This window comes from Lycium barbarum, chromosome 3 (genome assembly GCF_019175385.1).
Source record: "Lycium barbarum isolate Lr01 chromosome 3, ASM1917538v2, whole genome shotgun sequence".
Taxonomy (NCBI): Eukaryota; Viridiplantae; Streptophyta; class Magnoliopsida; order Solanales; family Solanaceae; genus Lycium; species Lycium barbarum.
In genome coordinates, this window is record NC_083339.1 from 128,920,712 (window position 1) to 128,984,464 (window position 63,753).

The 63,753-nt window shown below is 35.9% G+C and overlaps 8 protein-coding genes across 14 annotated transcripts in view; 2 read left to right on the forward strand and 6 right to left on the reverse strand.

The window, feature by feature from the left end:
- The first annotated feature begins 2,764 nt into the window (after positions 1-2,764).
- LOC132632440 (uncharacterized) lies at positions 2,765-10,892 on the forward strand. 4 transcript variants are annotated; one of them, XM_060348368.1, is made up of 13 exons: positions 2,765-2,954; positions 3,745-3,796; positions 4,136-4,408; positions 4,520-4,594; positions 4,678-4,736; positions 4,822-4,957; positions 5,139-5,235; positions 5,321-5,387; positions 6,557-6,655; positions 7,018-7,107; positions 8,384-8,538; positions 9,505-9,606; positions 10,218-10,892. In XM_060348368.1, exons 3-13 carry the CDS (start codon positions 4,156-4,158, stop codon positions 10,336-10,338), a joined length of 1,254 nt encoding a protein of 417 aa, XP_060204351.1. In that variant the 5' UTR covers positions 2,765-2,954; positions 3,745-3,796; positions 4,136-4,155; the 3' UTR covers positions 10,339-10,892. The 4 variants fall into 4 exon arrangements, with proteins under 4 accessions (XP_060204351.1, XP_060204353.1, XP_060204350.1 ...); XM_060348367.1 differs by lacking the exon at positions 2,765-2,954 and adding an exon at positions 2,967-3,192; XM_060348369.1 differs by lacking the exon at positions 2,765-2,954 and adding an exon at positions 3,240-3,634.
- A 1,056-nt stretch (positions 10,893-11,948) lies between these two features.
- Positions 11,949-19,087, reverse strand: LOC132632439 (asparagine--tRNA ligase, chloroplastic/mitochondrial). Its single transcript, XM_060348366.1, has 15 exons — positions 18,541-19,087; positions 18,402-18,470; positions 17,326-17,436; positions 16,483-16,587; positions 15,344-15,481; positions 14,738-14,818; positions 14,464-14,541; positions 14,278-14,346; positions 14,087-14,161; positions 13,908-13,991; positions 13,724-13,810; positions 13,517-13,612; positions 13,366-13,440; positions 12,554-12,680; positions 11,949-12,335 (listed from the first exon to the last, which is right to left on the reverse strand). The coding sequence occupies exons 1-15, from the start codon at positions 18,901-18,903 to the stop codon at positions 12,220-12,222; spliced, it is 1,674 nt and encodes a 557-aa protein (XP_060204349.1). The 5' UTR covers positions 18,904-19,087; the 3' UTR covers positions 11,949-12,219.
- Positions 19,088-20,804: 1,717 nt separating this feature from the next.
- Positions 20,805-24,006, forward strand: LOC132632442 (uncharacterized). Its single transcript, XM_060348371.1, has 3 exons — positions 20,805-21,846; positions 22,462-22,628; positions 23,487-24,006. Exons 1-3 carry the CDS (start codon positions 20,887-20,889, stop codon positions 23,692-23,694), a joined length of 1,335 nt encoding a protein of 444 aa, XP_060204354.1. The 5' UTR covers positions 20,805-20,886; the 3' UTR covers positions 23,695-24,006.
- A 125-nt stretch (positions 24,007-24,131) lies between these two features.
- Positions 24,132-25,155, reverse strand: LOC132632443 (NDR1/HIN1-like protein 6). Its single transcript, XM_060348372.1, has one exon. It carries the CDS (start codon positions 25,050-25,052, stop codon positions 24,276-24,278), a length of 777 nt encoding a protein of 258 aa, XP_060204355.1. The 5' UTR covers positions 25,053-25,155; the 3' UTR covers positions 24,132-24,275.
- A 640-nt stretch (positions 25,156-25,795) lies between these two features.
- On the reverse strand, positions 25,796-29,606 carry LOC132632446 (uncharacterized). 3 transcript variants are annotated; one of them, XM_060348378.1, is made up of 7 exons: positions 29,370-29,606; positions 28,387-28,496; positions 27,345-27,683; positions 27,206-27,252; positions 26,754-26,816; positions 26,191-26,323; positions 25,796-26,110 (listed from the first exon to the last, which is right to left on the reverse strand). In XM_060348378.1, exons 2-7 carry the CDS (start codon positions 28,490-28,492, stop codon positions 26,082-26,084), a joined length of 717 nt encoding a protein of 238 aa, XP_060204361.1. In that variant the 5' UTR covers positions 28,493-28,496; positions 29,370-29,606; the 3' UTR covers positions 25,796-26,081. The 3 variants fall into 3 exon arrangements, with proteins under 3 accessions (XP_060204361.1, XP_060204360.1, XP_060204359.1); XM_060348377.1 differs by having other exon boundaries at positions 28,387-28,509; positions 29,370-29,605; XM_060348376.1 differs by lacking the exon at positions 29,370-29,606 and having other exon boundaries at positions 28,387-29,350.
- Positions 29,607-30,424: 818 nt separating this feature from the next.
- LOC132632444 (phytochrome-associated serine/threonine-protein phosphatase) lies at positions 30,425-37,582 on the reverse strand. The gene is made up of 10 exons (XM_060348375.1): positions 37,227-37,582; positions 35,319-35,465; positions 35,144-35,211; positions 34,583-34,640; positions 33,766-33,876; positions 33,633-33,683; positions 33,021-33,164; positions 32,850-32,945; positions 32,692-32,763; positions 30,425-31,027 (listed from the first exon to the last, which is right to left on the reverse strand). Exons 1-10 carry the CDS (start codon positions 37,305-37,307, stop codon positions 30,944-30,946), a joined length of 912 nt encoding a protein of 303 aa, XP_060204358.1. The 5' UTR covers positions 37,308-37,582; the 3' UTR covers positions 30,425-30,943.
- Positions 37,583-41,204: 3,622 nt separating this feature from the next.
- Positions 41,205-54,149, reverse strand: LOC132632447 (beta-galactosidase 10). 2 transcript variants are annotated; one of them, XM_060348379.1, is made up of 19 exons: positions 53,781-54,148; positions 53,252-53,347; positions 53,039-53,151; positions 52,751-52,817; positions 52,564-52,656; positions 51,958-52,101; positions 51,344-51,432; positions 50,947-51,052; positions 50,707-50,794; positions 50,343-50,461; positions 49,543-49,707; positions 47,324-47,532; positions 46,627-46,736; positions 46,353-46,462; positions 44,888-44,995; positions 43,099-43,209; positions 42,691-42,902; positions 41,889-42,225; positions 41,205-41,684 (listed from the first exon to the last, which is right to left on the reverse strand). In XM_060348379.1, the coding sequence occupies exons 1-19, from the start codon at positions 53,991-53,993 to the stop codon at positions 41,574-41,576; spliced, it is 2,601 nt and encodes an 866-aa protein (XP_060204362.1). In that variant the 5' UTR covers positions 53,994-54,148; the 3' UTR covers positions 41,205-41,573. The 2 variants fall into 2 exon arrangements, with proteins under 2 accessions (XP_060204362.1, XP_060204363.1); XM_060348380.1 differs by lacking the exon at positions 43,099-43,209 and having other exon boundaries at positions 53,781-54,149.
- A 7,236-nt stretch (positions 54,150-61,385) lies between these two features.
- Positions 61,386-63,753, reverse strand: part of LOC132632448 (UPF0426 protein At1g28150, chloroplastic) — a 3,335-nt gene continuing 967 nt past the window's right edge. The window contains exon 3 of the mRNA XM_060348381.1: positions 61,386-61,730. Within this exon, the coding sequence (XP_060204364.1) occupies positions 61,554-61,730 (177 nt within the window). The 3' untranslated portion in view covers positions 61,386-61,553. The remainder of the gene's footprint in view (positions 61,731-63,753) is intronic.

Genomic DNA, 63,753 nt, shown 5'->3' on the forward strand with positions numbered 1-63,753 from the left:
TATAATAATCACTCACTATAACAATCTTTCCGATAACAATCAAGTTTCCTTTAGAACTTTTTTGCCTGCTATATTATATCTGATATTTCTAACAATGTTTTACCTATAAAAACAACATCTATTAATATAACATATTCTTTGTAAAATCACCCCTTTATAACAATCTTACTCAAATGTTAATTGATTTTACTATTTCTCACTTCTCGTTGCAAGTCATTCATCTTTTATATAATTAAAACATATTAGTACTCCTTTTTGTCATAAAGCCACATATAAAAATAGAAATCTTTAATATAAGTAATAACAAGTATAACATTTTGATTATATTCTTTAATATCAGTAATAACAAGTATAATATTTTGTATACCACTTTTAATAAGAACAAAACATTAATACTTATTCAATAATAAAAAAAAAAATTGCATTAAGAATCAGTACATTAAAAAAATTTGGGTCCCCTACAATTATGGGGCCTAAAGCTGCTGCTTTAGCAGCTTCACCATCCAGCCGTCCCGGGTTAGAGAGAGAATTTTCTAGGAAGAGAATTTAGTTCATTAACAGGAAGATAATTTAGTTCATTAACACAAAGATCAAACAACTTATCACCGTTTTAATTAAGCAAATATCCCAAATAAACCTCAAATATGATATTAATATTCAACCTAATGGGACCTAAAACGATGATAGTGGCCCTTTGAAAGTCAAAGCCTGCCAAGTGATTGTATAGTATTAGTGTAATTGTCATCTTACAGTCATCCATAAAAGTGATAACAATAACAATTATCTCGTCGATAGTTAAAATGGATTGACTATTCAATAGTTTAACACTTTAAGAGGACCTTAAAGCGTCAATTTGCACTTAAATCTAGTATCTAGTCTAGTATAGAAAACCAAACTGTGCCAATAAGGTTTAACTATGGAAAATTGCTTACCTTTTTCCTGGTACAGATGTTTAAAAATAGTACACTGACAAGGACCATGTACAAGAAATATATTGAATATTAATGTATTGGAATCCAACGGCTGAACTATATTATAATATATATTTTCCTTTAGTTTTTCGTTACTGTAAGTTTAGTTTATTTGTAGTATTATTACAAGAAGCTTCAATATTAAATTTATTTAGAAATATAATATAAGTTTGGTGAAACTGTCTTTCGTTTTTTCTTTTGAAAAACAGGCGTTTTGATTACGTATTGGGTTGCAATACATGATTAATAAGGTTGATGGAGTAAGAACAACTCATCTTTCAATTTCTTTTTCGTTGGGAATAGCTATGTGGTTGCGGAAGGGGTCATCGTTGGATTAGTGAATTGTTAATACCCTCACGTGAAGAAAACAAACGGACAAACATTTGGATTAGTGCAATAAAAAGGGTTTAGTTTGCAGATTATAAAACACATTAATCAATAAGACATCCCTTATATAATAAAGTGCTTACTATTTATGGTACTCTTAAATAAGGCCAAGAGGGAAAACAGATAATGACATAATAAAAGTAGTACTAAAGCCAAAACAACACATTCTTGTTCACCTGCCAGCGGCTAGCGCACATTAGCTCACCAGTACTCTTTCTTACTTTGCCCATACCCGCCAACCCCAACAACTCGGATTCCTCGTGCCATTCACTATCATTGATGAATAATGTAAAAAGAAGTTTACCCTATCATGTCATTTTTGTTTATTATTGCAGGTAATGCACAATACTTAAAGAAAATAAATTTCATTTTTGGTGTAATGTATTTTTAAATTTGTAGCATAGTATTTCATTTAGATATTCGAACTACGATATATTTTAATTGAGTACCTGATAAGTTAACCACATAAAATATGTCACATCCTTTAATTAGAACAAGCCTGATGTTCTATGGTTTTATTGAGGTAAATGTGTACAATTAAATGAGGTGACATATTTTAAATGGTTAACTTATCTGTTTAATAGATGCTTGAGAACACACGTAGAAGCTTTTCTAAAATTTGAGTAGGAAGTGTCTAGTAAAAATACTTTATCACGTGTTCAAATACTCAATCAAAATATGTACTAATTCAAATTACTAAATGATAGGAATCTATAAACTTAAAATTTAAATCCATCTCTGATGAAGTAAATTTGATTCTTTCGATGATCCATTTGATTGTTTCACAAGTAATTAGATATGGTTAATTAGCCGTACGGTTGTATGATTTTTTTTTTAATTACTCTAACTTATCTACAAGATCAATGTGTCATCAAGCTAAGAGCCTGTTTGGATAGGCTTATGCCTATAAGCTGCAAACAGCTTATAAGCTAAAAAAAATAAGTTGGGGTAGTCTAACTTATTTTTTTTGGCTTATAAGCTGTTTTCAGCTTATAAGCTGCTTTAGATAAACTAAGTCAAATGGGCCCAATTATTTTTTTGAGCTTATTTTAAGCACAAAATGACTTTAAGCTGACCAGCCAAACACTCAAAAAAGCTGAAAACAGCTTATAAGCAACTTATAAGCAACTTATAAGCCAATCCAAACGGGCTCTAACACACGTTAACTACCTTAAAGTGATTTATTTGCTAGCTAAATTAGAAAACCATTAGATGATAAAATCCTAGCACGGAGTAAGAGACCGAATTTTGACAAAGTCATATTGCTTTCTACATACATAAATAAAGCATAACAAACTAAAAAATTCTTTACAAATGGGAAGAAACCGAAAAAGGTTGGATTCGGCAGCATATAAAATGCAAACCAAATAATTGTCTTTTCATTAGCAGTTTAGCACTAACTACCACGTTAACATGCCAAACAAACGCCTTCTGGAAAGCAACTTCACCAGTAATAATAATAATACTATACAATCATTACTATTACTAGTAAATTACTCTTAACCCTGTTATTTTAAAATATAAGTTTTTCTTCTTGGGGTTTAATTTTCTCTCTCTCTCCTTGGGGACGATTACTTATCAACATTTCAACTATATGTACGTTGAAGATTGAAGAACCTTCCCTTTTTTCTATCTGTATTCCTCTTTCTTTATTGAAAAATAAAAGTTGAGGTTGAACTGATTCCTTTGTGTTTGGCCTTTCAAAGTGGATTTGGGTTTTGCTCAATTCAGCTAAATATTGTTTCTTGAAAATAGGGTTTATTTGTTTCATTTTAGAATCAATTCCAAGAAAATACTTTTGATGGAAAATATTGGCTTCTCTGTTTCAAACCAGGTATATAATTTTCACTAATACCAATTTTAGGTCTATGATTTCCATGTTTCTTGGTCATATTTATTGGTGTCTTTGTACAAAATTCAATCTTGATTGATTTTGGAAGCTTTGATAAAACTGAAATGGGTTTCCTTAAATTTGATTGCTTATGGAATTTTGGTATTGGGTTGGTTGTTTAGCTGTTCCAGTTGGGCATAATTTGACAATTTTGTGAGAGTTGGGTTTTGCTTACATGTTTGTTTGCTTTCTTAAATGGGGTTTGCAATTCTTTACTCCAATGTTACGTGAATTACAAGTTTGTGGTTCTCTTTCTTTCATCTTCCTTTTTGGTTCCCCTTTAAGGTACTTTTTTTGTAATAATTTTGTTGCAAAGCCGCCAACTTGTTTGACAAATTTGTCCAAGTTCATTATGGAAGGAGGAATTTAAGTTTTCACAAGTCTGGTAATGTAGAATGCACCTGTCGCTTTTCATGCATTTCTTGTGATCTCCTTTATCTTTATACTGTGTGTTTGCACCTGTACTTACATAAATATTCTTTTTTTGTGATGCAGAAATTACCACAGAAATTGACCTATTGCCTGATCTGCTGATTATAAAACCAGGGTAAGCTGTTTTTTTTTTTTTTTTTTTTTTTTTTTTTTTTTTTTAAAGTTTAGACACCTTATGTACAAAATCACAAAAGATTTTCTTGACTTATGACAGATTGTTCTAGTGGCAATCTATGGGATAGTACTCGTGAGCAGCCAACTGTCTGTTGGTTGCTCATTTATTGTGACTTTATGACTAGTTTCCAGCCTAGTCATCCAATTTTTCTTGTGATGATTTTACTCTGCACGGTTATTCATGTTGGAAATTTTTTACTTTCATGAAAGAGGTCATTATTTTTCTTGACATTGTTTTTGTCGAAAGATCATTCTGTAATTTATGGTAGTGTTTTGGCAGATACGAGAAATTTTTAGGATATGGGATGCTTTAATTCGACGCTGCAGGAGACTGGTGGGAATAGAAGGCGGCCAGGAAACATTGGCGAGGTGTCTGTATTTGTACCTGGATTACGTATCCCTAAACCAGTTGATTTCTCTCTTGCACTTGGTGATCACTTGTCGAAAACCCTCGTGGAGCGCCTATCCGCTCTCAGAACCAGAATAGTGGTTATGGCAGGGCAAGAAGCTCCTACAATTACAAGGACAAGAAGGAAAACTGCTACTCAGCACGGTGAGTTGCAGAGGAAGCGCAAGCACAAGCACATTTTCTTGGAATTTGGCAATATTATTGTTTTTCTTCCTTACATATTTGGATGTGATGCATAACAGCTAATTCTTGCAGGAGGTTCAACCCTTGCTGATCTTTTGCAGGCTCTAGAAGATTATTTGCCTGTTCTTTTGGGGCTAGTTAAAGATGGTACATACTTTGGCTGCTATCTCAATAGCGTTTGCACTTTGTTGATTTTAGTTGTGAGATGTTGCTTTCTTGGCCATTTTCAGGTAGCACATTACAACATAAAGTGCAATTTATTTGGGTCAATCAAGAGGATGATGAAGAGGTCAGACTAGAAATATATTTTTCTCTTTGTTTTCTTTTCATGTTTAGTCTTCTATTTAACTGTCTTATTTCTCAAAATATTTCAGGAAACTGCAATGTATAGTGCTTGGTATGAAGTACTGTCCGTTTTGCACTTGATGGCAACGCTATCGTTATCGCAAGCTAACTTGCTGCTTCTTCCTAGAACATCTCTCGATGGTTATTCACCAAAGGTATCTGAAGGTGGGTATTTTTCCCATGTTTGATATTGCAGATTCAGTAACTACAAGTAAATGTCTCTGTGTTCTTTATATTTATCACAGTTGATTTCTTGGCGAAGCCTCTGAAACTTCTCTTGAGACATCTATGTTGCGCCTTCAAATTGATCTTTTGTTTTCCTCATATTGTCTTTAACATCTGACAGAGAGCAGGCGATCTTCTGTTGATATTTTCCTAAGGGCTGCTGGATATCTAGATTGTGCGGTTCGAAACGTTCTTCCTCAGTTGCCTGCTGAACAAAGGTTTTTATACCAATTCAATTCAAATCCATGTTTCCGAATTAAACCTTTCAGGGGTTAGATATTCACTATTATTATCTGTGTGAAGGAGAAATCTGCCAGTAGACCTAGCCGAAGGAGTTCTGCGAGCATTGTGCCTCCAAGCATTAGGGCAGGTACTAGCTCATTCAGCGCCTATCTTGTGTTGGGTGCATATTTTAAAAATTAAAATGTCCAAATGTCACCCATAATTTCTCCCTGCTCTACTGAATGGTCTTTCTCTTTTTGCATTATCGAGTATCCGATGATATCTGAGATTGTTATGGGTTTACTTGGACGATGTAATTATATGAAGCAAATACATATCATGCTTCTATCCTTCTAGTGATAATCTTTCAGCTTCTCTTTTCTTGACGACTGGTTTTGTTAACATCCAGAAAAGTCAATTACATTCAAATAGTGCCCCAAAGACACTGCAATTACCGTACGATGGCTCAGTTAGGACTTCCTATATTAATAAATAAGATTCGTAGAAATTGCCTATGACAATATGTTTCTGATTTGGTGAAGAAGAAAATGATTGTATTCATGGATTGGCTTAATAAATATACACTGCACTGAAGCATGAAATATTCACGCAAAGATGTGTGTTTTGCTTTTGCCTTGGTTGTTAGTGGGGCTTGAGTTCTTCATGCCTGTTACCTCTGCTTTCAATGGATGGAAGCATCTAATGCACACTAATTAACAAAGTGCAAGATATGTGCTACTCCCTCTGGCCCGATTTATGTGATGCACTTTCCTTTTAGCCTGTCCCAAAAATATTGAAATAATTTAAGTTTGAACTTCTCATTTTACCTTTAATGAGATGATTTGGCCACACAAGTATCTATGGTTTGTTTTAGACCATAAGTTTCAAAAGTGCATCACATATTGGGATGGAGGGAGTATTATCTAGAGACAGCAAAAGCAATCTATTTGTCAAAGATTTGCTGTTATAACTGTGCACAATTGCAAAGGGGGTCATCTGGATATATGCCTAATATCTAATTGCAGCCAAACGACTCTAGTTAGCAAATTTCTGTTACAAAAGTGTGAACAATAGTGAAGGGGAGCATCTGAATTTGAGTTAACCTAAATCAACAGACTTTTGTTCATTTAGCCATTTTGATATGCTTGGTTACATGTTTGTTATTTTGGCTGTATTATGGTGTTGTCCATTTGCTTTCTTGTGCTAATAGTTATTGTTGAATGAAGATGTTAGCTGTTGCTTAATCTCTAGTTAAGAAAATGTACCATATGGATTAAATTTCTTCCCTATCTGATGTATCTGTCCCTGCGATCTTAGGCTGTTGATATTCAACTTGGACTTGCAATTGACAGTACTAAAGCAACACTGGCTGTCAAAAGAAGGCTTGCATGCGAGATGGTAAAATACTGGCAGCAGGTACTTTATCCTCTTGCCATACTATACTCGACTGCTTTGATTTAAAAGAGGGTTATATGAATCCTCTATACGTTTCTACTATATTCTAGTCCATTTCATTCCAATGCTAATTAAATTAGGGGTTCTCTGAACTTACACTTCTTACTACACGGGTAACTAGTTTGGTCCCAACTAGTTGGCATTGCATATATGGATCATTTACTTCTGTTTTGGAGTCCTTGGTCCCTTTTAACTACTTCCCCTAACATAACAATTGAAAGGGGAATAAAACGCTCTTTGTTATTCCATTTTATGAAATATTTTCCTGTTGTAGCCGGATCGTGTCTGAGATATCAGCTTCTTTGTTTCTTGCTACCTTGCAGGCTCAAGATAACATCATGAACCTCCCATTATCAAATGGTTGGGGAGAAAAGCATAGGCTTTTCGTGAAGTGGAAATACATTGAAGCCAAGGTATCTTGTGATTCTCTTTCTTTAGTTTATTTCTTTAGTTCCTAGATTTTAGTACCTATGCAACATCAAGAGGTAGCTAAATTATAGGTCAAAAGTGTTCCTTGATTTTACTTATTGATGAGTGAAAGACTTCCCTGGGACAAAACTTTTCCTCTATAACATATAACATTTTTTTGAGTGATCCATGCGAGGATGACCTTATTTTATCTAGTGTCATTAACTTATGAATTACCCTAATCCCCAACTAGTTTGGGGCTGAGGTGTAGTTGACTGACTTTACCAACCATCATTAGCATATGAATTTATATCGAAATGTTTAGCTTTGTCTATTCATTAGCCAAATATGCTATTTTGTCAGAGATAAAACACACAGGACCCAGATAACACACGCTGGAAAATGACCTACATCTGAATTTGGTCTCTGAAAATAGTGGTGTAAATGTTAATATGTCCTGTAATCCACCCAAAATTTCATGCCACAAATTCATTTCTCATACCTTTTCATTCAATCAAGTTGGCCTGGGTCTTCTGAGAGGATGTAATGGACAGAGGTACTTACCTGTGTTCAAAATGGACTTTTCTGTAGTTGTAATTCTCTCCTCAATATCCCAATGCTTCGGAAGTGGCTGATTTTGTAACCCTGCTGAATGCTCTTAGAATCTGACATATGGTGTTAGGGATCTGAAACTTGTGTTTTCTTGTTTTTCTTGTGAATAACCTTAAAGATAATCAATAATGTACATCTTGCTGGCTACCTCAATTTGTAAGTGTGAGTCCACTTTAAACTGACTTATTTATGTGATCTTTGGCTCTTCTAAGGCTAAATGCTTATAACTTTCTTCAGTCGAAGCAACCTAAAATTCCTCTTAATTATGTCATGGAATGGGTATTTATAGCATAAAGCAACTATGGTTTTTCAATATTTCCCTGCTATAGCATGAAAAATTGTCTTGACGCCATTTTCACTGTTTTGATTAAAATTTCTCGTGAGTTTTAGGGCTTTGGAGACTAAGAATGAGAGGATCTGGTTAGATATTTAATACTTAAGAGTTATTGTGCTATATAATTGATTCTAATGCTGCGACCTTCCCACATTATTGGAATAGTCTCTGACCTAAAAACACAGTTTCTCCTGTGGAAACATTGAGGAGCTCTTTATTTTTTTAAGGACCCTCCATTGGTCTTTGCGAAGCTTCAGCAGCTTCTTTGCCATCTTCTAAATCTATTGCCTTGTTCTCCCCTCAAGTTTATGCATGACGCATAATATTCTGTGTAGGCTTCAGCATACTATTACCATGGTCTAATCCTCGACGAAGGGAACACAGAAAAATCTCATGGAATGGCTGTTGCTGCCCTGCAAGCAGCAGATGAGTATCTGAAAGAAAGTAAGAAGGCGTGTGAAGCTTTCAATGCATCCGTTCCTCTCTCCAGGTAAACTTTGGACATTCCATTTTTCTTTTTCTCCCCTTCATTACTCCTCAACTCCCTATACTTCCTATTTTTCTTTATTTTTCTTGCCATGCAGTGGAGGAACTTATTTTGGAAAAGAAAAAAGTTGCAAAACTACTTGTAGCTTTGCTATAGATTAATTATGAAACCAAATCTTTATAGAGACCAGAACTATTAAGAACATTGGGAAAATATCTATACGCATAATTCTTCTTTAGCTATCAATTTTGATTAGAAAATAACTCTTCCAATCAGATATGTTAGTGCAGAGTTTCAGTTATCGCATTTATCTAATGACTCGGATGATAGAGGAGATCTTCAGTTTAGCTTCAACTTTATTACTTCCAAATGGTGTCCTGCAGTTGGTCTTGTTATTCATCGATTTTTTGTTATATCCTGGTTATATCTCTTTCTTCTCCTTGGTATTTCCATCTTTTTGGGAAACATATTTGAGCTACATCGTTTTCAACAAAACCTCTAAAATATCATTTCAAACGGTAATCCGATATCCTTGGATGTGGTTTCTCAAGATGTTACTGTATCTAAAGCTAGTGTTGTTTAAATTTCGCTGTGTACATGAAGCAGTGTAATGAATAGTTCGCTTATAGACCTAATTGGATGACTTTACCATGTAAAGGCTCATACTAACTTGTAGAACTGTGTCTATTGCTCAAAATTTATCAGACTGGGAAACTTCATATTTTCATTTGACCAACTTCCACCTCCATTGGTATGCTAAACTGATATTACATCGGAAGCATCTAGTTAGAAACTGCACTAAGCCATGTTTTGACATTAAGCTTGCTGGCGCAAGGAAGACCATCTGCTTTAAGCCCACCTGATTTTGGTGCCCCCCGCCCGTTGTTGTAGTATGTCATCATAACATATTATTTTCGCCTCACCTTATCCTCTCTCTTCTGCACACCTGATATCCATTTGCCAAACCAGAAATCCTCCACTCTGGGGAACGATGAAGTATCTTGCTGAGAAAATTCCAAAGGACACTTCGAGCAAGGTGCGGATCAACAGGGATTTGTACTCTTATGAAAAGTAAGTTTTCTTTTTGTGGCTTTGCAGATATGATGATCTCACTTGGCTGCAGAATTGCTTATCTAAAAGTAGATTGCTAAAGCTCGATATTTGGTTTTGAGAGATGGCATGCTTTCCTTGTATGTATATTGAATTTGGGTTGACATATTACAAGATAGCTTCTTGACTTGATGAGGTATAAATTTGTAATAGTACGGAAAAGCCTCGTTGATGCACCACCAACTAAACCAACCCCTTTGAACCAAACAGAAGAATTAAAAAAGGCCAAATCATCCCCACAAAAAAGACCAAACCATCCCCACCCACTAAAATAAAAGTGCAGAGTCATGACAACAAATTACAAAAATAGTTAATGCATGTTTTAAGCTTAATCAATCTCCAAGATAGAGTTCGATACTTACCCGCACCCGGTGTACCAACCGATGAAAATTTACTATATCTAATTGATTTAATGAGATGCATGTCAATTAACCATGGTTAAAGTTCAGTTTCAAAAAATTAACCTTGGTTAAATGCTAAAAGTCTTATGTGCAAACACATGTCATGCATCTATTGGCTTCATGGAATTTACATGTTGGAAAAATACTTATACCTGAAGAGGATTGCTGCAGGATAATGGAGACAGCCCCAACACTGCCAGACTTTGCATTGGCTCTCAAACCTGATGAATATCAGCTTCCTCATGTGGATGCATCTTGGGATGATGAAACTTACAGGCAGGGGACAGTTTAACCCAAACAAGCTCAAAGGGTGACTTATTCTACTCATCAGATTTCAGAATCTGGAAAATCCAGGCTGGTCGAAAATGCAAGATGACTGTCGTCAGATTTCCAAGATATCCAACTCTTTCTATTCACTGAAGGTCCCCTCCTTGCTGCACCTCTAGTTGAATACAATCTCTATTTCTTCCGGTAAATTGAATCTCTATTTCCTTTTTCCTATCAGATGTATAGTCAACCCTGTGAGTGAGTTCTGTACAAGTCGCTTTGCTTTTGTTTGTAATCTTTGATCTAAAGGAAAAGGGGTGTATTTCTTTGCCAGCCTACCAAATAATTCCTAGTCCCATTTGTCCACCAACCTGAAACCAGAACAATCATTCAAGTTGTTTGATAGAAAATGCTTTTCTATAAGTTCTACAATTTGTGTCTATGAAGCTTATTAGCTAAAAAGAACCTATCTGTATCTGTATTTTTTTCAATCCCAATTTCTGACTTGTAAGTGTATAAAATGCGAACTGCTCAAAATATGCAAATGCTAGATTTTTTTGGCAATGAGCCTTTAATGAAGGATACTTGAACTCTTGAATAATTAGATTTTTTTAATCCTATGCTTGAAACTAGTGAAAGCAAGAGACGGGAATGGAAAGTAAATAGAGGGGGAAAGGAAGGGAAAGTTGAGAAATGTCATTTGTCTTCCCTGTTAGATTTTCTTGGCTCCATTGTACAAGCAAGATTGGTTGGATTAGCTCACTTTTCTGTAGGTTATATATTCACTTATGCGGCTTTCTTGATTGCCTCTACGTCGGGCAAATTTGGTTAATATTTTTAATGTGTGTATCCTCGATAATCTCATTTCTTTCGACGGAGAGGGGGTCCACCTTCTTCTATTTCTACATCTAGGATTCGACTTGTATCATGGATACTAATAGGAATTCAACCATTAGTTGAGAAATGTCATTTGTCTTCCCTGTTAGATTTTCTTGGTCTTAATGGAGAAAACTCGAGCTCTTGCAGAAATTAGAAAAAAATCATCCTATGCTTGGAACTAATGAAACAAGAGATGGAAAAGGGAAACAGAAAGAGGGAGAAAGGAAGGGAGAGAAGAGAAAGTCATTTTCTTCCCTATGTTTGGTGTGGGTGGGAACTGGAAAAAAAGGAGAGGGAAAGAATTTATGATTGTAAAGCTGTTCTTAAGTATCTATTCAGAATCTTTCTTCCTTCTCTTTGGTGCAAGTGAGCTCTAGTAGGGGGAGTAAGAAACTATGAGACTGAAATGTTGCATTTGAGTAATGCTGCAAAGTTGAATTACATCTTGAATATGAACCGTAAGAACTTAAATTATGTTGAAACCACAAGAATTTTTTTTAAAAAAAGGACTCTGCTCAAAGTTTGCTGATTTGACATTAAAACCATAGTTTGACTAGTTTCTTCATTTCTCACAAATCACAGAATACTATAGCCACTTAACCAGCGTTAATTACATAAACTGCTGTCCTTTAACTTTGTTATACCCTGTTGACTGGTGAGGTAAGGGGTGTGTGCGCATGGTAGGTATTGCTTCAAGGCACCCAAAAAAAAAAAAAGAGAGAGAGAAAAGGAGGTCAAGGAAATAAAAGAAAGATATAAGAGGAAAAAAGTCTAACGAGTCAAAATTTATTTCCTTTCAATGGCACCGGTACTGCAACTCGTCAAGTCTTTATGACTACAAAAATTGGTATGGTACAATGATTATAACTTCCACCATAATCTTAACAAGTTCTATAAAATCTACACAGTAAATGAAAGTTGAAAAAAGGGATTGCAGAAGCACCATGCTATTTGGTGATATTGCACCTTATGACAGATTCAGTTTTTATCAAGATATATTTAATAGTACACTTTTGAGGTCAAAAAATCAAAATTCAGCAGAGCCGGGTGTCCGAGGGAAAGGTATTGCATCTCTGATATTGTCTATTCCAGTCGCAAATTGCACAAGCCTTTCAAAGCCTAATCCAAATCCAGCATGAGGCACTACAGCATAAGAAAACGAGACGTCCAATCAAAATCTCACGCAGAAAAAGAAGACTAGAAAATGATGAAAATCTGGAGTTGCAGGCAGGGTAACTAACTTGAAGGCAGGTTGCAGCCAAATTTAATTTAGCAATATGAATGTTGGATCAAAAATTAGGTGCATGCATTACAATGCAAAAATTATGACCGTCAAGCAAGAAAATGCCAAATTCACCTACCTGAACCATAACGCCGCAGATCAAGATACCACCAAAAGCTTTCTTTGTTGAGGTTCATGTTATCCAAACGTTCTTCCAGGTATTCAAGGCGTTCCTCCCTTTGACTTCCACCAATAAGTTCCCCAACCTGAAGAAGAAAACAACCTCGAGACATTGAGCTAGAAAAATATTATATGTCAGACCAATCCATTGCTTCAACTGGTTCAACTTCATCAAACAAATGGAATACGCAGTCCTAAGTCACCTACAACCAACAACAAACAGTCCAGCAGGCATCACTAAAGAAATTACATTAGTGGGTTTCTGGCAATCCAACCTCTAAAGCTTTGCTCGGAGTACAGATTCATACATGAGCATTTCATGCTATGAAATTGGGTTTCTGGCATGAATGCCTATCCCAAGATAAGGAGAAAAGAAAAGGAAGAAGGTATTCATGACATTTGATTATTGCGCGCACAGAACTACTAGTTAAACCTTTGTCAGGATTTACATCCACAGGGGTTGACTTACTGAAAGGTTATAAATGTAGTATTCTATTGACCAGCATATAGAATGTATACACGCAAACAATATGAAAATGCTCGTCTCCGCAAAAAAACAAGCCTTTAAATATAGGATTCTATGAATTTTAAGTTCTTAAATGATACAAATAGCTATGTGTAAAAGAGGTGGTTTAGCTGATTGATGTGATGTATATTAGTGCAAATGTATAAGAACTAATGGAAATATTGATTTGCTTTACATTAGTTCGACTTGTCCAAGAAAAAATAATCCATGACAACTAAAGAGTTGACTAAGTTTCTGGACTCTACCCGAGGTACCAACATATCCATGGCTGCGACAGTCTTTCCATCATCATTCTGCCGCATGTAAAATGCCTTGATATCCTGAAATTATGAAACACCGTCAATCATCTGAAAGTTCCCCACAGCTTCAATAATAAATGCAGATAGGAAACTAAACCTTCGGATAGTCTCTAATAATTACAGGGCAACCACCAAAAGCCTCCTCGGTGATATATCGTTCATGCTCACTTTGCAAATCACATCCCCATTTCACCTACCAAATGCAGAAGCAGTCATTACCATTTAAGGAAAAGTAATAGAAGTGTGGATGGGGAGATTGACCAAAAACTGCATGTGAGAAAGCATGCAAATAAAGCACGCCTACCGGAAAATCAAACTTCTTTTTTGCTTTTAATAGAAGCTCAACGGCATCCGTGTAAGTCAACTGCACAAAGTTCTTCTCAGCAACATCCTGTGGGAGCATATGATCACAATGAGATCACCTATTAGGTGCACACTTCAGACCGCCAGGGTTGTGGAAAACACATCGAGTTCATAGAAATTCATACACTAAGTCTATTGATGATCCCTTTCTCAATCCAAGTGTTGAAAAAATCCATATCTTCTTTGCAATTCTCTAATACATATTTCACCTTACAAGAAGAGTTATGTCAATGCAAAAGTCTAGTTGTCAGAACAAAGTTATAAATATGCTCTAAGGGACAAGAAGGTGTGAAAGGTAACATACTACATACTGGAGATAGGCAGTAGCACAGGCCATGTCATCATCCAAGTCCGCAAATGCTAGTTCTGGTTCAATCATCTTACACAATAAAACTCAGTGTCAACATTTTACTGGTTTCTGCCCACGTATAACAAAAAAAAAAAAAAAAAAAAAAAGTTCCACTACGTTTTACCAGTTGAAGTGTATAAGCTTACCCAGAATTCAGCTAAGTGTCTGGAAGTGTTGGAATTTTCTGCTCTGAATGTAGGGCCGAAGGTATAGATCTGGAGACAGATAGATGACACTGTTAGAATTTGAAAGAAATAAAGATAATCTGTGACCAAAAGATTAAGTTGGAAGTAGCATATGAAAGTTGAAACTGAAAAGTGAGGAAACTCTACATCGGAAAGAGCAGTAGCATATGTTTCGCCATTGAGTTGCCCAGACACTGTTAAATATGCTGGTTTCCCGAAGAAGTCCTGCAACACAAAGATGCAATTTACAAGAACTAACTAGACAGTTATGAAAGGAATCCACCATCAAATGCATGCACCTATGAACTTCCAGAATTTAAAAAGTTCACGTTGCTTGTAATGATAGAAACAAACTTCAACAGCTAGCTGATAAAGTTCACTCTAAAATGGACAAAGCACCCTGGTTGTTGATTTGACTTACTTGTGACCAGTCAACAGAACCGGCTTCAGTAGTAGGAATAGCATTAACTGGTGACTCTCCACCTTCGTTGGAGTTCGGTATCTGTTAGGTAAACAAACATCTTACTCAAGCACAAGATATTTCATAAAAAAGAATATAAGCAAAGTATTGTTGGCATTTGAATGAATCAAAAAGAAATAGTCAAATCAATAGGTATACTTTGCAAAGTTATATGCACGGAGCATGGACAAATTAATCAAGAAGAAAGAGGCCAAGATAAAATTGACCATAAGAAACTGTCTATAGCTAATCGAAAGCAAATAAAAGCAGGATTTATGCAAGACTACAAGTAGACTAAGCTTTGAGGCTTTGTATTAACAGTCTAAACAACAATTTGACAATGTAAAGTTAAATGATGTAGAATTTGGATCTTTCAACACATCATCCTCTTAGCCCAACCAAGTTCAGAGCTTTCCTGTCTGTTTTTTTCCCTCCCTTTCTTAGTTCTTGGGAGAGGTGATGAATGTGAAGAGAGATGGGGTACAACACACAGAGTGCTGGACACCAACTGGGAATTTGGGAAAAGACCTGATAGATGATGTAACATATTAAATCAGCATTACATACCAATGTAGTCACGCAGAATTGCTCACCGGCTCCTTCACAATCAGAAGCAGTGATTATTGGACTTGAGACCCAAACAAAGCCATTTTCTTGGAAAAACTTGTGTGTAGCATAGGCCAAAGCATTCCTCACCCTCGAAACCTAAAAAGAAGTTGACATATCAAATTAGGGACAATAAAAAATAAAAAAATCGACTTACAATAGAAGTTTGCATATCCATAGAAACAGAGAAATCTATTAAACACAGGAAATGCAATCGCTTCTAAGCATGCTGATTTTAACTCCCAAAGTATTTACATCCCATGGGAGATTTCACATTAAGTCTAATGCTGTTAATAGAAGAGAAATTACCCTTTCAAAATGCCAAACCTATTGGTTTCATTACCAACATCAATGCTACCCAGCTACCAGCTATTACCCTGTACTAGCTTCTCTAAGGGTTCCACGTAGTAGTAAGCCAATTATTTAACATTTCCACAAAAGTGGGGAAGAATTGGATTTGGACAAGGTAAGTTAATAGGTAAAATACAGAATCAGTATTACTTTCCCCAGAAAAGGACAACTGGACAAGAAGCTTGAAAATTTTAAGAACTAGAAGAATAGTTGCCCTATGTGATACACTTGCACAAGGTCTATTATAAATATTCCACAATCCCATTCCAAATCACTAGATATGTTTTCTTCTTATCATTATTGGATCTGTGACCCAAATAAATCTTTACCTTTTTGGTACTTGTATGAGATCTGAAACTGATGGCTACACAAAAAGGGAATAAGGATGAAAGGGGCTGAATGCAAAAGGTAGTTCGGCTCTAGCATCCACTGATCAAAGGCTGCTGGGGACAACCATAAATTTAAACAGGAATGGATATAATAATAATGAAAAATGGGTGTAGAGTAAGTAATTATCTTTCTTTTTCTTTCTTAAAACATTAAAGGCTAAGTAGCTAATTTTCCCTCTAATAGGGAGTTGATTCATAAGTATTTTAAACCAAAAGGATAAATTAAAAAAAAAAAAAAAACCTACATTATGGATCAAATAGGTACTTCATAATGACATGCAATAGCACCATTTTCCTACCAAACTACATGAATATTTTAAAACCTTCACAGAGAACAAAGTGCACTGCCCCAACTCATACCGCACCAAAAGTGTTCGTTCGAGGGCGAAGGTGAGCCTTTGTTCTCAAGAATTCTCTGCTGACCCTTTTCTTCTGGATGGGGAAAGAAGGATCACTTTTACCAACCTGCGAGAAAACCAACACGAGCAAGCCTAGTCACTAAATGACCAGTGTCATAACATAAGCAACAAATAGATAAACATGAGAACTACATAAAACACTCCAAATTTCTGACTATAAACCCATGCTCTACGCTAAACTGTTGAATCTGTTCAGGGAGTTGATCTTATTCCGAGCTAGTGTAAGGACGAATTTGGATCACCGTAACCATTCCCCCTCAACCTTCTCAATAACTATGTTCAACAAGCTATAAACAAATTGTTGGAATTGGCATGAGATTAGAGTAGTTATTAGCTAAGGGAAAAAGATTGCAGCAACATTAAAATTCTTGGTGGAGGATTCAAGTAGGGACGGAATTAACTGTATAACACACTGGTGGAGTCTTGAGGTCTGTTGGAAGACCATAAATGTCAACTAACTTCGAAAACATTTCAACAAGTAATGCACAATACACATGTCGTAATTTATAATGATAATGCAATACACAAATACAACATGAAAAAGCTTATTTGGCAGCAGATATATATTTAGATGCATTTGCGTAGTTCCTCTTGGCATTTTACCGTCTAGTTGCTTCTATTTTCCTCTTTTCAGAAACAACTAAGTCAAGGATTCCCCATCATAAGTAGATGCTCTTTAAGGTTTGTCATCAAAAAAATAAGAACACCCTTAGAAGTAAAGGATGTTCAAGCACACTCGTAAGCATAAACACTGAACGTTTGATGAAATTGACAAAGTCCTTACCACCACAAGCTTCTGAACCTTCAACTCTATTTTCTGCTTTGATCCTTGACTGCTGACTACAGTACCTTCAATCCATACTGATGCACCAGTTGAAATTGAGCCATTCTCCACCTGTAAGGTATGTATCGAACAAAGTAAACGAACATTAGAGATGAAAGCAACAGGTCAACCAAATCACATGCCAAGTTGAAAGCCCCATGAGATCGAATCGAAGTCCATGTCTCCATGATTTTTCTTAAGTTAGGGAGAGACTGCTGAATATTGGAGCCTTAAATGTTATCTTCCCATATCAGAAGCATCTTCTTAAGAATAAAAGAGAAAGAAATGATCTTTAAAAGCTATTTACATCCCTTTTTTTTTTTCTTTTCATGATCGCAAGTTTTACGGGGTGCAATCTGGAACTAGCATACACAGAAATAATATTTAGAGTTTACAACAATAAGTAATCAGCACATGCATCCACAACTGTGCCCCGTCTTATCTTAGTGGAGAACCTGTAGAACCACATAAATCAAAATAGTACCGGGAAAACACATGCATGGCACCTTCTTAACCTGCTGCAAATCACATGAAAACTAAGAATTTCCAAGAATGGGTATCCAAGGGGCATAGCATGTGGTTTGACACCCACATAAAGCAATACAAAAGTGACTTTCTAAGTGTGTGCTTGTAGGCCATGCCCAATGTCCAAGTGTGAGTTAGCTAAATGTCACAATTCTTCAGAAGACCTTTCCTTCAACATTCAACTCATCAAGCTCCATACACCAAATTTCACAGGGACCGGTGAAAGAAATCACCTTTCCTGAGGACCAAACTGAACTTGTTTCGTTTCTTTTCAAATATAAAATCACATATACGTAACTCAGCAGACATCAAAATGCACCTCCAATTTTTTCATTAAATGTGCCTCCTAAATTTATGCACAAGAGCTTATAATAATAAGTAATCAGCAGAATATATAGACCAATATACTTTCTAACAACAGTAAGCTGGCTGGTCTCTTACTCAGTACAGCTAGAAACAGTTAATTGATAGCTCTACACATATATGTATGGACAGAAACATAGAGTAAGTACCTGATCATAACCCTCAGCATCAGAACCCATAACACATTGCATATTTGAAAGACAAGAACCATCATTAACCTGGCCAAATTACATATGTTAAAACATAAAGAAAACAAGTCTCAAATTTCAAGCTAGTATGAGACATTACATCAATAAAGGTAACGCTGCTCTGAGCCCTAACCGTACGAACCCAACCTCTTACCACCAATGTCTCACCAAGCCTCTCCAAACCTTCATCAACCCCTCCCTTAATATCCGCAACCCTCAGCCTTTTCCTAAATTCCTTAACTTGTTCATTTTTGACACCATCAAATTTGGGTTTTTCAAGTGCTTCTCCCGAGGAAATTGCGGCGGAAACTACAGAGCAGAAGCTTCGTTGACGGGGAATTGGAGTAGTGTGCAGCTTTTGAGGGTTTAAGAGTTTGATTGGGGAGCGATAATCAGTGAACAAACGAAAGGCGTAAAGGGGTTTAAGGCGGAGAGTGGTGGCCGGAGACACAGCACCTCCCATTTTTGTGTGTTTTGAGTGAGTACTGATGCCACTGCCAATGGTTTTTTACTGCCCCATATCCAGTGGCGACCAAGATTCAATCGTCCTGGTGCTGACCTTAAAATCAAACAAAAAAAATAAAAATATATATATATATATATATTACTTTGAGTAGGATTTGAACTGACTTCCTTCGTGGCTTAGCTTTAAGCGTGTAACACATTAGAATATTCATCAGGATTAATGGGTGTCGAGCACCAAAAATTTAGACATGGATCCGCCCCTGCCCATATCACAATTCATAATACAACACCCGGTCTGGCCCTTTACAAGCCAAATGTTAAATTTAATTAAATATTTAGCAATAAAAAAAAGTTAGTTTACTAGACAAATTAATAATATGTTTATAGAAAAAGTTTAAACCTTAAGAAAATGACCGGAAGGAATATAACAAATGAATGAAATATTTTTACTCTTAATCAAGGTTTCAATATGAAAATCCCTAACAAAAAGTGTATTCTCCTTTTAACAAACGCTATTTTTGTTTCAATTTCACAAATGTAATTTTACATTAAATATAAATTCAAATCATTTTATCAACTAGAGTTAGATATAGACTTCTCATATAGCAATATATATGGAGTATATTTTACAAGAATCAAACAAATAATGAGCCTATCATCTCCTAAATCATCTATAGGTGAAAATATCACGGTAAGATATGACAACGATTCATTTTCATAAATCAAATAACAATTTCACATTTATACATGCTTTGAACTTATCCAATCTTAATGATTAAAATAATAACTAAGTTCACTCCTAAATAATTTTAATACAACACTCAAACAAAGACCATTGATATGTCCTTTCAACTTTTTAAACCCTAGCTAAAACATTAGTAAATTATTAAAAAATATTTATAAATAAATATAAATGGTTCTGGTAGAAATTTACTAGTAGAATATAGTCCCTTAACTATGATAGTAGGTTCAAAATAGTCCCTTAACTATGCACTTAACGGTTTTAGTCCTTTAAGTTTGTTACAAATTAACAAAAACGGTCCCTTAACTATGAGAGTAGGTTCAAAATAGTCCCTTAACTATGCACTTAACGGTTTTGGTCCTTTAAGTTTGCCATAAGTTGACAGTTTTAGTTTCGACAAAATATTCATCGAACTCTATTTGTTAGATTTGACGAGAACTATGAAAAAAAGGAAAAAATTAGTGAGAACTCTAGATCGGTCAAATAACTCGGGACAAAACCGACGGACGTTAGTCGGTTATAGGATGGACTTCTGCGCATTTTTCCTAAAAAATAACCGATGGACTTCCGTTGGTTTTCGTAAAAAACAATAAAAATTAAAAAAAAAATAGTGTCCCTCGATTTTATCCATCGGTTTCCGTCCATCATTTTTTTCGCTTGTTTTTGGTAGTGACAACTTTTTTAGTTTCTGCTATTTCTAATTTATTTCTGAAGTCTAGTGTATTTTATTTAGTCGATGGATTCCCTCAGTTTTAATCGATAGAGTCCGTCGGTCTTTGTGTTTCGAGACATCATTTTCTGACTTTATCAAACCGTTAAGTGCATACTTAAGGGACTATTTTTAACCAACCCTCATAGTTAAGGGACCATTTTGTCAACTTAAAGGACCAAAACCGTTAAGTGCATAGTTAAGGGACTATTTTGAACCTACTCTCATAGTTAAGAGACCATTTTTGTTAACTTGTAACAAACTTAAAGGACTAAAACCGTTAAGTGCATAGTTAAGGTACTATTTTGAACCTACTATCATAGTTAAGGGACTATTTTGAACCTACTATCATAGTTAAGGGACCATTTTTGTCCTTTTCTCTTGGTATATAACAAAGTCATTGTAGTTCGATTTTTCTTTAAATACCAATTTAATTCAAATTTTGTTTATTTCCTTGAAAAGAATTAAATCAAATTAGCAAGTGAAGAGGAATATATTCCTTTCAGTTGGTTCCATTGAAACATTGTACAATGGAAAGGGACGAAAGAGAGGAGAAAAGGAGATGTAAAGCCCTCAAACATCGAATTGAAACCTTCACAACAACACCAAAATCCTCATGGAAAACTACCCTTTTTAGACTAATCAACTCTGAACTCTCTTTCCTTAACCGCATTTCCATATCCAATAACAACTCACCTGTCAATCTCAGCACCAACATTGGATATCTCGAATCAGTTGTTCACATTCTTGAAAACCCATTAGTAACATCCATTTCACGGGTCTGCAAAAAAGTTCCACAACAGAGTGTTTATATTGACGTTATTTGCTCTTTTAATGGAAACCCTGTTTGGTTTATTGTATCTGATAGAAACCCCAAGTACATTTCTTGGGAGAAAACTAGGAATTGCAAGGGTTTAAGAAGCAAAATTCAACAACTCTTGGTTGCTGTTTCAGAGGCTTCTGTTACGGTGAGGCCTTGTTCGATTATTCTTTTTTTCTCAAATGGACTTCAAAGTTGCGTTCTTGAAAACCTGAAACATGAATTTGGAGCTAATACTGATCTGGGGTTTGGCTTTTGTGATTTTGATTGTGAGTTTTATGATGATGGGGATTGGGTAAGTGTACTAGCGAGGTCTTTTGAGAGAGCATGTGTTTTGGAAATAAAGGTTGGATCTTTTTCAGACTCTAGTAGAGAAGTAAAATTGCAGGATAAAGATGGAGAAACATTTACAGGCTTTTCTGGGAGTATGGGAAAATTGCATAGTGGTGATATGAGTAATGATGTAAATTTGGGTGATTCTTTCTGTGCTCTTGTCGGTGCGTTGAGGAGTTGGTCCGATTTAGATGTTGAAATGGTTAATTTTGATACGACAGCACTGGTTGCTATAGTGTCTGGGATTAGTAATGGGGGTATTGATCGAATTCTGGCTACTCCGGAGAGTGAGTTGAGGAGTCGGTTCAAGGGAAATTATGAGTTTATGATTGCACAGGTGACACCTCTTCTCAGAAACCTCGTGTGTTTAAAATTTTGAGAGCTTTAATAGCTATCTGTTAATTTTGGTTTTGTTAATATATTCGTTTGAGTCCTTTATAGTCCTAGTGACTCGTGTGAACGAGCTAGTGGCTTTACAGCCTGAGATGACCTGTGTGACATTGGTTGTTGATTCAAAATATTTTGTTCAGAGAAAATGCACGTCAGTTGCCTCGATAGTGATTGATAACAAACCAATTCTCGTGCGACATGTTAAGGTTTGTAGGAACGTTGCCAGAGTTAACTTGTGTCATAGTAAATTGGATATAACTATATAGTATATTCTGCTTGAATTGATGGTTCACATATTAATTCTCAGTGGTTCATATAGAGATAACAAATTGCTAGTTTTGGTGCTTCTTGTTCTGGGGAAGTTAATAGTATGATTCATATGTTAAGCAGTAAAATCAGTACTGAGCTTGTATTTGAAGTACTTTTGTTCTCTCCCCTAAAGAAATCTCTTCATATACGATCCGTGGATACACATTTACTATCAGCTTAACCACTGTACTTCTGCATATGGCAACCATTGTAGTAATATTCTTTGGTTTATGTTGTACTTGGCTTCCACCAGGTGAATTCTGAAATGAAAAAGCCAATCCACATGGAACTGATGCCAGTAATATCGCGAAAGAGAGGCATAGTTTGTGAAAGTGTTTGTTCAGAATTTCAGGAGCTTGTTTCAATGTGTGGTGGGCCTAATGAGAAGTGTAGAGCAGAGCAATTTTTGACACGTCTTAGGTGAATTTTTTATAAGTTTCATTATGTTTCTTACAGCAAGTTTTCGTTTCTACAACTTTATTGCAACAATCCTTACATTCAACAGTACATGCTACGTCAATCCCTCCCCGCTTTTTACCTCCAGAAAAGAAATAGGAAGAAAGATATGAATTGCTTGCCATCCTCTAATCTGACTTCTAAAATATCCCACAAGATTTATATCTATAATTACTTGATAACAGAAACAAGATAAAGTTGAAAAAGTTTTGTTCGTCTTGCTATATGACTTTCAGATTTTAGGTCCCAGTAAAATTTTATTAGCTACTCTGCTGCATCATAAACATAATTCATATTCAGTATCTGTTATAGAATTTCCTGGCATGGTCCTTTTGTCATTCTATAACAACTGCTTAGGTCTTTTAAATCTGATGCCAAGAAGTAAAAATAACCTGAATCTCATGATGGTACTACCTCAGACCTGTTGGTCAAGAAAAAGTAGCTTTTATGCTTCGATAGTTTTATGAGAAACTACTCTTTGCCTTCTAGAGAGTTGCTCCCCTCACATGGTTCTTTCTCTTTCTTTCAATCGCTTAAGGGAAAGGGGTAATATTCATTGTAAATACACGAGTTCGTAGAAAATCTGTGTGGATAAACAGAGCAAATTTCATTCTTATTCAGACAGCAAGGATATTAATTTGAGGGCATAAATTGGAACAGTAGCAGTTTTTGTACAGGGCATAGATTTATGTGGACATTTAACTTTTCAAAAGGCACAGTTGGATATTTTTCATCTCCATGTTTCTTTTTTCTTAACTTTTAGTTTACAGTTTTACTAGTAGCTTGAATTCCATATACTGATCATTTGATTAACTCAAACAGGATTGTTCCTGATTGTCCATCAGAGCGGCTAATGAGCCTTCCAACAACCAGAAAACTGGCTTTGAAAAACAAGGTGGCTTTTGGTACCGGTGATTATTGGCATGCTCCCACTATAACCGCAAACATGGCATTTGCCAGAGCTGTTTCACAGACAGGAATGTCCCTGTTTACCATAGAGCATAGACCACGAGCCTTGGTTGGTGATTAGTTCCCTTTGGCAGTGACATTTGAAAACAGATATCTATATTGGCTGAGTGCAACCTTAGCCTAGAATCACTGTCATCTGATGATTTTCTGTTAAAAGAGGTTGAGGTACCCATGCTTGACGCGTCATTTGGACTAAGAAATTGTGAAACTTGCTTGGCTACTACACCTGTATATATCAGACTAGCAGAAATGTTTTATGGGTTTTTGTGCAATTCATGACTTGCATGTTGCAGCTACTATGTTAGCTTGTATGATGTTTCTTAGATAATATGGGGCTTCAGTTATCTTAATATTATGCTATCTGCTAGGTGTACATAGGTCGGTTTTTCAATTACCAAACCAAGCTAAGCACATGAAGGATTCTCTGCAATAAATCACTTCGTATAAAGCTGCATAACCAAGTATTAACCAACAGCCAATGTTTGGCTTATGAACATGAATAATGAAGATGTATGTATGTAATAGAATTCTCCTAATATCTATGGATAACATCTTCACTGACAAGAATAGAGATCTCACAAACAAAATAACAGAACTAAAAATCTAAAGTAAAGAACAAATATGAATACAATGCAGAAGCTTTTAGAGCTTCAACCCATACTTACAAGTACTGGCCTTAATCCGGACCAAACTATTAGCAGAGAGGCTATCGACAATCAGCAAGCAATCTCCCATTATCCTCACCTTTCTCAACTTGAGCTTCCCAAGTTTAACACTAACTGGAACTTCAATCTTAAGATCTAATGGGATTCTTCCAGTTTGTGTTGCCTCTTGAATTGCAGACATCAATGTATTACCATACTGTGATTGCCCAGTTAAGGCCACGTCAAGTACTGTTTTATTCTGATGACCTTGATAGAACTTGGGAATGGACCCTTTACAGAGCTCTGTGTTTTTGTACCACACAGTCAAATGACTTCCTTTCTGATAATAGATTCCAATCTTCTTGTTGGGGTTCACAGCAGTGATTCTGACATTAAATCTTGCATAGAGGCTCATGTCGAAATTGAGCCTCAAATCTGATATTCTGAGGTTGTCTACAGAGTATTGAGGGATCTTTGGTTTGAAAACAAGGTAAAGAATACCAGCAATTGCTGCAATAATGATGATAAGGAGTATGATGAGGCTAATTGTCCAGCAAATGCATTTGCAACAACAACTTCTCTTCTTAGTGGGTGGTCTTGGATACATTACAGGAGCGGTACGTCTGAATGGCTGGTTAATTATTGGCTGCTGAAGCCGCGTTGGATCGCCTTTTTCTGATTTAAACGAGCCTCGAGGCACTAAAGGACGTGTCGGTGGTGGTGGTCGCGGTGCTTCCATGTCTACAACAGGATGAATCCTTTGGTTTTCAGTCATTGGTTGTATATTGATAATACTCAGTACGTTATTGTTTTTGATCAACAACTTACGAACTTCTCTGCCTATACAATACAAGAAAGAACCTCTCTCACGTATTGTGCTGTATATGCTATATATAAGTACGAATGCCAATATTTGTTATACATTTGAAGTTTACTTAATTAAATATCCCAAAAGAAGACGGAGGTAGGAAAACTTTTGGCCTCTTTCACCTAATAACAAGAAAAATGTTGAGAGGAGAAGCAAAGTAGGTCAGCTATATTAAGAGCTTTGATTATTTTCTGTTCTCACTGCCTTGATGACTCATTGCAGTATAAGCCATCAACTATAACTAGTATAGCTTCACGCTTTTAGTTGACCTACAAGTAATTAGCCTAAACAGCCACGTAATTATGAAGGTGGTAAAATTGTTACATATATTAATTAATTAATAGAAAAAGGGTTCAGACGTACTGATTAGCTTTGAGATCCTTAACGTGAGAGTAGTTAATGTTTAGTAGAATTATTTGCATGATGAGGTTAATACCGACTGGGAAGTTGACTTTGGTTTTTTTGACCAAACAGTTTACGTTCCAACTAGTTAAACTCGTGTTCTTGCTTAAATCGTGCTCATTTGCAACTTGTACGATTCTCTATCATTCATAATTCATCCTAAGAAAGACCGGTTTGCAAGAAAGATTAAAAAAAAAAAAAAACAGTTAAATTATGCAGATAAACTAGGACTAACACTTAACACAATATTTAAGAACATGACCGTCTCTAAACATTAAAATTCTTGTTACTCTTACAAAACTATTTACAAAGAGCATCACTTTTCCAGCTTCATAACCTACAGAAAATAGTCAGAACCCTGCCAACCTCTAGCCTAACAAAGGAAAGGGGAAAGGAAATAGAGAAAAAGGGCTGGAACAAACCAAAAAGAGGATGGCAAAGGGCTCTCAAAATTAAGAGCACGGGTTAGCCTTGAATACTAATTTCAAACATTACAATCAGATGAACGGTATCTTTTACCTCTACGCTAACAGATCACTCGGAGCCGTTACCATCTCCAGATTCTGCAGAACAAAGTAACACACATTAGATAAGTGAAACTGAGTCCTTAACAACCAAAGTCATCTCTCATATAGGCCCATACCATGTATAGCTTCCATGTTGTCTTCCTTGAAAACACCGAGAGGAGAGCCGTGGACAGATAGAAGCATTTCCCCAGGCTTAGGCAGCCTTAAAGTTTTGGGAGTCATCCCAACAGACAGTCTGTTATTACTTGCCTGTAGCCAGAAATAATATTACTCTTGATATTGCCTTTAACACAAATACTCGTGAAGACATCAACAAGAAACTTGTGCTGATGCAACTTTGGAAAAAAATTAGTTTCATTAAAAAATCGCTTCATTGAACCATCATACGCTTACATACAGTAATGCCACTAGTTCCACAACAATGTTCCTAAAGCATTAATCAACTGAACATTATGAAGTTTAGTTATATATAGTAAGAGAGTACCAAGAGGTGCAGTCATCCAGACAGATATATAAACAAGGAAGGAGAAACAACGCTTCATACTTCAGGGTTTATGTGTTCATGAAATATTTGCCAATCCTACATCCCCCTAGTTAGATGCTTTTAAGGAACGAAATGAATAAAAATCAAACAAGTAATAGCAACAAACCACACAAACATTATATTATAGCTACGTACACCGGGTGTCTGAAGAGTATCCGGCAGATCAAGCATTTGGGTGTCAGATGGCTCGTCCAAGACCTTCAGAAAAAAGAAAAAATGGCAAAATAAGGAACAAAGAAGAATAAGCAAGTGTTGATATCATCGCGAGGGCACATCAATTGCTCGATCAAAATAAGCATGAAGAAAGGTCAACAACCACACACTTCTAGAGCTACGTGATGAGCCAGTGCAAAGACATAAATGAGTTTATACCCCGTTCCCACAAAAAGAGGAAAAAAAACAAAACTGAAACACAGAGGTACCAACTAAATGTTTCTTGCTTCCAAATCTTAAATGCAAGAATTTAGCCATACAGCCAAAAAAGGATCATCATGCAGCCTAAATAACTTAAAATGTGGTATTGCAACATGAATTTCACCATAATATAAACTGCAGGAAATAGTAGATTTAAGTGCAATAGAACATACAAATCCCTTGATCTGGAGGTTTTCGACACCACAGAGGGTTGTTTTAACTGCCAAAATGTAAATAAATTAAGTCAGAAAAATAAAAATTTAGTATCTAGCAATTTCATATAAGGATGAGCAAAAAGAGATTTACAGATACCAGATTTATTTGAGAATTCAAAACCACCAAATGACGGCATGGCACTGGAGCAATCAGGGTACGCCATGGACAGGTTATGAAGAAGAGAAGCATGTAGATTCCGTCCATCAAACTGCTCCATGCTTAAATTGACATCATTGTCTTTCCACTGCACTTCATACTGACCATTTTTCTTATTGCTTACAATAGCCAGGTTTGGAAAATTTTCCTCAAAAAATTGCATGACTGGAACTTGCAGCTGTTCATTACTAAATTTAGATCGCAGCAATCGCAACATATTTCGTAGGTGTTCAATCTCCACATCACGAATAGCCCTGACAGCAGCACTTTGACGTTCAGCTGAAAAGAGATTGTGACAATAAGGTGAATGACGTATTCACGGAGATTCAATCATGATTGTAATGTGAAAATCAAAATTCATCAGGAACAACATGTTTAAGAACTTCATAGTTACATTCTTTTGGATATCATTTGATTGTCCGAGTAATTAGTTGGGGAAACCAAGAAGAAGTGTAAATTAAGTGCTGCCGAAGTTGAAATAAACTTGGAAGAGTGACACTATTAACTTTTTATCTACTTTCTTCTCACTTCAAAAATTCCTACTCAAACACACGGTAGAATTTTTTTTCCTTCTACATTTAACTTTCCTTGTGAAATGCATCTTCGATCTCCATAGCCTTGTTTTACAATTCAAAGAGTATCATATAAATGGAAGGTATTAGACCTAGAAAATTGATATTTTTACCTCTCTTCAGCTTGCAGGATAAAGATAAAACCGAAAATAGGTCACACAGAGAACTTATATCGTACATCAACACCAAAAAATAGAAGAGAATGTGTCTTTTGAAATATAGCTTCATGCATATGAAGTGCAACCAAGCAAAACAAAATTTCCGGCTTCAAGATTTCTGCACCCCGATCAATGTATGCAACTGTTGTCCTTGTGCTGTTTCCTCGTACTATATTTTGTTTTTCAATAAACAGCATACTTTTTCTTTCAAATGTTAAAACGAACTAACATTTTCACAATAAAAAAAGATACCTTCTTGCTTGAATATATCATCTTCCTTTTCCACTTTATGCTCTTCTTCATCTGCATCCTTTACAACTTCACTTGTTTTGCGAGGTCTTCCTCTCCGTCTTGGCATGGAGCTATATAAGTTCTCTGAAAACATTTTTCTCACAACTTGTACTAGATATCGTGCATATACTATGTCGTATGTGTAATTTTTATAATTAGAAAAACATATTTAACCAAGGCAGACTGCAAAGAGAATGATGTAATTAACCCTATTCTTGAATTATTAGCTAGTAACTCATCTTGCTTTGTCTTGGTAGTAGATTAAAAATATAAAGTACTTCCACCAGTTTCCTTGGCACAATGTCACTCCTGAGGATTATTTGTTTCATACTTATTTTATACATCTCTCTTTATAAAGTACTTCCAACAGTTCTATATTTCTCTTTTATTAATGGGATAGGAGATGAATATTCACCCTTAAACGTAAAAAAAAGAAGATGATGCATTTACGCTATTTGTAGCAATAAAAATAAATAGAAAACATAAAGATAAATCTCATCGTTAATCCATTCAAAGCTACGCATTTTTCATTCATTGAAGAAACATCTCACATTTGTACTCGGTACAGTCCCTTCTCTGAGATTCATACTCTATAGTTGAACAGTCTAATACTACAATTCTTTGCCAAAAGCTTACATGACTCTGGAAAAAATGAGTTGAAGTTAATTGAGCTACAACTCCCCAGTACGATAAGTATTCATCTTTTACAGCACTTTGCTCACAATTCGAGAAATTGACGAATAATACACAAAGGCAAATCGGTACAACCCCAGAGAATAGAGCCAATAAAGCAAGTAAGAGGGCGTATTAACATGTAAATAATACCAAGACACATTAGCCAATACAAAAATCCATTAAAATCAGGTAAGATTTTTTGACATATATACATATAATAATTCGAGGCACGGACAGTGCACTTGTATAAAAGAGTTCGGCGAACTTACATCTCAATTTTTTCCTGAAGAGAGAGAGAGAGAGCGACGAGTTCAAATCGGACGGCAATGGTGTCTAACAGTCAAAACTTGGCGGAAGAATATTCCGGCGTAATTTCAAAATTGGGCTCGCACTCAGGTTACTTTTTCAAATTAGATTCGGAAATTTTAAGGACCCGTTTGCTACAATTATTCACTTTATTTGAAATTTTTGAAGATAGAGTTGTATTTGGTTATAAAAGAGATAAGTAGGTATTTTAGAAGAAGAAAAAACTCAACCAAACAAACTCTGTTTCAATTTATGTAAATTTATTTTTCCTTTTTAGTCCGTGTCAAAATGAATGACCTCTTTCCTAGTTTGAAAACAAATTAACTTTATAAAATGATTTACAGCCACACAAATATTCAAGATTTATTTTGAAACACAAATTTTAAAAGTCTTCACTCTTTCTTAAATGTCGCGCTCAGTCAAATGAGTTCACATAAATTAAAACGGAAGGGATATAAAAAATTTATGACCATAACAACTTACTTTTATAGAGATCTTTAACTACTTTGTACACTTCTAGCCATAAAAATTGTATGCACATCATGTCGCTAGCTTGAATTTTTTATTCTTTTATATCGAAGTTGCTTGGGAATGATTTATTTATTGTTTTAACTATTAATGTTAGGTAAATTTATTATCATATCTGTGAACTTTTTCACACACATATATATATATATATATATGCTCCAATAAGTTATAAGTTAATCAATTTGTTCGATTCTAACTCATACAACACAAGAAAATTTATGTCTGTAAATCTTAATAGATTGAATGAATTAAATTTTTATTTCATGTGGGGGGAAAAACAGAACAAAGAACTGAGTTAAATGATTTGCACATTTAAAAAAAGGAGAAATTGAGTTTAGTTTTGATTTGGTTTGATCGAGTCTGTTCAATCCAGATTAGGACAAGTTGAACAGACCTTGGCCACGGAACAAAATTACGACCAACTCACTACGGCACATTTCCCTAAAAACAAAAATGATAAGCAGCTAACTGAAGAAAAGAAAGAAACATAGGCAGCTAACTGTCTCTTACACACCAATTAATCATATCTCAATGTCACTGAAAAATACAGGTAATTGGAACACATCCTCAGTAGCTGCAGCTCCCTTATTTCTAAGTTATACGAAACATCACACTGATTAGCCATAGTTTTCCCAACTTTTATCCGATTTTGAGTTGTAAATGAACAATAATCTTCAAGTTAAAGCGAAAATAAATGTACATCTAGCAAAAATGCAAGCAAGTTATCTAAAGACTGTAATCTGGTCAAGGTACAATATCACCAATATGACACAGGTAAAAATAATTACGGAACAGATGGGGAGCGCCAATCGAGGCCATTGTAAATACATAGCACAAACTATTCGAAGCCAGCAGGGTCCCCCAGACAAGCTAGGGCATGTACCACCATCTTGATGAACGACGTATTCAGTCCCCTCTGGACAGACAGTCTCCCTTACATGTTCGATTAATAAGGGGGTGGCAGGATGAAATGCAGAAATAATATCAGAAGAAAAAGCGAGCATTCCACTCATAAGAAATAGGGCACTCCTGTCCTGGGCCCTCTCATCTGATTGTTTTCTTCCGTTTCAGAGAAGAACTTTACCTCTCTCTCCTGATAAAACCATACAAAAATTAGAAAAGAAAGTAGCAACAAAATAAAGAGAGCTAACACGCCACAACTATAAATGCTAAGTAAAGGGGGATTAGATAGAGAGAGAGAGAGCAGTAACAATACATTCCAAAATGTTGGAGCCTATAGGACAAGTCGATACAGCAATTGCTTAATATGCTTCATTCTGCTTCATCTTAGAAGTTTCATTTCCATCCTTAACACAACCAAAATGCTGCAGGCATCAAACTCTTGTATGTGTACAGGTCCTAAGATGAATTACGCTTTCTATGGGAGCAGCATTGAATTAAGAATTTCCACCTTGCTTTGGGGCTTGAATGGGTTTACTGCCCCTTTGCCAAATCAACTTCACTGAAAGAGTTAGCCCAAGCAATTCCTCTACCTCCTCCCCTAATGTTACCTTAGATTTTAGACCACTATTATTTCTTGCTTAAAAAAAGAGAGAGAGACACCAACTCTAACGAAGACGTAGAAGAGTTTTTTTTTTTTTTGGATGGCAGAAGTAAAAGAGTTGGAAGTTACAACATATTTTATGCAAGGCTGCTTGCCGTGATTGGTTGGGACTCTCTTTGTTTAATGATAATCAAGTTTTCCCAACAAACCTACTAAATGAGATACGAAAGACTATGACGGAAAGCTTCGTAGAAGTCCTGACTTCTAAGGAGTATACTCAAGATAACTCTGATCTTCCTTCCTATGAAGCCAAATGTGAGTTTATGCCTACTGATTTATCTTTCTTTTTTTTTTTTTTTTTTTTTGGTTGAGAAAAGAGGTTACACGTATATTGATCTTATGCCAAAAGAGTTGATGGGAATCAACATATTCATAGCAGTAGATGAAGAGGAAGAAATCCTTGCTCTTCCGGCTAAGATGCTGACATTTCTGTGGAAAGACTAATGATAGGGAAGCCTCAACCTTTCCCTGCCCTACCTTTGAACACACATGGAGATTGAATAAAATCACTTTATGCACCGACAGAGGCAAGATCTCTATATGTTACCTACAAGGTCAAGTACCTTAGGAGATTATAAAGGCATAATTTTCAAAGAAATTGACACGAAAAAAGGTAGAAGTGAGAATTAGAAAAGGAATGAACCATCAACGCAAATAGAAGACAAAAAGTGGAAAGAGGATCAACTCATGGCTTAGCTTTTCCTTTGGTACATTCTTTAGTAAGTTTTTAAATCCAACATTCCCATTTCACCCTTAAGGACACTTTCTCGTAGGAATGACATGGCATGTTTAAGGCCACAAGATTCAAAGGATACTTTTGGTATGTCATGCACACCTTTGGTATAAGACCACGAGATTCAAAAGTTATCTTCATAGTCTTAAACTTGTGACTAATCAAACTAAGACACAAAAGGAAATGGAGGGATTAATAGATTTTTCCTAATATCAGGATGCGGCATTGTGTCCTAGACACAAAAGTCCTCCTGTGCCTGGAGGACTTACTGTACACATAACAACACACGTCGACATGAGTAGGTCAAACCGAATGAGATAAATTAGAAGGACACAACTGTCATAGCAAAACGATAAGCAGAGCATTAAGCAACAAAAAAGCGCATCGCTAAGGAATCCTGAAATTCAAACGGGCTAACTAATAGAAGGTAAATAATACGTGAAAATAATAGCAATACTACCATATTCTCATTGAAGCTCAATATTGAAGCAACATTTCCACATCGGTAACAGTAGTTGGGAGCAGACCACACCTGCATGGTACAAAAGGCAATGGTGACACAGTTTCATTATATGATACAAATCAGATGACCGACGCAATAAAGAATAGGTTACTCACTGTCACCAGCCCTTTATCCTGAAACATGTACTTCAAACCTTCCTGGACAAGCTGGTGAGCCCGGCAAACTAGATCTAGTTTATTAATGTGATTAAACTGCAAACCATGCGCAAAATTATTATTTGAAACAATAATCACAATTATATAATTAACATCTTAAGCTTACCATACCTCGGAGGTAACCCTGGATCCAAAAAGCCAACCTGCTCCTCGAGGACTTACTGCCCACGTTTCAATATCTTCTGGGTCACTCCACATAAGGTCGCAGAAAGGCCCTTCATGGGGAATTTCACAATTACGTTCAATGACTCTCATCTGCCAGATCATAACAAAGAAAGAACAAACATTAGTTCTAGATATGCCCACATTTTAAATATAGAAGAAATAAGATGATAATTGAGAAAAAAATAAAGTTAGAATTTTTTTTTAATAAAAAGCATGGATATCAGCACAATCAATTCCAATGAAATGATGAATCCTCAAGTACGAAGTACCAGAGGATAAGGAGCTCATAGAATCTCAGATACAATGTTGTGAGATATTAAATCACATAACAAAAGCAACTTGCAAGACACCACCAATTTCCAACATATATAAACACGACTACATTGGAGTAAAAATTGGTTGATTTCTCTCTAATGTTCTTATCAAGCTTTAATGACATTATTCAGGGTTGATTTCTTTCTAGTACAGTGAAGATATATCAAATTCATGCACTTGAATAATTTAAAGCTTGTTACAACAAGGCAGAACCACAAAACATCTAAGTCCAAGTCAACGGACCTGATCAATAGTTCTAACATCAGGAGAAAGTCCACCATGGACACATAATACCTGCAAGGGAAGAAACACAAACATTAATATGATTGAGAAAATATGCCAAGTGATTAATTTTATCTCGAGTGCTAGAACATACTGTTCCGTCTATTATTGCCGAGAGAGTAAGATAGTCAAAAACATCAGTGCAGTACCGCCAAGCATTCGCATTTCCATACTTCCTTTGGCATTCATCATAGAATCCATAGACCTATTATAACACGTAACATGTAAAGCTAATCAGAAAATAGAACATCTAGGAAATGCTTCTTTCACGTAGCAAGCATGTACCTTCACGACGAGGGAAATACGTCCCCCGAATTTGAAGTGGGAAGAACAAAATCTTAGACAGCAGCATTAGGTGTGGGGGTAACACCACAACAGCAATGATAAAGAAACCTTGAACTAGAATTCAAATAATAAAAAAAATTCATTCTAAGAGCTGTATGTGAAAACTTGATAATCCACTTGTATGTCCCTTTAATCACAAAGATAACCAGAAATGTGAAGCACAGACCGAAACACCAGTAGCTCTTTGCACCTACCCATCCTCAAGGACCTTAGTGTCACTTGAAAGGTGGGATCCAAAATAGCACAAGAACTGGCTAATGATGTGGTGACAAGTAATCATTAGAAGAACACAACTAAGAAAAATTTAGAAACGCATTGTTTAGGCACCATTTATATGAGGAAGAAAAACCCTCACGAAGCACGATTACAGCCCAGGATCTCTCAAACGGTTAAAGAAGCACCACAATGACAGCAAAAACAATTTCTTCATCAAGGAAAAAAAAATGAGAGAGAGGCAAAGGGGGCAAGTATGAGGTAAAAAATCTTGACCATATCTATGTGACCTAGCATCTATCACCTACACTTCACATGTAGGCATCATAAGTTTAAGGGATAGTGTCCATTACCTGTGTTAGTTGCCTGCTCTCGTGATTTCCACGTAACAGAGTAATGTTGGCTGGGTATCTGATAGAAAGTAAGACAAGGAAAGATAGAAAATTAACAATGAATGTTATTTCACCTTTTTAACAAAGAAAGCTTCAGAGAGTAAGCAACACGAGCATTTGGTTAACTGAAGCAGCAGATATAATGTGAATGTGATTCAACCTTGAACATGAGGTAACAACTTCATACAAAGTAGATAGATAAAGAAGGGGAACTATCAGAACATTTGGGCAAAAACATGAATACAATAAACATAAACTAGTTTCTTCAGAGTTTTCTTGGACTTGACAAATGGTATTCGGTCTTTTTATTTATTTTTTAAGTCAAAAAAAAGACATGAATGACACAAGGTTCACAGGCCATAGCATTATTTTTGAGCTAAAGCTTCAAACTGACAGTAATAGAGCCATGTCTTTTTCTAATTTAGCTGTCAACAAAAAAGCCTATTGACAGGTACAGAAAAGAAAGATGAACCTACTATGAACAAGTAATATCAAATTGCATTCGAATGTTTCATTCCATACCTTGCTTTAAGGAGCAACAAAATTGTAAAAACTTCTAGACTATTGTATCCACGGTCAACAAAATCTCCCTGGCCAAAAACAAACAAAAAAAAAATCTTACAATATGATGACTTAACCATAGCTGGAAGGTCGTGAAAAACCCATCCATAACAATCCATATCTAGTGAAGGTTTACCATGAAAATGTAATTCGTCTCAGGTACATGACCTCCAGTCTGGAAGAGTTTCATTAGGTCATGAAACTGGCCATGGATGTCTCCGCAAACAGTAACTGGACTATTAACGGGCTGCACATTTGACTCCTCTATCAGGATTTCCTTAACCTGTATAAGAGTACCATATTAACATGTTTTAGTCCCAAACAAAGGGTCACAGTGAGTTCTCAAGGACAATAACATCTGACGCTCGAGATAAAAACATCTGCCTGTTTTGACTTATCAATGCTATAAAATATCATCAGTACGACTATTAGGCAGGTAGAAGATACCAAATTGATATAACCTCAAGTTATTTGTCACAAATGGAATCAGAATATTTTCCTGCGAACAATGCATATATAAGCAGAAATATTTGAAATCCTCTTTCTGCAACGAACCATACATCAGAATATATCCTTCCAATTTTTTCCCACTCTAGCAGCACAAAATAGCCACATATCCCCCCCCCCCCCCCCCCAAAAAAAAAAAAAAAAAGGCTAGACAGTACAATTCAGAAGTCTTATCAGATTTTGTTTTGATGACAGAGAAATCCATCAGGGCCAACCCTAGCCTTCGAAAATCGGGGATAATGGGCTCACCCTTCTCCACTTAAATACCACGCTTAGTTCGCATGGCATAGGGCTTGAACTTGTTATCTAAGTCACATGTCCCTCAACCTTTGCCACTTGAACTAAGCCCTGGGGGAGAAGCCTTATCAGAGATATGCAAGAGAAGAAACCAAATAACTTATAAATCAAACATTGCATGATGTTAATGAAGAAACCAATAACTTATAAATCAAACATCACATGATGTTAATGAAGAAACCAACTTTCTTAGCAAATAAAGAACTGAATCAAATAGATGAGCAAAAATAAAACTAGCAAATACTTAGCAGTGTGACCTATCTTATACGACCAACCACCCGCAACCAACCACCAACATAAGCAAAACGCTTCCATGTAATCCAATACCCTCCAGCTACAAGAACTTTTTCTTAACCCTTAAGCCCTTATTAAAGCTAATTTTTATTTTCCACGGCAGAGATATAAATCAAATCGTGAAACTAAATGTGGTAAACATAAATTGCCTTTTAGATTTGATTGTCGCATTAACTTCTCTAGGTCTTGGGATTAACATGGAATTGTACTAAAGCGAAGCTACCTATCAATAAAAGCTACTACTTGAAAGAGGGAGAAAACCCCATGTTCCTGAAAGAAAGCGCCGAGTCAATAAGCTAGACACAGTTCAGTTGCAGAAGAAGGGGAAAATGGTAGAAGTGGCCCGAAGATGATAACCCTGGCTATCCAAAACTAGATCCACTCTGACTTTTCCCTACTGTTTTAGGGACGACTACTAGCTTATATCATCATCATGAGGCCACAAACTTTAGCCACTATCATTGACCACCCACATTTATCCTGGCTATGCAATAAAAGGAGAAATACTTAGCCACTCCACAGTTTAAACCAATAAACCTAACCAACTGTGTGCTCCAACAAAGTATTGTTCTTTAGAAATTAAGGGACCCCGTCTTGTCAAAGTGCAACCGACTAATTATACCCAAACAATTGTATACATTGCAAGTAATACCATCAGTTAACAATTTAAAAAAAAAAAAAAAAAAAAAAACTTGGATATGATACATGCAACAAATCAGGATTCCTTAAAATGGGAATGTAAACTATCTCTAGAACCCACCTGAAGGAACTTGGATACGAGCAAAAAGCACCCATATTAAAATATATCAATTCGTAATCAATCAAATAAACATACGCCCCTATCAAAGTTAGGGTTTTAATTCAACTAAACCCAAAATTATTTTCAGGCAAACAAACAAACCCTAGACAATCAAAGGAGTTTAGAGTAAGAAAAAAAAAACATTACATATTCACAAAGGAGCTGAAGCTGATCCTCAGCCAAGTGTTGCCCCTCTTTCACCTTCGTTATCCACTGATCCAAATCCATTAACCCCCTTTTTTTCTAAATCTAATAATGCACTCCCAATTAACTATACTAATTCTTAGTTTCTGAGTACAATTATTTAGTCTTTACAGTGAATTGAATCTCCCTCTTATCAGAATCCGCCGGAAAATATAATGAAGAGAGAGAGTGATGGGTTCACTGGATTTTGAAACCCTGGCAATACTCCAGATTTTACTAACGCCAATTAACCATAAAGACTCTTTTGCCCTTTCTCTCCTAACCCCAATTTGGAAAGAAAGACCGAAAATACAAAAAAATGCAAGTGCTTACGAGATTCTAACTCCCTCCCATATTAGTTGATGAAGTTACATAAAATATTTGTACCAAACTAAGTTCAAAATAATTGTTCACTTAACTTTGAACATACCCTTTTACGAAAATGGTAACTTCTAAGGAAAATGGGCATCAGACTAAACTATACTTAGTTTATAAAGACTCTTGATTATTTATTGTCTTGAGTAAATAAGGATAAATTTGAAAAAATAAAGTTAATTCATTCTTGATTATGTAAGTGGACATTTATTTTGAATCAAAATAAAAAGGCTAAGCGGACACTAATTTTGAATTGGAAGAAGTATTTGTTATTTTACAAAATTTGGATTTCGTTAATTAATTTTATCTTATTTTACCCTTAATTTTATTTATTCTTGGAAGTAACAAATATTAAGGATAATATACATTGGATTTGCTACAACCGCCCGACGAAGTGAAAAAATCTAAATTTAAGGAATTTATTATACATTTGAAGTCCTAAGATTAAGTTAAGATTATTATCACAATTTTATTCAATGTGGGGGTTGATTTTGAGAAAATAAGATCTATTGCCCTCTTATAATTTGAAAAGAAGAAAATGATTTTTTTTAAATCTCTTATGTGTAAAAAATGAATATCTCTTATAAAATGGATTACAAAAATATAAAAACAAAAAATTGTAAAGGCCCAAAAAAATTATGTCTCCCTTTAATTTAAATTGGCAAACGATATTTCGGTAAGCCTTCGTGCTTTTTGATAAACTCGACTAATTTTTGGTACATGTATTGCACGTAAATCTTCAGTTAACATAATGCTTAAATATAAAAAATTAGATATCAATTGAACGCGGAAAAATCAATTTAATTAAGTTAGTCCGATGTTCTATTCCTTTGGTTGCTCTGCCTCGTAACTTTGTTCTCTATATTGATAGCTCTCTTACAAAATGCAACACATATTCCTAGGGCCTCCAATAAATAACGCCTAAATATCTTTGAGGAATTAGGCAATAGCCTTTGGAAGTAAATGTGTAATAGTTTCACTCGAAAAGACTTTGCATGTGTTGTTATGTTAAAGTGTTCCCTCATTTTTAAACTAACAGATGTTGACTATGTTAGAATAAGTTATACTCCATTTTCTTTAGAACCTAGCAATATTAATATATGAATTACTGATAGTATATTACAGTAATTCTCTCAACGACGAAGCGGTTTGCCTCAATTAGGTAAAATTTTTAATGTGAATGACGCTTAAAACGTTTCTATATTGTAATGTAGATTTTATTATATACAGTTTGAGTAAAAACCCTATGTCATGTAACATTGGAGTATTATTTTTCACCACCCAATTAAAACGAAGAAAGTTTTCTTTCTTTCCGTACAAGTTACTAGTATCCCTTTTTTAGGAACCTAGTTTTCGTACTCAAGGAATATGCATGGAGTAGGAAATCAGGCATATATTCCTTTGCCTAAACAGTAAACACAAACCTTAGAGGACTTGGGATTTTTGAACTATAATATATAAACAACCCCCAAGTAATTTGAATCTCTGTCTCTCATTAATTCAGGCATGGCGAGTTCTTCATTGGTGGTACGCGCGTCTGTCCATCCTATGGAAAAAATCTTGGGCAATTGCAAATCTTTGTCAATGTTGTCTGCCTTAGCTGCTGCTAATCGTTGCCAATGTTGTCTTCGACTTATTCTAGTACTAGTCGAAGAGCCATGCAGCAGCTTCCTTGGTTGATGTTACCGCCTGAGAGCAGTGTCTACAAATTCTATAGACTGGCTGAAAGGGATGTGATGCACGTGGTAGCAGAAAGGGACTCACCTGATGCTGATTCCTATTGTTTAGGATCAGCTTTTCAGGGATGGGTTGCTTATATACGACTAAAAGATGGTCATGTGTTTCTATTTAACCCACTCTCTGGCAAAAAGATCAACCTTCCATCCATTGCAAACCCTTAGGTGTCGTTCGGAACAGCCAATCTGGTTTGGTCGTAAGCTTTATTGACTACTTCTCCTGTCCCATTACCCCACAACATTTTTGTAAAAGCATCATCAAAAAGGTTGTTCTCTCGTCATCTCCTATGGATGATGACTGCATAGCGGTGATCATTTATGGCCACGCTGCATTACTAGCTTACTGCAGAATAGGAGACAATTGCTGGGTTGCCCTCGCCCCTCGATTCGCCTTTTCGTCAATGCACTCAAACTGTTTTCGACAGTGGAAAGAAACTTTTTTTCACTCTCAGCTCGTATAAAGATGATCTTGAAGCTTGGGATCTCCATAATGAACCAATTAAGAGGTTTCACATTAAGGATCAGAATGAACATTTGGGCGGTTGTTATTGGCCTGTTTTTGGTGTGGATGAGGATGAGTTAGAGATCAAGATATCCTGGAACTGTTCCAGAGAGGATTAGTTGGTGTACGACCACCAAAGCCAGGAGCTTTTAATTGTTTCACGCTACATTTTATATGGCCTTGACGGAGAAAGGAAATTTATTGACAATCAGGATGTCCATACTCCCTACAAGACTTAACTTTTGATGTTTTCAAGGTTGATTTCATAAACGATGATCTTGGGAAGCTTGAGTACTTGCAAGGTACCATTGGCAATCGTGCATTCTTCATTGGCAAAAATCCCTGCTTTGTTCTCTCAAACACAGAATTTCCTGAATTGAGGCCCAATTCTATTTACTTTACCGATAACCGGTATGATAGGAAGCTCTCTTGGGGAGGCCATGATTTGGGAATTTATGACTACGACGAAGATAGCATTTATTCCTGTTACTATCCCGTCAAGATACAGAGGATTTCACCGGCTCCTATTTGGTTTACCCCGGATGTTGATGCAGAATGCTTAGCCTACCCTAGGCTTTTTAAAAACATCATTTTTGATTGACATTATTTAGTGTTGGCAGCCTGATTTGGGCTTATTTTTTAAAAAAAAAAAAAAAGAAAGAAACTAAATCAGTAGGTTTTTGTTTATTAGCCTCATTATCTGCCTGTTATTTAATGAAGATTGATTGCATGCTAAGCTTCTTGATGTTTGGCCTGTTACTTTTCCCATTCAGTTTGGCACTCTTACTTATAACTCTCTCTATTTCTTTAAATGTTTTCTTCTACATTGACTTAGTTTGATGCTAAGAATCAAATCTTGCAAGGTTCACGTGACTTTGGAACCTCTAGGTTTGTCCATCAAAGTCCTTTCTTCTTTAGGTATTTTCATTAATATCAGCATTCAGCACCAAGTAAAATGTACATCAAGATTTACAGTGACATGTAATATTTCCAGTAACTAGATTTAATATCAGCACAATCTTTGTTACTTGAAGACAACCGAAATCAGTAACATGTCCTTATAATATTTCCAGTGAACAGAAGTTTTAGAACTATACGTTCGGAGGTGCAAGTTTTTTCTACCAAAAACCTTTTGGCCCTACTGCTCGAAAATGCTTTCAATGTTCTTCATAAAAAAATACATTTTCTTGTCTAATAACTGGTGTTCCATTTTCTGTAAATTTGAGACGGAGGGAGTAGTAAATTTCTTTCATGCTGTATGATTTTAATACAATTTCTGGAGCGTCGTAATACTTAGAAACGCGTCCAACGTACCAGCTAAAGGTAAAATTATCGAAGGAAAATACACTAATGTATTCTGGGATCAACAATTCCCTAAAGAACACATAATTTCTTCTCACAAGCGGTTTTTGTTTAATTTTGAATCTCACAATTCACAAATAAATCTTGCATCTCAAATGAAAAAATATTAATATTTTGTCTGTGAGACATGAATATCCAAGCCTATCTTCATCTTCTGAGAGAATAGAGGGAGTGGCGGTGCTTAACAAGACATCAGTAACCATATCTTATACTTCAAATTATAGACGAAAGAAGGAATAGCAGATTATTCTGCTATGTCAGAAAGGTTTAAGAATGGGCATCCCGTAGCAAACTATATGGATTGGAATCTCTGGCTTTCATTTTGGGCAATGGTGCTCAGCTGCAATTCACTTCAACAGCAAGTTTCTTTACTGTGCTCGGACACAATTGCATGTTAAAATTCCTGCTTGACATTTCTAATGCACACTCATTTTGGTTCAGGCAAACCTGCAAAGCAATAAATAGCAACCTCAGGTTATTACAGAAGAGAAAAAGGAGTTGGTCACATGCTAGTTCATAATAAGAGCTTAGAAATCGCGGAGTCAACTTAAGCTATTAAGTTAGTTTCTGGTACAGTTTATTGCTCAAGGCCTTTGCTCAACCTAGAAAAGTCATGATTCATGCAAAGGGGTTCGACAGATATTATGCTACCTTTTCGACCAGTGATGCAGAATTTGGATCATGGCAGTCTCCTTGCATGAAGGAGCCACATGTACCAGTAGGATTTCCAAAGCTGGCAAATTTGACAGCAGAAATGCGAGTATTTGTGGGGCATTTCAATCTCAGAGTTGCCCTGTTTTTATCGTTCTCTATTTTACTTCCTTGCAGATATTCAACATCAAAGGACGGGTGGTCCTCTGAAAGATGGCCACAAGTTCCAGAGACCTTTCGCAATGAGAATCTAACTTGAGACGGATCTCCACCTGTTTCCTCAAAGATCACCAAGATATTTCCGGATGGCTTGAACCAAGATCGTGGCACATGATACCTAATCAACAAGCAAAATATGAAATTTTACTTTAAAAACTTGGATGTATTTAAAACAAGAAAAAAACCAACTAGCATTAAGGATACAAATTGATGGATACTACTTTGAACACTACTGGTCTTCTATCAATAGCTGGAAACAAAAAAGTGCTCCTTTAAAAACTAAGAGCCCGTTTGGATTGTCTTATAAGTTGCTGAAAACAGCTTTCAGCTTTTTTGAGTGTTTGGCTGGCCAGCTTAAAGTCATTTTGTGCTTAAAATAAGCTCAAAAAAATAATTGGGCCCGTTTGGCTTAGCTTATCCAAAGCAGCTTATAAGCTGCTTTTTTTAAGCCCATCCAAACAGGCTCTAAATAGGAGTTCTAATTTTTTAGGAATTCATGCAAAAATCATTATGGACAGAGTCCAAGAAAAGTAAAGTGAGCATTCATACTACTGATACTGTTCAGCCATGCATCTGGTCTTACCATCTCTGTGTAGGTTCTCCACAGCCAGTGTCACATTTATCAGGCTTAAATTTGCCTCTGTAGTCACATTGAGTAACACATTTCTCATGTTTAGAACTTTTCCTCGGCCAATATCTGCCAATATCTTGTCCATTCAACCAAGCCATTCCTTTTCCCATATGAATCATATCAAGTGCAACAGGTTCATTACCGGGAGGCGCATCTACTACTGCCTGGAAAATCACAGAAAAGTACCAACAATGATAAGAAAGTTGGAAGGGGTAAAACAATCAGAAACAACTATGTGTAGGCTCATTGCCTGGAAAATCACAGAAAAGTACCAACAATGATAAGAAAGTTGGAAGGGGTAAAACAATCAGAAACAACTATGTATAGGCTCATTGTTTGGGCACCTTATTTCTTTCTTACCTTATACCATGTCAGGGGCTGTTGCTTTGGTGGCTCTGAAGTTGGAGCCCAGATTTTACTGTTCAAGTTATATGACTTATGTATCCTCAAATATTCTCCGTGCAATCCAATCTAGAAGTAAAGTAAATACTGTTTAAATCAGCAATCAAGCTTCCCAATATTTCAAACAAAATACTGTAGTGAATGAAGCCTTTTGGAACAACACTTATTGGTTTTTGGTTACTGAACTGTGCATGAGCAACACCAAGATTTATTAATTACGAAACACAATATGGAGGGCAATGAAACATCACATGGATCATAGACTTAGAAGTAGTTGAGATATATCAAGAGAAGATCTCTAGATAAGAATAAATATTGGTAAGACAGAAATAGAACTATCAATCAGATTATTATTTTTTATTTGAGTAACTTGATATCGAACCACTGCAGACCAAATTGAGCTTGTCCAAATTGATACACTATTTAATTGCATTACAGAAGAGATATATTCCATGACCTGCTTCCCATTTTACTTCAATATTTGTTAGGCGCCTCGTATTCAAATTATATGGCATAATACAAAATTCATATTGATGTTTCCCAAGTGATCTTTAATAGCAGATGAACGCTTGTTTTACAGCTCCAACACAGTAATTTACTGAAAGTAATTTCTCCCTTAATTTCGCAATAATCAGACAGGGTCAACTAAAGTCATGTAAAGGGACATCTGGATTTGTCTGTTTATTAAAACATACGAGAAAAAATTGATAAGTAGTAAATAGGAATGATTTTGTTATATTCCAAAATCTCTATATCCTTCACTAAACCTACAAATCTATAGCTGTGTGTAAAACTTAGCTACCATATCATTTTTCATTTTATAGTATAGTGAATTTGCCAGGACACTATTGAGTTGGTGGATTTGCAAGTTTTAGAATGAAAAAAATATGGAAATCGTCAAATACAGAAACAATTAAAGAATCATCACACAAGACTAACAATACATGAGTCTTGTACAAATTAGAAGAAATCACACGCTTAAGACCCCTCTGACCGAAAGTTCACAAAGTAGCACTGTGGAAACCTGTTAGCCATTTGAGTAGCAAGGAAACAAGGGGTTCCTCTTTACCGACAATGTAGGACAAATTATCCAGACTTATTACAAAACCAACAGAGTTCTGACTTTTAGCCTAGGTATATGTCAGGTCTCATCTCACTCATAAACCATACACTAAACTGTTGGCAGTGAAACCCAAGCATCATGAAAATAAATTTATACATATGGATAAGGCTACATTGTCCTACAGTCAAAAGCTTTCACATTCTCATCAGGCTACATTAACAATAGAATATTCTAAGGTCTGAAGGTTAGATTCGTACATGCCCATAATTGTTCGTTAGGAATGAGGTATTCTAGTTGTAGAAATATTTCTTTGCTTACATTTTTCTAGTGGTCCTTTTGTGAAGTGTTGCTGCCTTTAGGTTCATGCTGTTATTACACAAAAGGAAATACAGCTAAAGATAGCTAATGTGTACTCTCCTCCAAAGTCCAAACACATTCCAGGATCCCTCAGCTCAAACCTCTTCTCCTCCCAAAAAACAAAAGAGGTAATAGAGCAAGCGCCCATTTTGACAATGTCATATTCTCATTGCCTTGCCTTGATTAATAAATGGATTTTCCAAATATTAGAAGAGAGTGTCCAAATTTTCAACTCTGTGCAGACCATTAAAAGGAGGAACACATGCTTCCTAGATTGACAACGACACAAGCTGGAGAACAAACATAACTGAAGAGAAAAGACAATACCTTATAGGCCCAAGTACACGCAGACAAATCCACAGTCCCATTCTTGAAACCTTCAACTTTGACACTTGTTGGACCAGCTCCAATCCATTCATAGAACGATCCAGCAGTCTTCAAAGAGAAAAACCAAGTTACTAGGACCGTTAGACTAAGGAGAAAAGCCTTTGGAAAAAAATAAGAGTTATGCAACAGCTAGAATACTGTGTAAACTTTTGCAAAATTAAAATGCACAAGTTATCAACTTATCATATCTCTTTTTTGCAGAGAATTGCTGAACATCATTCATCATTGTAGATAAATAAATTATGTTTTCTTTCAGACTTTTATTTGAAAGAGTAAAGATGCTTCATTTTCACTCTCCACCAAAGAAAATGCTGGAATTGTCGATCTTTGCAAAATGACTCTTCATGTTACAAATCATCGGAATTAACAGATGATGCACAAAAGAAACATTAACAAATGGAAACATGATGAAAACACATCATTGGATATAACAAACACACCAATTCCAAATTAACCATCTTATTTTGTATTTTGGGTTGTTCAAAATTTTCCCCTTCCTGGTGGAAACTCCTCAGGGGTTGGCCTGGTGGTAATTGGCTTGAGCCTTGGGGTGCTCCCTTTCAAGGTCTCAAGTTCGAAACCCACTGGGTGCAAACAATTTCTGAGGGCCATCGGACTGGGGTAAAACCCTGAATTACCCGTGGTGCACTTGCGGGAAACTCCTTGCCGAGGGCCTGTGCACCCCCGGGATTAGTCGGGGCTCAAAGAGACCCGGACACCCGGTGCTTAATCAAAAAAAATTTTCCCCTTCCTAAAAAAGAAAAAATCATACTCAAAGCTCAATACTTTTTCAGTATTCTATCATAAAAAAGTGCAAAGGGATCCATTTATAATACTAAAAGTACTCTTCTTCAAAACCCAATTTTCACTACATTTTTTGACCCAGTTTCATTTGAATACAATAAAACTGCAACTCTTACCTTAATGATCGTGTCTAAACAAACCGGGATAAGGACTGAGGGAGTATCATAAGAACTAAATATGTGTATCCTTATCTTAAAATAACCAGAAACAAGTCCCTTATAATTCACTCTGGCGCTTATTTCTTCTTAGATAATAGTAACTACAGTAAACTTCATATACACATAACACTCTTTGTTACCACTAATTATTTATTGCCAAATGGTTAGTTCCTTTCTCTCCCATAATCTAGAAGTAAAGCAGTAAGCTCTGTGATTTGGTTTTTGCTTTAACCTGCAAATCTCTAGCATATGATTGGTGCATATATATTCTGCATAGATAATACTAGCTACAGTAAATTTCATAGGTGCACATCATATCATTTGTGAATTCCCTTTCGTGACAAATGGTTAGTTCATAACTCTCGCATAATCTGGAGCGGAGCAGTAGCTACTGCTCTGTGATTTGATGATTACTTCAGATGAAGGCAGTTGTAGCCACTTACTTGTAGGCCCACGGTCATGCTTAACAAGGCAATGTCATTCTTCCCTGCCTTGAGAGCAATAGGAGTTCCAAACTTGAAATGTGGCACTGTGCCATTTCCAGATGCACTGGCTATAGAGAAATATGCACAAGTAAACAAGTTATTTAAGGGTCACATGCACTTTATACAAAAATGAATATGTTTCTTGGCAAAAGAAATTTATATCGAAAGGAGTTTCCCTTTTGTTTTAGGGTGTAACTTCCCCAGCATGGAAGTAGGCATATAAAATACAGACCTTGAAGCTTTTGATTGATGAAGACATGCATAGCATGACCCTTTGATTCAACGAAAAGCATTGCAGTGCTTCTGTTTCTTAGGAACTCCTCATCCTCATTAACAAAAATACTGCCAATAATAAAAAAGTTATTGAGTGTATTGTTTATAGATGGGTTAAGGTAAACGATTTCAAAAGGCAATGTCACAATTTTTCAACTCTGGTCAGATAGAAAGTAAACTAGCTTTTTTCTCCCTCATGAAAGTTCGTTATCACCTTCAATCCCATTGGTTATAAGAAAACTGAATGCCCGCAATGCTTAGCCAAACTTGACAGACCAATAAGGCAAGTGACTTCTTAAACTATTTTGAGGATAAAAACTCTAAAATACGGGAAATAATTGGTTATCAATCAGCAAAAAGTTTACAAAGTACTTCAGCTCAACCTCACCTTCAACGCCAGCATCCCCAAACCAAAAAAAAAAAGAAAAAAGGATGACGATTAGCAGATCATTTTCTTTACTTCAAGAATTTATGAGATATAATAGATTGAGCAATTGCTAATGATTTCATGTTTCGGAAACAAAGAGAGGGAGAAAATGGCATCCATCCGCTCATGTAGCTGTAGTTCATCCATGTATTCAAGGTAAGTAATATTGATCAAATGCATGTGTTCAGGTAAAATGATGACAATGTTATCAACCTAGAGTGAGACCAACCTTCTCGTGTACCAGAGGTAGTCTGTAGTGTCTTTTGTGGTGTTAATGTGATCTACAAAGCTGTTTTTAGTGAAATCAGCAGCTCCCCATACTCCAGCTGTTTCCTTGAAGACTTCCCACTGAAGAGCTTTGATATCTCTCTTTGATGATCTTGCGGTGGGATGTAAATCTCGGGGTTCCATTTTAACTATAGAAGTTTGACATCCAACCTGCAAACAGAAGGAATTGCACAAGGCATAGATTGCATTATGAAGCAAGTAAATACATTCTGAAAAGTGATTTATCTTAAAACTAAAATATAATAATTTTAAACTTTTGTCTGAATTTACTAGGAATTATAATATCTTATTACAAAAGCCTCTATATTCATTTGTTTTATTTTGACCCAGCACAATTATTTAAATATTGAGGGTGTTCTCTTTCAACAATATAACCTTGATAGCGAAGGGCTCGTTTTCCAGAAGCAATTCATCCGCAGTTATTTCAGCAAGTTTTTCTTTTGCAGCAACTGCAGGACTTAGGACCACTATGAGAAATTATAATTATATGTGTCATTAACCTGCCAAGGCGTTCGACTACAGAAGCCATTCACCTGGTGAGGAGGTTGGTGGAGCAGTATAGGGATAAGAAGACTGACTTGCACATGGTGTTTGTCGACCTTGAGAAGGCTTACGACAAAGTCCCAAGAGAGGTGTTGTGGAGATGTCTGGAAGCTAGAGGTGTTCCTGTAGCATACATTAGAGCGATTAAGGACATGTATGATGGAGCCAAAACCGGGTGAGGACGGTTGGAGGTGACTCGGAACAGTTTCCAGTCACGATGGGCTTGCACCAGGGGTCCGCGCTTAGCCCGTTTCTGTTTGCTGTGGCAATGGACGCTCTGACAAGCCACATTCAAGGAGAGGTACCGTGGTGCATGTTGTTTGCAGATGACATTGTGCTTATTGACGAGTCGCGGAGCGGTGTTAACGCGAGACTGGAGGTTTGGCGACGGACTCTGGAGTCGAAGGGTTTCAAGTTGAGCAGGACTAAAACAGAGTACTTAGAGTGCAAATTCAGTAATGGGAGTCAAGTAGAGGACGAGGACGTGCAGCTGGATACTCAGGTCATCCCGAAGAAAGAAAGTTTCAAGTACCTGAGGTCGATCATCCAAGGGACTGGCGAGATTGACGACGATGTCACACATCGTATTGGAGCGGGATGGATGAAATGGATGCTCGCATCGGAGGTGTTGTGTGATAAGGTGTCGTCTATTCTAAAGGGAAAGTTCTACAAAGCGGTGGTTAGACCGGCTATGTCGTATGGGACGGAATACTGGCCAGTTAAGAAAGCGCATGTCCAGAAGATGAAGGTAGCTGAGTTGCGGATGCTGAGATGGATGTGCGGGCATACCAGGAGAGATAGGATTCGGAATGAAGTGATTCAGGATAAGGTGGGTGTGTCCCCTGTGGTGGATAAGATGCGGGAAGGGAAGTTGAGGTGGTTCGGCCACGTACAGCGAAGATGCGCTGATGCGCCAGTGAGGAGGTGTGAGAGGATGGCAGTGGTGGGCCTGAAGAGAGGGAGGGGTAGGCCAAATAAGGCTTGGGGAGAGGTGATTCGGCAGGACATGACGTTACTCCAGCTTACCGAGGACATGACCGGTGATAGGAGGGGGTGGAGGTCGAGTATCAGGGTAGAGGGCTAGTGGGGGGCCGTGAGGTTTCCTTTCTCGTATTAGGAGTATTTTTATCCTGCTTCTATGTGTTGGTCTTGTCTATCTTTGTTATTTTATCATGACTTCGTTGCTCTTGCTATTTCTCATTTTCACATGGTTTTGATTCTGTATCTGACTCTTTTCCTTTGTTTCCCTTGTTTTCCTTGTTTTCTTTTGAGCCGAGGGTCTTTCGGAAACAGCCTCCCTACCTTCCAAGGTGGGGGTAAGGTCTGCGTACACTTTACCCTCCCCAGACCTCACGTTGTGGGATCCAACTGGGTATGTTGTTGTTGTTGATGTGTCATTAACCTCTACTACAAGTTCATTTATCTATTCTTTATTTATGAAGGAAAGATAAATAGAGAATCTCAAGGTGACAATAGCTTGTTAAAGGTGTTGCCAATTGAAGCTTTATAACATTAACTACAATGTTCAAATAATGACTTACTTTCCAATATTTCAGAGACAAATAATTATAGTCACTATCTTTTTTAACTGATATTTGTTTAAAACAGACGCCATACCTTTGCTGTGTTGAATGCTACAGTTTTGCAGTCTGGCAAAATGCTAACAGACCATGCTGGCAGGTGGTATGATATATTCCGGAACTGTACCACCTTGTCATCTTTATCATCCATATTGGCGAGAAAGGCAGCACAAGCTCCTGAAGCATCTTCATAAACATCAGCCTGAAGAACGAGTGAATAAAGAACAGATTCAGATAGAGTGCTCAAAGTTAGTCTTATCATAGAAAAAACAATTAGAATGCGCTGCCACTAGTATCATGATCCTTAATCCAAAAAAAAAAAGCTTATGAAAGAGGATAAAGAAGAAAAGAACATACTCTAGACAATTAAGTCAGAGAAAAAGGCATTCCAAGTCAATCTGGGAATGAAATTACTAGTTTACGTTCAGATGGTTCCCGCCTATTCAAATCCACAACTATTGGGGAATCATCTTTTATTTTGGAATACTTTTGTAAGAAAGAGAGCATATATCATGTGTCTGAAGCATTTTGGAGCCAGAATTTTCAAGTGCCTCTTCTATCACTTAGATGCTGCCGAACATGGTGCAGCAGTAATCATCACAAATATCAGCCCCAAAATTTAGCGTGTGAAGCATGTGAGAAGACTTTATGAAGTAACAACACCACCAATTCTTGTAGCTAGTAAAAGACAATATGCGTTAACTTCAAATTCTACTTATAGAAAGACATATGCGGAACAGAAATGGAACCAAATGAAGGAGCAAATGAAAATAAAAATAGAAACCGATCTATACTCTGAAGCTCGCGGGGTACCACGAGAAATGGAAGAGAAATTACCTCTTGTAGAGGACCTAGTGAATGAAGAGTCGGATCATTGTTCAGCAGAGCATGCTCACACCTTTTTATGACTTTATGAAGTTCTTTAAGGTGGCCCCATTTAGGAAACCTTGCCAGACCTAGAAGTCATATTACACAAGATTGACATAAGTTTCAATTAGACACGCTAGTACTTGTGCTTACTTTTTTTTTTTTTTTTCTTTTTTCTTTTTTTTTTTGAAAACTTGTAAATTGTATTCCTCAGCATTAAGGATATGCTGGAGACCTCCAAAAAGTTATCCACAAGGAACAGTAAGAACTTGTGCTTACTAAGCAATTAATATATACAAATTGTTCTTTTAGCAACAGAGATAGATAGACCAACCGTATTCGTCAATTGGTGCATCATAGTCGTAACTTGTGGTAATGAAAGGGCCACCTGCTGTCCGGCCAAAGTTTGTCCCACCATGGTACTATGAAGAAGAATAAAAGTCAATGTGAAAAGGTAAGATAGGGAAAATTACTTAACAAAATGTTGGTAGCCACTTCTATTAGCTATATTAAACTAAAAGAAGAACTGATTTACTTAAAGCTAATGGAAGGTTACAAAAACATAATACAATACCATGTAATAATTCTGCACACTTCCTCCTTTTTGGAAAAAACGAGCAACAGAATAAGCAACATCTTCCACAGGCCTGTGAGGATCTCTGGCCCCAAATGTCTTGAACCTGACAAATTTATGTTCAGTTTGATATTCCAACTTCAGAGTTGACTACACTTCATCACCGCCTCTCAGATAGACCAGGAACTCATCAACAAAATGTTTTTCTTACAGGTATTATTGAAATACACATCTTTTGAATGGAAGAAATTAGATGGGATGGTAGTCTCAGCAATGAAAAGATAAGGAAACTTTTCATGGCACAATATCATCAAATGCAAATACACATTCTGTTAAAGAAAATTAAATAAATGCTTTAGTTAGCTTATAAATGCAAACAGAGAAAGTGAACTCATACCATCCCGGCCAGTTCTCTGTCCAAATTTTGGGCTTGTTTGGAGAGATTGGTTTAAATTGGTCACAGTAAAATGAATTGCATGTGTCAATCTGCAAAAGAAAAATAAGTATTGACGATCTGAGTTGAACCAGAATTTCCGAAACGACGTGTTAGCCTATCAAATTTATTTATGGCTAGAAGCTGCTTAAACAATAACGATTCAAGCTTACTCAAAAAGTAGGTGAATAAGTGTTTAACTGCGCGAAAAACTTAGAGCTATAAAGTTATCTTTTTTTTATATATTTACTTTTCCTGCTCCCAGCTCTCTCACAACCACTCTTTCTCTTTGGAGTATGTGGATGGCTAAAATCAGAAGCAAAGAAAATGTAACCTCACACTAGATTACGCGAGTGCACTGACAAAAGTAAGTTTGAACTTGACAAGCAAAAGTATTTCTCATGTCCTAATGAGGAAACATTCATCTATATACCCTAAATCTACAATAGCAGGATAAAAGCTTCTCTGGACTCTGTTATACAAATGCATATGGACATGAGCAAACTTAATTGGCAAAATCTGACAAGTTACCGGAGTGTAAAAAAGGCCCATCCCAGAGCATGGAAACAAGTTCTCACCACAGGATCAGGAGCATCATACTGCTGGCACATTATCCAAGGTACACCAGTATCTTGAGAAAGAGCCATTTTAGCAGACCATAAGGCATACCTTTTCCCTCCTTCTCCATATGCATTTTCATAGTAGCCATACTCGTTTTCTACCTGCAAGAAAAGATTCTGAGCAAGTCAAAATCTTCAACAACAAGAGGCAGTGACAAAAGGAAGGTCTAAAAGCGCAAAACTAGTTGCAAAAGAGTTGTCCTCCAGTTGCATACTTTTCCTGAGAGTTCCACAAGCAAGTTACAAGATAACTATAAATGCTTAATGAGGTAAGAGGATCTGCAGTTTGCATGTCTTTCTTATGTTTCCTAACAATTCTCTGGATGGAATATCAGGGAATGGAACTAAGTTGATTTGAAAGTTGGGTAAAATCCAGTCTTCAATGTTTTGGAAGCAAATCAAATTAGAAGATGAACCAACAAACTATTTTGATGATTCTCGGATAAGTAAAGCTACATATCGGACTCGCAGAATCGAACTTAAATTAGGATGTTCCGAGGTGCAAAACCAAAGCTTATTGAGAAGCGTTTTGGCCCAAGATAAACTTTCAGATTTCTAACTTGCCTGTGACAAGATGATTGGACCTCCTTGAGATGCAAAAAGCCTCTCTTTCTTCATTAAGTTCACAATATATGTCATGAACTTCTGCATGTGATGCTGAAATACCAAGCAAAAGGAATCTTTTTATAACAATAATGCAAAATTGGTTTAATAGATTTGCATCCAAGAGAGGGTTCTGTTGTAGGCTAACCTTGAATGGTTCGTTATCAGTCCGGAAGGTGGTACCAGGCACATAATGCAGCCACACAGGAAGTCCACTGCATGGTTAATGTTTTGTTAGGATTTCATTCGAGTTCTTTAACACTTCAAGGAGATGTAAAGAAAACTCTGCTGATACTGTTTCTCAAATTTCACAAAATTTTGGTATGCGGTGCAGGAAAGTCCACTATTTACTTTGCACTATGAAGCTCTTCATCAGGGGTGCTAGGTGCTAAACTAATTGGAATTCAAATGTGTGAAACTATAAAGGGAAACATACCCAAAGTTCCATTCTGCAGCAACAAATGGTCCTATCCGAAGCATCATATACATTCCAGCCTGCTGAACGATCTTGCAAAATTTGACAAGATCATACCTTCCTCCAAAGTAATACTAAATTGTTCTCGCAACATAAAAAACAAATATCAGTAAAGACCTTCAAATTTTGAGGATTCACTAAGAAAGCATCAATTTTTAATTGAACTTTTCTTACATTGTCAGGAGAAAGTTCATGACCATTCCAAAACACATATGTCTCAATAACATCAACACCTCCTTCCTTCGCCAATTGAACCAGACCAGGCCACATCTATTTAATTTGCACACCATTAGAACAACAAAAACATAGAAATTGAAAACCAGAAGAATAATCACTTTGCATTAATCAGGCGAGTAATTAATTAACTCAAATGCATAACAACAGAAACAGAACCTAAAAAACATATTAATACTATGCTAGTGAAGTACTCCCTCCGGTTCAAAATAAGTGTCCACTTAGCCTTTTCATTGTTCAGAATAAGTGTCCTACATTTAACTTTATTTTTTTTTTTCAGATTTGTGATGAGATCCCAATATGTCAAGTTAATAGTAGAGTAATAAATTAGTCAAACTACCTATTTTTCTTTAGTTAGTATTTACTTAAGGTTTGTGTTAAAGAGTAAGTGACACTTATTTTGAACCTGAGGGTGTAGCATTAACCAGGCGAGAAACTAACTATTATAAAGAGGGAACTAAATACTGACAGCTGGAACACTGCGAGGATAGTGAATGGAAGCAGAGATGAGCAGCTTCCTCTGGCCATTAATGATCAACGAGCGTCGATCGTAAGTAACACTACCATTAGTAGCCGCATCTACAGCTGTTAACGACGACGACGACGACGACATCATTACTGTTATCCATATTGTAACGAAAACTAACTGGAAATTAGACGAGAAGCAACTCATTATCTTCATTGCAGTTTAGCTATAGCTTATAAGCTGCTTAGATCAGTATTTAGAAGCCGGTGAGACTTGGCATTGGCCGACCGGAATGAAGAGCCGCAGAAAGAAAGCTTATATAAGAGTGTGGGCGCGCCTGTGTTTTAAAGCTGTGTATTTAGCTTTCCTAACTGTAACAGTGGGATATTTTTTCCTTTTAATAATAGGCTGACGGACAAAATCTCGCCTGCGTAATGTACAACATCTTAATGATTAACCGAAAAAAAAAAAATCCTTAATGATTGTTTAAAAACAACAGTAACCGTCATTTTGCCCGCTAACTTCTCCTAATGTCGTTTAAGGAAGCTCTTACAATACTCAACTTTGTTTAAAGGGTCAAAAATATCCCGGCTACTTTCATAAATTGGCTACTTTTATCCTCCGTTACAAGTTGGGACGAAATATACAACTCTCGTTATAAGTTGGGACCAAATCTATCGCTCCCGTTACAAGTTAGAGCCAAATATAGCCCTACCGTTAGCCAAGTTTCAAAAATACCTAACATTTCTAAAATGTGTTTAGCCAAGTTTCAAAAATACCTAACATTTCTAACATATTTTCACATAGGCAAGTCTAGTCATTGGAATTGGGTTACATGGATGCTACATGTTATTTAACTTATTATATGTGGTGCCTACGTGACAAACTTTTTAGAAACAATCTGAAAATTTGATTTTTTCTAAAAATAAATCTGGAATTTATTAAAAATCTGATTTTTTTAAATTTTTATAAAACCCGCATCTTTAAAAAAATGGAAAATTAGATTTTTTTTTATTGAAAAATCTGGAAAATGATTTTTTTAAGTCCTTTTTTTCAAGTTTTTTTAAAAATTCATCCAGATATTTTAAAAAATATATTTTTAGGATACTTTTAAAAAAAAAAAAAACTTTACAGTTTTCCGGGTTAAAAAATCCAATATTTGAGAATATATTTTTTTAAAACGGGTTTTATAAAATCAAAGTCGGAAACAGCCGTCCTACCTTGGTAGGAGTCAGGTCTGCGTACACTCTACCCTCCCCAGACCCCACGATGTGAGATTTCACTGGGTTGTTGTTGTTGTTGTTGTTGTTGGGTTTTATAAAATCAAAAAAGTTTCAGATTTTTAATAAAAGCCATTTTTTCAGATTTGTTTAAAAAAATCAGTTTTTCAGATTGTTTTTTAAAAAAATTGCTACGTAGGCATCACATAAAATAAGTATAATACCATGTGGCGTCCATGTCACTCAATTTCAATGACTAGGTTTGCTTATGTGGGAATATGTTGAAAATAAAGGCTATTTTGAAACTTTGCTAACGGTAAGTGTATATTTGGCCCCAATTTATAACGGGAGGATAGATTTGACCCTAACTTGTAACGAAGAGCAAAATAGCCAATTTATGATAGTAGAGGGGTATTTTTGGCCCTTTTCCCTTCTTAAAATGTACTTTCTCAGTTCCTTCCGCTTTTTCTTTTACTTACTACTATATATATCCACTTTTTTTAAGGATCGAATAAAATGCGGATCAGACATGTAAAAGGGAATGGAGCGAGTAACTACTAGTCTACTACTACTCCATTCCATTTCATAGGATGGGGTTTAATGTACCAGTATTGAATTATGTAGTAATTTTATGTAAATTCGAACATAAATTCATATTTACAAATTACTTGCAAAGTAAATTATATTAGTTAATAACTTAAACTATTTAAAAATATATATATATATATATAGTCAAAGAAAAGCTTCTTTGATACCCCAATTAATACTCCATTCTTTTCAATTTCAGTGTCTTAGTTTGATTAAACACAGAGTTTACAAAATAGAGACAGACTTTTGCATCTTGTTATTTCAAATTAAAGATGTGTATAATGTACTAAAATATTCTTTGAATCTTGTAATTACAAACTTATCTTTTAGAATGTTTAAATTGTCAATTTACTAAATATTTTTTTAGATCAAATTAAAAAAGAAAGTAAGACAATTAAATTAGGATGGAAGAAGTAATAGGTAAATAGCGTGCATATTTTATATAATATAAAATGATTCAACAAAGTACCAACTAGCTAGTATTGGGGCGAGTGTACTTTCCGTCGCACTTCATGGATATTACGCGTAAGATCGTTGTGTTGTTTGTATAGGCGTAGAACTACAAGTAAGATACAGTCATAATTCCAAGTTACCAAACTTTATTCTAGAAGTTCTTTCGAGAATTCTTTGAAAATAATAGTACGATTCAGCACGTACACTCTAAAAACTCTCTCTGCGTGTGTTTGGTATGAACGACAATATTTTGCGCAGAATATATTTTACTAAAAATTAAATATATTTTTCGTCTGCGGCACTTCTTATTTTATGAAAATCAATTGAACTAATGTTTGAAACTAAATTAAATTAGATCGATTTAATATTTTAAAATTAAAATTTAGATATTTAAAAACTATAAAAAAAAAAATTTATAATTTTTTCCATGTCAATATGCAAAATATGTATAGAATATCAGCCAAAGTATACATAATTTAAATCTCAAAAAAAAGAAAAGTGACAAATTGGGATGGAGGGAACAAGTTTCTTACTTATTTTTTGGTGTTTAGTAAGTAAACATATATTATTATTCCAAATATATTTGTATACTATAATGTAGACAAATACTATGAGGATGGAGGTTGGGGTAGGGTGGGGCTATGGGGGTGGGGTTAGTGGTGGATCTAGAATATTTTCCGAGGGGGTTCAAAAAATAAAAATATAGTGCCCGAGGCTTGAACTTGGACTTAAAGTGAATTTTGAACATCCTAAATCACTGAATTAATCCCTCCTCTTGTGTTTAGGGTGTTCAAAATCTATATATGTAGATAAAACATATAAAATACATTATATATACAGTGTAATTTTTTGTCGAGGATGTTCGAGTGAACACCCTCAATGGGTTGTAGATCCGCCTGGATGGGGTGGTGGTGAGATGTGTTGGGGGATGGGAAAGAGATAATCAACGTGTAATGCATGTCAGCAAACCAAACTTGATTTCCTTACTTTCACCAAAAAAAGTCATATTTTTTATTGTACAGAAACTTATTTTCTTGAAAAAAGCAATCAAACATGAATAAATATCCATACCAAACACATTCTCTATCTCTCTATTTTATCTTTGAAAAAAGATCTTTTTTTCGGCTGGAGAGACGATAAATCCTAGTATTGAGGATAAAAGGTAGGTACATCTACATTCAGGGGCGGACAAACCTTATGCCCAGGGGTGTCACCCAACAACCCTTTGTCGAAAACTTTTTGTAAATATATGAATATATGCAATCTAAAAACTGGAACATATAGGACAAATAATATAAGTGACACTGCTTTATCAAATGAGCTTCCACTACAAAAAAATGGGTAATTTGCGGAGATTAACAGTAAAATTCGCAGAGGTTTTAGCCTCTTCTACCAACTAGTGGAGGCTAAAACCTGAGCGAATTGCAACTTTCCACCTCCATAAAGTAACCATTTTTTTGTAGTGTTCGTTGGCTCGCTGGTTTGGCGCCTTGCTATTGCACTAAATCCATAGGCGGACCCACATGGTACGTGCACTCCCACCCTTCGAAAAACAATTATATATATATACCTTGAGAAATTAGTATATATTTAATTTTGTACTCTAACAAACGAAAGTGTCTTTGGAACATGTTGGTTGCAACTGCTGTTTCCCTTACATGTCACCCGAATCGAACCCGAATGTCCCTTTTAATTATTTTTTAGCTTGTTTTTAGGAAACAATAAGCGTTAAATGAGCTAGCAAATTAATATATATTTTATTGTGCACTCTAACAAAAGAAAATATCTTTGGGGCACGTTGGTTATAACTACTGCTTCCCTTACATGTCATTCGGATCGAACCCGAATGTCACTTTTAATTATTTTTTTGTGCCTACTTTTAGGAAAACAATAAGCGTAAAATGAGCTCGCCTAGATTCGAAACTGCACTGTCACCACATGTTGCACAGGCTTAGCCACTGAGCTATCTCTTTCATTTGCTTCACTGTGTTAAATTTTATTTATTACACATATTTGAGTTATCCGATCCAATACGGTGTTATCCCTCAGTCGTCATTAAATTTTTTATTGACGTTTATGTTAAGATAATGGTGCCCCGACCGTCTTAAAATCCTTGGTCCGTCTCTGACTAAACCTGCCGAGTTCGAGCCTGAACAAGCACATTACGCCTTCACTTTTTCGTAAGTGGCCCTTTGTCTGTACTAAAAAAGTTAATGTTGTTAGCGAGATTCGAACTTCCAATTCTTTATTAAGTTAGTACAAAGTAAATCAGACTGATCAGATGTGTTGAATCTAATCTTCAGAATAGTATTTTTATTAACATAGTGTTGTTATGTCAATTATTCACTTGTTTTTTTTTTAAATTATGATACTACTTACAAAAAATACTGTGTACGCCACTGCCAACATTCTAAGAAAGAATTAACCAAAATTGGTAAAGGGAGAATAACAAAAGAACGTGGCTGATTAAATGAAATAACGTGTTGATGTCAGCATGCTGCTCAGTTGGCGGGAAAGGAGCAGTGGCCTCTGAATGAAAGATTAACTGCCAAAGCCCGAATACAGATCCAAACACATAACAGGCCAGCAATTGTCCAAATTCTCATCACATTTCTGTGTCCAATTTTTACTAGTTTCAATGTCCAATTTAGACTTAATAATACCACTTGATACTGGAACAACTATTTAAGATAGCGTTGGTAAGTGTGGGGGAAAAGGAGGCGGCCCACCAGAGATTGTTTTAGTATACAGCTAAGCTTGATCTGGTTTACTACAAAACCCCATGGGCAGTGAATGGGTTCTATGCACTACGTGACACTTCAACTCCCTGTCTTTATCCATGGATTTACTACTTTCAACCAGCTAGCCACCTGTTATTTAGATCGGTCCATCATATCTTGTTTTCATCGGATTTTTAAAGAAATTGCCTTTGTCAAAACCTATACGATAGTACATTTTGATCTACCAGCTAGCAACATAAACATAAACAATATGTGAAGAGTTCCACATAGTTGATACAAGGATATTGAATTAGGCTCAACTTGACATGATATTAAAACAAGACACATCTCAATTCTTATTTTTTGATGTTGAATCCTCATATTAAATTGTCAATGCTTTAAATATTCAGTCTTAGTCATGAAGGTGTGTGAAGAGTTCCACATCAGTGATAAAAAGAGGTGATGATCTTTTGAAATAGCTTAGACAATCTTTGACACAGTGTACATAGTTTTTTCTAAAGAACAAAGCAGCACCCTGCCACTCTATTATTTCACTTGTTTGACACTATTTCGTTATTAATTCATTCAAAAAAAGAAAAAGAAAAATTATACTTCAAAAGTTTTATCCACATAAATATCACTTTCTCCGTCTCAAAATAAGTGTTTTTTTATAAAAAAAAATTATCTTAAAATAATTATCGCTTTAGAAATTCAAGACCAAAATAATAACGGCTTCCAACTACACCTTATTAGAAGAGAATCACTTCTTAATAGAGCTTAATTCTCAAAAGATTTAATAAATGGGGATAATTTAGTAAATTACGTTTCATATTTTTTTTAATGAGCTAAAGCGATACTTTTCTGGATGAGGGAGTATAACATGGTTAGGGGTAGTTTGGTGTGAAGGATAAGCAAAAATAGTCCCGAGATAAAATTTTAGCGTCTTCTTATCTTTGTTTGGTTGGAATAAAAATCCGGAATAACTAATTTCGGGATTAGTTATCTCGGGATTGTAGCCTTATTTTATCCCACCTTGAGGGTGGAATAACTAATCCTGAGATAACTTATGTCGGGATTAGTTATCCCAAGATAAGTTGATTTCCAACCAAACGAGCCCTTATAGTACTCCCTCTGTCCCAAAAAAATTATCCTCTTTTTCTTTTTAGTTTGTCCCAAAAAGTTTGTCACCTTTCTATATTTGGAAACAATTTAACTTTGTGAGATAATTTACAACCACACAAATATCTAAAGCTTGTTTTGAACAACATATTTTAAAAGTCTTATTTTATTTTTTAAATTTTATGTCAAATTAAAAGAGAATAATTTTTTTTAGAACGTGAGGGAGTACTATTTAAAAGCGAACTTGAAACAGCGAATAGTAGCTTTAGGAGAAAGACACTAGAATTTGGGTTTGTCGGACAAGTTGTCCTATGTCATTCAATTAGGATGCTACAATTCACTAGACAAGTAACTGCGCAAGCGTCGAGACTATTTCGGTAAATCCTGGACTTTCATTATTTTATCCTTTTTTATTCCCTTTAGGATGCCAGAACATTTATTATTACAATTTTTTTATTCTTTAGGAAATTAAGATCATGAATGTTTAGTCGGTCGATTCTGCTCAGTATTGACAGCTCTGTTTCAGATAGGGAAGAGAACATTTATGCTTGCCTCCAAAAAGATCACACTTCAAACCAAATAGTTCGAAAGATTACACTTATCCCTAATCCAAAGGCGATGCAACCTATGCACTGGACTTAGAGCCCGATTGGATTGACTTATAAGTTGCTTATAAGTTATTTTCAGTTTTTTTTGAGTGTTTAACTGACTAGTTTAAAGTCATTTTGTGCTTAAAATAAGCTCAAAAAAATAATTGAACCCGTTTGACTTAGCTTATCTAAAGCAGCTTATAAGTTGTTTTAAGCTTATAAGCTGCTTAAAATAAGCCCATCCAAACAGGCTCTTAGACATGGAACAAAGATTGTATATGTGAAAACTTTCTAAACTTCAATAAATAAAATAACTCTTGACCCATATTTTTAAAACTACAATGATTTAGTGCTAAGCATTTTAGATATTGAACTCATTAAGTTTAAATTCTGAATCCACCACTGCTAACTGTCTACCAGGTTTATTCAACCTGTATGAAATACTCAACCAAGACGTTGCTGATAAAGAAATTAAGGACAACGCTTCAACGGAACATAATCACAAAATACTCAACCAAGGTGTTGATTATAATAGAGAAACTAAGGACATCGACGGCAGACTCGATGGAAATGTAATCCAAGAAACGTGTTTTACCAATTACATGGTAAATACAATGGCTGAATTCAAAACAATAGGGAGGAGGTATACTTGGACAAATAACTACATTCACAGCAAAATTGGTTGGGCTATTATAAATATACTAATAGCGAGTCCCCAAGATGGCTCATATAGATGTCATTGCCATGACCCTTATTTTTAGACCATTTTCCACTAGCTATTGAGATTGGGGGACGTCCAAGAAAAGGGTGCAGGAACATTTACATTTTCTAACCATCTAGCTCAATATCCAGAGTTCCTGAATGGAACAGATGTTTTGCTTTTTAGCTCCAGAATTCGGTGCTTGTGAGAAGTAACAGTACAACAATAGAAATGTCTGTTCATGTTTCATGTAGATTTGGATTTCTTTATAAGAGTACAATTATACGTTGTTTTTTTTTTTTTTTCATCATACAGATTATAGGTTTTATAACAAATATTGTATTTTTACAAGAGCATTGTCAACGCGGAAAGACGGAATAGAAAAGTCATTCAATTTCTATCTGTTGAGGGGTGTCCTCTGCTTGATCATCACTGGCCTCAATTTCTTCAGCTGTAATTCCTGAGGCCTCGACTGTTTTAGCAACCCATTCCTTCAGAGGATCTTCATTCAAATCAAGTCTTAGAAGGCCAGCAAATATCCCTCCCGCGAAGGCAACAGGTTCCTGCATATTTTGGGGAAACTTTTCACACGATCAGAAACGAAGTGTCTTCACATTTCTTATTGAAGGCGGAGAGATGAATGGAATGGGATTTTCCAAGCAATTAGAGACCTGACCATCATCCGTGACGTATAAACAGACATGAATTTCAAGCATCAAATCTTAATGCTGAATCTTCTTTTTCTTATTTGTCTATGTTCATCCTTTTGGTAACATCATATTGTCCAGCTTTTCCACTACTTACTGACAACTTTCAGTGAAGAGGTTATAGATGAGATTTGTGCAACTAACTATGATACTGGAAAACGACTAAATGACAGTAAATTCAAAACTTGGTAACAAGCTGTTTAGTAACACAGAAAACGCTTCCCTCTATTTTGCTCTTACACTTTCTATTATGTTACAGTTTATCCTTCTCTCTTTGATTATTGTACTTGGTTAATTCACACTAAATTCTCTTCTTTCCTCCCTGGATGACAAACAAACTACCGACTATCAGCAAGATCACACAACTGACTTTTTTTATTTAATTTGAAACTGTTGGATAATATGTAAAATGCCATTCATATTGTCTGCTGTGATATCATAGGGTGCAAAATCTACTTATATGAATCAGGGCACATGTCATCAGGCATCAGCTCTCAAAATAGTATGATTCTGAGCCTTCTAGATATGAGAAAAACGCAAAAGCTTAACAGTGACTCCATTGGCATGAACTTTACTATAGTGATATCAGACGATTTAGTTAAAAAGCAGTGTGGAACTGTTCAGTGGGGATAACTCTAAACAAAGTCGCTGTGGAAGTGGCTTCTAGGATTTTTTAGTAAATCTATGATGAAAATCAGCACTATGCAATTATCTCCAACTTCTCAGCAGATGCACCTGTCGGATTTTGAAGGGATTGCTAAGAAGAGAACTACAAGGGATGGGAACAATATCAACTCAATAAGCACTGCATCATCTCACATTACAAAAAGGCTTTAGTAGCAGAATACTTGAGCGGAACTACGACATGTCCATCAGGATTGTGGTTCTACAGTTTCTAACATTCCCAGCAGGGCTGGAGAGTTCAACAGTTTCTTTCATGGTTTTCGTGTATGCACTCCGTGTTGTGTTCTTAACCAGAAGTTCCTCTTCTTTTCTCTCTCTCTCTCTCTCTTTTTTTTTTTTTTTGATAAGGTAAAAGTATTATTAAAAGAAAGGTTCGAAGAAGGTACACCGTTTTCGTGTATGCACTCCGTGTTGTGTTCTTAACCAGAAGTTCCTCTTCTTTTTTCTCTCTCTCTCTCTCTCTCTCTTTTTTTTTTTTTTTTTTGATAAGGTAAAAGTATTATTAAAAGAAAGGTTCGAAGAAGGTACACCGACTTACATCAGAAGCAGACAGACCCTACAAAAGTAACGGATTACAAATTTCCAAGAGAATCCAAAAAGTCCATATTACCAGAAGTTCCTTTATATCAGGACTATGGAAACAAATTGGCAATAATACATGCTACACTTCCATGTTCCATCCTTAAAAGCAAATGAGATACTCTTCCACCTTTTCCAAGGGAATCTCCAGCATAAACTAAATAGCTCATAACTACCAGTAAATGGGATCACGGATTCAATCTGTGTAATCAGCTTCTTGCAGAAATCAATGTAAGATTGCATACAATAGACCTAATGTGGTCGAGCCCATAGCGGGAGCTCAATGCACCAGTTTCCCTTTTAACTAAATGAAGTAGGTTAAATTTACATCATGAAGTTAACTCAGCCTCAACTGCACGAGGCTCAATTGCAAAATCTATAGCTTTTTTAAAGAGAAAATGGGACATTCATCCTCTTCTATGTGTCAAAGAGGTTGTATAATAAATAGGAATTCTTAAGCACTCCATTGACACCAACTCTAATCTACATCGAGTGTATCACCTACTCACCTTCATTCTCTAGGTCTGGCAGCCGATTAACAACGATAAGGCTAGTAGTAACAGTCATTCTAGTGCAGTCACTGGGCAAAGGACTTCAATCCAGTCACCATGCACAC

Coding starts and splice junctions, on each gene's coding strand:
- LOC132632440 (XM_060348368.1), top strand. CDS start 4,156: ATGGGATGCTTTAATTCGACGCTGCAGGAGACTGGTGGGAATAGAAGG. Junction 4,409..4,519: donor GAAAACTGCTACTCAGCACG/GTGAGTTGCAGA, acceptor TAATTCTTGCAG/GAGGTTCAACCCTTGCTGAT. Junction 5,388..6,556: donor GCCTCCAAGCATTAGGGCAG/GTACTAGCTCAT, acceptor CTGCGATCTTAG/GCTGTTGATATTCAACTTGG.
- LOC132632439 (XM_060348366.1), bottom strand. CDS start 18,903: ATGGGAGGTGCTGTGTCTCCGGCCACCACTCTCCGCCTTAAACCCCTT. Junction 14,819..15,343: donor AATTCTGCGTGACTACATTG/GTATGTAATGCT, acceptor TTTACCTAACAG/ATACCGAACTCCAACGAAGG. Junction 13,441..13,516: donor TTATTAGAGACTATCCGAAG/GTTTAGTTTCCT, acceptor TCATAATTTCAG/GATATCAAGGCATTTTACAT.
- LOC132632442 (XM_060348371.1), top strand. CDS start 20,887: ATGGAAAGGGACGAAAGAGAGGAGAAAAGGAGATGTAAAGCCCTCAAA. Junction 21,847..22,461: donor ATGAGTTTATGATTGCACAG/GTGACACCTCTT, acceptor GGCTTCCACCAG/GTGAATTCTGAAATGAAAAA. Junction 22,629..23,486: donor CAATTTTTGACACGTCTTAG/GTGAATTTTTTA, acceptor TAACTCAAACAG/GATTGTTCCTGATTGTCCAT.
- LOC132632443 (XM_060348372.1), bottom strand. CDS start 25,052: ATGACTGAAAACCAAAGGATTCATCCTGTTGTAGACATGGAAGCACCG.
- LOC132632446 (XM_060348376.1), bottom strand. CDS start 28,519: ATGTTTTCAGAGAACTTATATAGCTCCATGCCAAGACGGAGAGGAAGA. Junction 27,253..27,344: donor TGAATTCTCAAATAAATCTG/GTATCTGTAAAT, acceptor ACATTTTGGCAG/TTAAAACAACCCTCTGTGGT. Junction 26,324..26,753: donor ATACTCTTCAGACACCCGGT/GTACGTAGCTAT, acceptor TTCTGGCTACAG/GCAAGTAATAACAGACTGTC.
- LOC132632444 (XM_060348375.1), bottom strand. CDS start 37,307: ATGGATTTGGATCAGTGGATAACGAAGGTGAAAGAGGGGCAACACTTG. Junction 35,466..37,226: donor TTCAGCTCCTTTGTGAATAT/GTAATGTTTTTT, acceptor ACTCTTATACAG/GTTAAGGAAATCCTGATAGA. Junction 31,028..32,691: donor TGAGCTTCAATGAGAATATG/GTAGTATTGCTA, acceptor TGGTTTTATCAG/GAGAGAGAGGTAAAGTTCTT.
- LOC132632447 (XM_060348379.1), bottom strand. CDS start 53,993: ATGAAGATAATGAGTTGCTTCTCGTCTAATTTCCAGTTAGTTTTCGTT. Junction 50,462..50,706: donor TGCACCAATTGACGAATACG/GTTGGTCTATCT, acceptor TATGACTTCTAG/GTCTGGCAAGGTTTCCTAAA. Junction 42,903..43,098: donor AGCCCCTGACATGGTATAAG/GTAAGAAAGAAA, acceptor GTGATTTTCCAG/GCAGTAGTAGATGCGCCTCC.